Raw genomic sequence first — 72,089 nt, forward strand, 5'->3', positions numbered from 1 at the left:
CTACCAATATTATTTTCCTTTTTCAAAATTATTTAGCTATTCCACGTGTTTTGTATTTCCACATAAGTTTTAGGACCAGCTAGCCAATTTCTACAAAAACTCCTATTGGGATTTTGATAGAGATTACATTGAATTTATAAATCTATTTAGAGATAATTGCCATCTTGCAAGACTAATATTTCTATCAATAAACACAAAGTACATCTCCTTTTATTAGATAGCTTTATTGTCTCTCAGCAATGTTTTCTAGTTTTCAGTGTGTAAGTCTTGCCCTTCTTTGTCAAATTGTTAAACTTACTCCTAAGTATTTGACTATTTTTTTCAAAATGTTTACTTAGTTTTGAGAGAGAGGGAGAGAGCACAAGCAGGGGAGGGACAGAGAGAGAGAGAGAGAGAGAGAGAGAGAGAGAATCTGAAGCAGACTCCAGGCTCTGAGCTCCAGGCATCAACGCTCTTTTTGACGCCAATGTAAATAAAATTATTTTCTTAATTTTATTTATAGAATGTCCACTGTTCATATATAGAAATACCATTGATTTTTGTATATTGATCTTACATCCTCCAACTTTGCAAAACTCACTTATTAGTTCTAGGAGCTTTTATGTAGATTCCATCTGACTTTTGACATGAACAGTCATGTCATCTGCAAGTAACGACAATTTTACTTCTCCATGTCCCATGAAGATGCTTTTTTTCTTTTTTTCCACGATTGTAATGGCTAGAAACACCAGCACAATGTGAAAGAGAAGTGGTGAGAATGGGCATCTTTGTCTTATCCTCATTCATAGGCAAAGCATTTAGTCTTTCATCGTTGTGGGTGGTGTTAACGTTGAGTTTTTTAAAGATGCCTTTATCAGATTGAAGAAGTATTATCATGAATGGGTGTTGGATGTTGTCAAGGGCATTTTATGAATCTATTAGACTGATCATGGGTTTCTTGCTTTGTTCTATTAATATGGTGTGTTACATCATTTGCGTTGTAGCTGTTAAACCAACCCTGTACCTCAAGGTTACATTTTTAATGCCCATCTCATTAACACCTAGTCTTTCCTCATCTTTGCCTATTCGGATTACTCTTTCTGAGCAAGTATAGAACTAGAACAACTGGGGTTCCTCCAAAGTTGAGACTAAGAATCTGATGTTATAGCTTGTAGGCATACCTCACGGTCCAGATAGGTAAATATTGTGTTGCTGTAGTGATACATGACAGTCATTCTTCCCAAGAAGACTTGACAATAGCAAATACTTTATAAGCAGCTCCTCCGGATGTATTTATCAAGGATCTTACAGCCCCCACCCCCCCGAAAATTTAATAGCAACACAGATGAAGTGGGAATGGTCTAGTGATGCACGGTCTCTTGTAGGCAGGCTCCCTAGTTTCAAATTCTGGCCCTAGCGCCTACTTGCTGTGTGACTGTGGGTAAATTACTCAAAGAAATCTTAGATTTCTCATCTCTAAAAGTCTTCATCTGTAAAACAGGGCAGTGATACCACTTACTCCAAAGAGGTGTTGGGAAGATTAACAGTAAGTGTAAGTAAAACATGTAGCCCCATACCTGGCACACAGAAGGCAACAAATGGTAGCAATTATTGACTAAGGTGTTTTATAGTTTTCAGCCTTAGACAGGTTTCTTCTTAACTGTGAGCCTCTGACCTCCCTTTTCATAGAGCATTTTCTTTAGAAAAATTGTAATTATGGAGCACTGAGTAATGTATGTTGAATCATTATATTGTCCACCTGAAACTAATATAACACTGTATATTAACACTTCAACTAAAAAATGATAAAAAATAAAGTTCATATTTGGAAAGCACAAAATAGGAAGAAGAGAAAGAAAGGAAAAGAAAGAAAGATTAAGAAAGAAAGCTTGCAATTCCAAATTATTTCTCTGTCCCTTTGAGATGTACATCTTTTACAGCCCAAGAATATCTTTCTCGAGGATCTGTGACTCACCTCTTTGAAATGTAATCATCAAGAGAGTTCTTTCAGTTGATGGAGGATTTAGTCTCTTCCCATAATTTAATCTCTGTGGGAAGAGAGGAGCCTAACTTCAATAAGTACAAGCAGCAAACACAGATGGCCTAACGATAGTGACCAACCTCTCCACTGATGCCCTCCAGTGCTTTTCCACTAGCTCACCTCAGTGTTTAAGAACTCTCCTGCCTTTTGTTTCAGCAGAGTTGAGTTCAATCTGTCTTACCTATTGCAATAGTCTTGAATAAAGTCCTCCTTGCCTGTTTAACCTGGCCAGTGCAATTTTTCTTACCTTATGATGGTTATTATAAGAAAGGAGCATGGGTTCTCCCTCTGATGGCTTCTGCTGTGGCACTGAAGTCAATACCACTGAAGGGAGTCATAGTCACAGGAAACAATGTCTTGACAGGTTAAGAGGAAGCAGTCTAGTGGACAGGTGATAGAACGTTGATAGAAACGAAGAAGAATTGTGGCTCCATTATAGTGCTCTCATTCCTTTTGAGATCTTCCAGCTGCATATTGTAATTTAAGTGGAGACAACTTAGCTTTACCCCCTTAAAATATTGCTGTTGAAAGGCTATTTGTCCTCTCCCCGTTAAATGTTTTCCCAACAGCCCTCGATAGATTTAAAGGAATTACAAGGGCAAAGAAGGTGAAAGTCTGAGACAATATAATTGATGACCCCAAATAAAGTACCACATGCTCAACAGTGATTTAAATGCTATTTAACAGATAAAATTGTGCCACTGTAGTATGTTTGCCTGTGTGTGTCTCTCTTTGTGTATTTGTTTCTCTTCAATAATTAGTTAGGTTCTTTTCTTTTCTTTTCTTTTCTTTTCTTTTCTTTTCTTTCTCTTTTCCTTTATTATTTTCAGAGAGAGAGAGCAGGGGAGGGGCAGAGAGAGGGAAAGAGAGAGAATCTTAAGCTGGCTCCACACTCTCAGCGTAGATCCCAACAAGGGGCTGGAACCCACAAACCATGAGATCATGACCCGAGCAGAAATCAAGAATCGAGGCTTAACCAACTGAGCCACTCAGGTGCCCCCAGTTAGGACTATTCCAATAAGAAATAATAGTGTCTTCTAAGTAGTATTGTCATTTCGGAAAAGACAATAACACCATCAAATTGATATAATTTGGAAACAGTCAAGCAGAGAAATAAAAATTAAATAAAAGTATTGAAAGAAAAGGTGAGGCAGTAAATATTAGGTAAGTATTGAAAGAGTCCTTATTTCCTTCAGTAAGGGTAATATTTACTTTTGCCTTAAGATCTTGATATGACAAATATTTTCCAGTTAATGATTCGCCCAAAAAAAAGGAGAGTCAATTTCTCTTTGCTCTGTTCCAGAGCTTGAGGAGGTTCTTAGATAAAAACAAAACAAAACAAAACAAAAAAAAACAACAACAAAAAACAACAAAAAACAAAAAACAAATGTCATATTGGAACCATTAAGTGGGAGCTGTTGGCTTTTTAATTTGCTCTTAATACAATGATTAAGACAAAGGGTTAAATCATCCTACTTTACAAATCATCAGTAGCTTTGGAAATTAGGAAAGAGTAGACCTTTAAGCATCCTTCATTATTCAGTCAAAAGTGAATGGCTAGACTTTATAGGTGTCTGAGGCACATTACTACCCAGTCTTAGAAAAGCAAGTCAGAAAACGCCTGACCCATGAATCTCAGTGACCCATATACATGTAACTGTCTCTCCCAATCATGTTTAATATAAGCCAAACATTGTGTGCTACCAAGCTAAGATCTGCTTTGTTTTTCTGAAACCCACGTTACCTTGTCATTATGTAATATATAGTTGGGATTAAATGTTCTTTATTAGAACTATTCACGAAGAAAGTATGTCTGAAGGATCCATATCAAAGAATACCCCTTGCTGTGAATGACCAAATCCCTCTCTGATATAACATTCCTCCCTTCCATCTATATTTTAGAAATGACAGAAAGATTAATAGAGTTGTAATGTAATCAATGCTGAATTATTACCCAACAGGTTAAGGTACGTGCTTAGGATACCAGCAAAGCAGACAGGTCAGGAATGTGTAAGAAAAGCCTAACTGTGATGAATTTATACAGCCCTTCAAAGTAAGAAAATCTAGGAGAAAATAACTTTAATTTCAGTACTTCTATGAGTTTTATGACCTTATGAAAAAATTAATTTTCTTTCCAATTACCTAGGGGGTTGTCGTCACAAATTTTTCAGTGTTTGGACTTCTAAAATTCCCTGTCCAGCTCTGGATACAAAAACTCTAAACACAGAGGGTTAAGGCATCAAAGATGAAAGCTAGCACACTTACAACTATTTATATTGCAAAAGCTTTGCCCTTCTTCAAGAACATGCAGTTTCCCAAACACTAACCTCTCTTTACAAGGTTATGCTTATTAGCTGGGATTTGTAGCTCAATGGCAACACTGTTCATCCTTGGTTCAATTCAGATTGTAATTTCTTTTTAAACTACCTGACCCTTATAATCATATGGTGAGTAGGTCTGATCATTCATCTTCCCGAGGCCAAGTTTTTGGTCTGAACACAGAGTCACTTGTGTTTCTGAAGCCTCTCAGCATTATGATGATTGGGGTAAAAACTGTCAATTGAGAAAAGTATGAAAGAAACCTTTCATACAATGTTTTCATTGTCTTGTTCTTTTTCTGGAACTAAAATTCCCGATCAAAAAAACAAAAGTCTTCCTAGATACAAGGATGAAGTTTTAAGAGACGATCTTTGTTTCTAATTAAGTGTGGAAGTTATCAACTATTTCATCATCCCCAGTGTCAGAATGTGCTGAATAAGATTTTGCTTTTTCTCAGGGCCCAGCATTTATTAAGCACTCAGCAAATCGTTATTGAATGAATGAATGTACCAAACGCATGTCTTTATCCCGACATCCCTCATAGTATTAAAGCTGAATCATCCCTCAAAGTATTAAAATATTGCATGAGTGTCTGGCTTCCCATCCAGAGTACCACATTCCTGGTGTTGCTTAAATTGGATTATAGGCTGAAGGATATTTAGTCCTGAGCTAAGTGCTTAGACTGGGTTTTTGCCCATCCCTGAACCATTCACTGAAAACAAAAGGAATGGAATCAGGCTGACTGATTTATGTAAAGTAGAGCCCACCATCTCCGGAGTCAGGATGGAGTCAATTCCACCCAAAGCACATGGCTGTTACCCCACAGAGGAGGAGAGAATATTCCAGAGTATGGGGCCATTAAGAACTGACAAGGGAAGCATGGATGCTGGAATGGCGACCAAGAAATACTGAACATGTCATTTCTATTTTTAATGTGACTCAATGAAAAACTGATGAGAATAACTTGTTAGAAATAATTGCTTATCTTTCAAGATTTAAAGAAAATCTCCTTTAAATTGGTTTAAAAAATGAAAAGATTTTTAGTTACTCTGCACACCATGCTCTTGTTGTTAGGAAGAGACCGCTTAGATAGGATGCCACCTATTGTGCCGTGGAGTTTGAGTCTGACTAGACATTGATTAGCTGATTGGCTTTGAGTGTTTCTTAAGTAGTTAATAATGCTATTTCCAGAGAGGTTTTAAATTAAAAGTGCTTGACTTTATGTAGATTATGGCTAATACCTCTTGCATATTTTCCAAGAAATATTTCACTAGAGGTCATACAAACATTCTTTTAACATTTTTCCTCTAAATCTTGTATGCATGCTTGAGGAAACTGTGCATTCTCTAGTTTTGGGGTGCATGATCTTTTATGTATTAATTAAATCAATTTTGTTTAATGTGTTGCTCTAAATATTTACTTTTTTGCTGCTCAAGCTAAAAAATTGAAAGAGGTATATTAAATACAATAGGTTTCTCTATTTTTTCTCTATAGTTCCATTAATTTTGGATTTTCCTACTTTGTTTAGAACTACCCCATTAATTAAAGCTTTTATTATTTTTAGAGACTTTTTATCCCTATTAGGGCTTTTCACCTTAGTATTTATAAGGGCTGATATTGATACAGCTACTTTAATGTGGTATATTTGCTTGTTATATAATTTTTCTTAATCCTACTTTTTGTCTGTATCTTGTGTTTTCTGTTTTTCGTAAACTGCATATATTGGGCAATGTAGCCTACTTTTATCTGACGGAGTAGGCCATTAATATTTACTGCGACTATTGAACTACTATGCTTTCCATTTCTTTGCTGTTTTGAATATTTATCCTTTTTTTAAAGTTTATTATTTATTTTGAGAGAGAGAGAAAGAGAGAAGGGGAGGCTCAGAGAGAGAGAGGGAGAGAAATAATCCCAAGCAGGGTCTGCACCATCCAAGCAGAGCCTGACACAGGCATCAAACCCACAAACCATGAGATTATGACCTAAGCTGAAATCAAGAGTCAGATGTTTAACGGACTGAGTCACCCAGGTGCCCTGTATATGTCATCCTATTCTCTCCTGGCCTGAAAAGTTTCTGTGGAGAAATCCACCAACAGTCTTATGGGAGTTCCCTTGTATGTAACTCCTTTCTTTTCTCTTGGTGCCCTTAAAATTATTTTTCTGTCTTTGAACTTTGACAATTTACTTATAAGGTGTGTCAGTGTAGCTGTACTCAGGCTCAAGCTGTTGGGGTTCTTTGGGCCTTATGGATCTAGATGTCCATTACTTTCCATAGGTTTGGGAAGTTTTCAGCCATATTGCTTTAAATATATTTTTTGTCCCTTTCTTTTTTTTTCCTTCTGGAATTCCCATAATGAGAATATTTCTTTTTTTTTTAATGTTTATTTATTTTTGAGAAAGAGAGAGAGAGAGAGAGAGAGAGAGAGAGAGAGAGAGAGAGAGAGACCATGAGCAGGGGAGGGGCAGAGAGAGAGGGAGACAGAGTCTGAAGCAGGCTCCAGGATCTGGGCTGTCAGCACAGAGCCCAACGCGGGGCCCAAACTCAGGAACCGTGAGATCATGACCTGAGCCAAAGTCAGCTGCTTAACCTGAGCCACCCAAGTACCCCGAGAATATTATTTCTATTCATTATATTCCCTAATTCCCATAGGCTTTCTTCATGCTTTTTCATTGTTACTCTTTTTGCTCCTCTGGGTAATTTCCAATATCCTATCCTCCAGGTTGTTGATTCCTTCTCCCGCCTAGTCGAGTCCACTTTGGAAACTCTCTATTGAATTCCTCAGTTCAGTTATTGTATTCTCAACTCTAGGATTTGTTTGGGTTTTTTTGCTCTTTGAGACTCCAGTTAGACATATGTCAGATATCTCAGTCTTTCAGTTTTCATAATCTATCGTTTACATTTTGTCTCTCCTCATCTGTCTTTGGTACGATATGTGTTATTTCCTCAGTTAATTAGTGATTCCTTTAGCTATAACTAATATGTTACTAAACTATTCATTGAGTTATGTATTTCAATAATGATATTTCATTATCTGTTTGGCTCTTTTCATTGTCTGCCTTTTCTTTTTACATATTTCTTATTACATATCACTTTAATTCACAGTTATTTAAGTATTTCATGGCATCCCATTCCTGCTAATTCTCATATCTAAATTGCTTTAGTATATAAATCTGTTTCTCAATCAAAATGGCTTATTTCCCTGTGTGCTTGATTAATTAATCCAGAAGCATTAATTAGAAAGGCTTTTCTTCAGAGATGATTTTCATTCACTTCTTAGAGTAACCATCAGAATTTACTGACCTGGAACTACTTTCATACATTAAAAGATTTCTGGTTTTATGTAGGAGTCTTCAGCTTCTTTACTTTATTTACCTGTAATCCATAACTTAGTCTCAGAATCATAGTCTTTTCCTGTTTCCCAACTACTCTGGGTTTAACTCACTTTCATTTGTATTATGATTACCTTGCTTCCTAATGAGCCAAAAAATGAACTACCTAGTATGTGTTTTATTTTATCCAATAACCTATTTTAACAGAGGGATCATTGAGCGTATCTCACCAACCATACTGCCAGAAGCAGAAATCATCTACTTCTGTTAGAAGTAGTCAATTTTGGTAATTTGCATTTTAATTATTCATTTTATCTTTTTTTGTAGTGTATTGGTATAAAGTTGTTTATGGTACCCTCTTCTTTTTTAAATCTCTCCTGTGTTTATTTCTTGATCTCTATTTTCATTCCTAACACATACATATTTTAAAGTTTATTTATTTTGAGAGAGTGCATGAGCAGAAGGACAGAGAGAGTGAGGGAGAGAGAATCCCAAGCAGGCTCCACACTGTCAGTGCAGAGCCTGATGTGAGGCTCAAACTCAGGAACTGTGAGATCATAACTTGAGCTAGAGTTGGACGCTTAACCAAGTAAGCCACCCAAGTGGCCCTCATTCTTAATATTTTTATGTCTCTGTTTTTTCTTCATCAGTTTCACCAGTTAATATATGTGTGTGTGTGTGTATATATATGCTGAAAACTACACAATACTGACTAAAGAAATCAAAGAAGATCTAAATAAATGAAGAGACATCTTGTGATCATGGACGGGAAGCCTCAGCATAGTAAAATGTCAAATTTCCCCAAATTGATATACAAATTTAACATAATTCTTACCAAAATCCCAGTAAGATATTGTGTGTGTATGTATTTTTAAGAAACTAACTTTTAGCTAAGTTTCACTGGACCCTCTCTATTATATCACAGTTTTATTTTCCAGAGGTCAGCATGCATTTTTTCTGGCAAAGGCCAGAAATTTTAGAACCATGACCAAGTGGGGTTTACTTCAGGGATGCAAGGCTAGTTCAACATTCAAAACTCAATGTATCTACCATATTTACAGGTTAAAGGGAAAAAATCACTTTATTATATCAACTGATGCAGAAAAAAAAAAACATCTGACAAAATTTAACACTAATTCATGAAAAGAAAAACTCTCAGAAAAACAGGAATAAAAGGGCACTTCCTCAACTTGATTAAGAGCACCTACAAGAAACGTACAGCTAACATTATATTTAATAGTGAAACACTAAATCCTTTCCTGAGATTGGGAATAGAGCAATGATATCTCTCTTATTCAAAAATAGTGCTGGAAGTTCTAGGCACTGCATTAGGCAAAGAAAGGAAACAAAAGGCATACAATTCAGAAAGAAGGAAATGAAACTATCGCTATTTGCAGATGACATGACTGTCTATGTAAAATATCCCAAAGAATCTACAAAATCCTCCTCAAACTAATAAGCGAATTCAGCACGGTCTCGGGATACAAGATAAACATACAAAAATCAATTGTATATATACTTGCAATAAACATGTTAATATGGGGATCAAAAACACAGTATCACTTACAATCTCTCAAACAAATAAAATGCTAAGGTGTAAACCTAATAAAAGCATATATAGAATTGAATATGCTGAAAACTACACAATACTGACTAAAGAAATCAAAGAAGATCTAAATAAATGAAGAGACATCTTGTGATCATGGATTGGAAAACAGCATAGTGAAATGTCAAATTTCCTAAATTGATACACAGGTTTAACTTAGTTCTTATCAAAATCCCAGTAAGATATTGTGGAGACATAGATAAGGTTATCCTACATTTTTATGGAAAGACAATAAAGTATCTAGACCAATTTTGAAAACGAAAACTAAAGTAGAAGCAAGCTATTTGGTTTCAAGCCTTTTTAAGTAGAATAATCAATCCTGTCTGGCATTGGAGGTATAGACACATAGATTGGTAGAATATAATAGATAACCCACATACAGACCCACACAAAATATGCCCATCTGATTTCTGTCCAGTTTGGTTGTGATAGAGCAAAAGCCATTCAGTGGAGGAAACACAGCCTTTACAACAAATATGGTGTTGGAATAACTGAATATCCAAAGGCAAAAAAAAAAAAAGTCCTAAATGTTTCACATTTCATGCAAAATTAATTCTACGTGGATCATGGACTTAAAAGTAAAATGTAAGACTACAGAACTTTTAGAGAAGAACACAAAAGAGAAAATCTTTGGGATCTAGGGCTAGAGTTTGTGATAACAAAAACATGATCCATAAAGAAAAAATTGATAAACTAGACTTCATCAAAATTAAAAACCTTTGCTCTGTGAAAGACCCCATTAAAAGGAAGACAAGCTATAGAGTGAGAGGAAATATTTGCAAACCAATTTAGGTATTGGACAAAGGACTAGTATCTAGAATATATCTAAAAAATTTTTTTTAATGTTTATTTATTTTTGAGATAGAGAGAGACAGAGCATGAACGGGGGAAGGTCGATGAGAGAGGGAGACACAGAATCTGAAACAGACTCCAGGCTCTGAGCTGTCAGCACAGAGCCCAACGCGGGGCTCGAACTCACAGACCGGGAGATCATGACCTGAGCTGAAGTTGGACGTCCAACCGACTGAGCCACCCAGGCGCCCCTAGAATATATTTTTAAAGAAAAACAGGGGCCCAGGGGGGCTTAGCTGGTTGAGTGCCCAACTCTTGATTTCAGCTCAAGTCATGATCCCAGGGTGTGGGATCCAGCCCTACGCCGGGCTCTGTGCTAAGCATGGAGCCTGCTTAAAATTCTCTCTCCCTCTCTCTCCGCCCCTCCCCACTCACTCTCTCTCAAAATCAATAAATAAACTTTAAAAAAAAGTATTAAAAAAACACTCAAAACTCAACAGTAAAAACAAAAAAAATAACCCAATTAGAAAAAGCGTGATGAAGAAACACATCACTGAAAAAGAAATACAGGCACCAAGAAGCACATGAAAAGATGTTCAATATGATCAGCCTTTGGTGAAGTATAAAATAAAACCACCAGATCACCCCACACCTATCGGAATAGCCAAAATAAAAATCAGTGACATCACCAAATGCCCATGAGGAAGTGAGGAAACTGGGTCAAACATTGCTGGTGGGAATGTAAACTGGTTACAGCCACTCTGGCAAACAGTTTGATCATTTCTTAAATACTAAACATTCAATTACCATATATGACTCAGCGATTTCACTGCTGGGCATTTATCCTAGGAAAATGAAGACGACGTTTATACAAAAACCTGTATACAAATGAACATAGCAACTTTATTCGTAACAGCTCAAACTGACCAGAGATCCTTCAGCTGGTAAACGGCTAAACACACTGTGATACATCCATACCATGGAACACTACTCAATACCAAAATAGGAAGGAACTATCAGATGCACTTGACCCACAAAATAAGCAGTGTGAATCTCCAAGAGAATTATGCTGAGTGAAAAAAGCTAATCCCAAAGTGTTACCTACTGTAATATTCCAATTATATAATATTATTGAAATAACAGAATTATAAAGGTAGAGGACAGATTATGGTTGGAAGGAGCGGGTGGGGGCGGGAGCAAAGTAGGTGTGGCTTTAAAAGGGCAACAGGAGGCGTCTTTGTGTTTGAATGTTGTAAATGGAAATTTTCTACACATTGACTTTATGAATGCCATTATCCTGGGTGTGATAGTATAGTTTTGCACAGTTACCACGGGGTAAACTGGGTGGAGGGTACATGAGAGGGATCTCTGTACTGTTTTTTTTTCTTTTTTTTACAACTAGTTATCTCAAAACAAAAGCATGCTAATAAAATAGTAGCATTAAACATGTTTTACATTGTATAGAATGGCCTCTTCATTTTCAACGTCCATGCCATTCCAAAGCAACGTATTGGTCAGTTGCCTCCATTCCAGGCTTGAGGAGTTTAATGTAACATAGAAAATTTCTCAATTACTAAGAGCTATATTTGATCATAGATCAGGAAAAGACACAACTAGGAAGTCCAAATTTAGAATAAATGCTATCTTACTGCATCCAAGATAGGACGAATTTAAATGATATATGATGGTTACCTTATTGAATTGTGGCATCCTCCCCACCACAAAGTAGTAATTAAATCTTAAAAGGTTATGGTAACCTTTAGGGAGCTTATAACATTAAGTCTGGCACTGAAAATAGGTCAGATGTGGTCAGGTACACTGAGAACGCCTTTAAATGAATTTAAAATGACCACAGCACCTGGGTTTGGAAGAATGAAATAAAATACAATATTCTCCACTACATTATACTTTGGCTGTTTATTTCTAGAATCTGCCTTGATTCGAAAGCTTTTCATGATCAGTGGTCTTCGGCTATGCAAGTTACTAAAAGCTTGTATCTTGGTCTTGGGTTAAATCTCTCATTTCTAGAGATGTAAACTTGGTTCTCTTTACCTGCTCTGGCTTCGGTATATCAGACCTGCCATTACACAGTGGTATGCAACTTTCAGAAGGTGTCAGAAACTGAAACTCGTACCAGTAAATCCTCACTGAGGACAACCAGCTGCATTTCTAAGTTTTCCACTGATGCTAACAGGTTTTGGAGTTAGCAACTACTGTTTAGCAGTACTTACAGTAAACACTTAAAAATCTGTACTTTGGGTTTGCCAGAGTGGGAATTAGTGCCCTTTCAAGTTTATTTAAAGACTCAGTTCAGTTCTAGCAGACTCCCTCTCAAACAAGTAGGGGTGTTATGCACGTAACGACTGCACAGGAAATCTGGTTTTGCCTTCCACCACTTACATTTGAAGGAGAAATGCCATCGCTACACAAAACCTACAGGAATCCCACTCTGAGTAATTAAGTGACCAACCTCTTAAAAATCTGCCAGAAGCAGCGGTGTCTATAAAAATCTGTCTAGTGGGTCAGTTATTTAGTTCTATTTCTGCACTTAAAATGAGGATTATTTGGAGAAAAAGATATCATGTAATTTTCTGTTAACCAAGTGCCAAAACGTAGGATTAAAATGGCCATTTTGATGCATTTGAATTATGAGAAAATGGGTTAACAGGAGAAGATATCGTTGCATTCTGTCAAAGAAGTGGTATATAGCGTAGCTCTTTTCGGGCTCCTGCTGGTGAAAATTTTGCTAAGTGTTTCTTTGCTTGAGACATCAGGCTGTTCAAACCTTATGGTGGACGGAAGAGGTCTGGGATCCACAGGGCAGGGTTTCATTTTCTTAAGTGAATCATGAAAATACACAAACGATCTTTTTTTTTTTTTTTTTTTTCTGGGAAAGGAGGCTGCCTGATGATGTTCTTTACCGGTAATGAGAATTTTTTATTATCTTTAAACGAACCAAAAATGTCATTTAACTCATAACTTGCCCAAACAACTAAATCCCATTTTATTTTTTATTTTTTTGCAGCAACCTGGTAATGTATAAACAGTAGTCATTTCTGACTTAAAAAAAAAAAAAAAAAAGTAAATCCTGAATACATTGCCCTTGTAAATTGTTCTTTACTATTAAGGTGGACAAGGACTCTTTTCTTTATACAGGTTTTATCTTTTATTGTGTTCTTTTTTCTACATGAAGAAACAAAACATTACAGCAACTAGAAATGCTATTCCACACTTTTCTTGCTAAACCACAGACTGATTTTGTGGAACAAAAGGTCTTCAAAAATCACGTTTCATTATAAACTTGTCCGAAAAGGTTGATACTCAAAATGCTGCTTTTGTGTGTACAAAATTCTACATTAAAAAAAAAAAAAAAAAAGCAGCAAAGACCGTGAAGGATCCAGGGGCAGCCTTCTTCCAAGTGCAGCGTTCTGTCGACGACGCAGATGTCATTGCTGGGCCCGCGGGGTGCTCCGGGGGCCTGACTCCAGACGCTGCCTTCGTGGTTTGCAGTCTTCAGCCAAGCCCCATCTGTGCCCACATGTATACTTTTCTAGAGTTGATCCCATGCCCAAGCTGCTTTACGCTGCGATGGCACGCGTTATTCCTTTGCCACCAACCACTGTGTAAAACCCAAACATGTTCCTACTTAATGGCCGGTACAACAAACACTTTATGCCACACTGTCGCTCAATGTAAGCACAGAGGCTGGTTAATCTCAATCTGCGTTGCTCAACAATGTCTTTGGAGGACGTTAAAACGAACAGGATGTGTCACCTGATGAGGAAGCTTCTTCAGTTTCAGACTCAGTTGGACTCAGATTCAAATATGTAGACAGTTGTACCAACTACTCCCATTTTATTGTCCACAGTGTAAGCTTCACCTTCCAAAGTGATTCTAAAACTAACCTAAAGGAAACTTCAAGAACCTGAAAACCTTTGCTATTATTGTACTATGTTTTTCGTTTTATATTTTCAAATCGAGACTATTCTTTGTGTTACAAGCATTCCGGGGTAAAATTTTCCCTCAAAGTGAGTATGTCTCAAAAGAATGCAAGCCACTAAAGTTCCTGTTTTTAATCACTGATCTGTGTCCCAGTTAAAATAATTTATAAAATATTACTTTAAATGAAGGTGATAAAACCATTCAAAAAATATTAAGTACTTTGCTATCACTGGGAACTCACCATGAAGTGAACAGAATAAGTGAATGTGCTTATATGAGAATAAACATTTTATCAAGTACAACCCTGGCAAAAAATTGAGCTGACTTGTGGGAGCCATTGGGAGTTTTATGTAGCTGTAAGATACTGGCTTCTCACCCGAAACAGCACACTTCTTTCATGTTCAAGCAGGTCTGGTGGGCTTGCACTGACCTCAGATCAGGTAGTATTTGTACAAATTCCCCTGCATAGCCCATCTTGTTCACTAAAGCAAGCTGATTTGGGAAACAGAGTCTCAAAGCTTCTAATCACTCACTCACAAGAACGTTTTCTACAGTGTCCTGTAGGAAAACAATGGGAGTTTTGCTGACATGCAAGGCAGCTCCTACTAGTAGCAAAACTTTTAAAGGTTGCCAAATAAAACACTTTGAGTAAACTGGTACTCCAGAAAGACAAAAGGGCTGCTGTGTGGTTATGTCAAGTGCTGGTCCCACCAAAGCAGAGTCCTCACACAGTAGAACTATCCAGACACTTTTAAAATCATCTTTATTCTGGTTGCAAAGACACGCTTTACTTAATATTTTATTTGTTCCCATTTGGAGTCTCATAGTTTGCCATGTAAAACACTGACTTCACTATCAAACTGCTATATAAGAACATTGTTATAAAATACAAACTATAAACTAAGACAAACTTCTTTACAGTATTCAGATTAGTGCATCAAAACAACATTGATTTAAAAAGGCAAGTGGTTAATTGGCAAACATCCAAATTGTTTTCTAATGGAGGATGGTACAAAATGGTATGCAAGGTAAACATTAAATTTTAAGTGTTAGTGCTCAAAAACAATAATTCTGGGAAAGTTGCTCCGCAAAAGTAATTCTGACCCAAGGATATACATGTAGCCATAATTCTGAAGGATTTCAGGGAAGGTAATTAATTTTCCATCCTAATAGCTGTGGAAGTACACAGCAGAATAACAAGTTGGATCTCCAGATTTCTAACATAGTATGAACTGATTTTTCATACTCTTCCTCCAAATTACATTTAACATTTATAGTGACTACACATACCCCAGCAAACATCAGACTTAAACAGGTCCTATGCAAAAAACAATTATCCTTAGTATTTTACTAGGCAATCTACAGCAAATGTTTAATATATACACATCAGGAGGATGAGATATTCTAGGAAATTACTCACTGATTTCATTTAGAGTAAACGAAGGTCTTAAGAGAAAACCAACAATAAAAGTTAAATAGATAATTTGTGCTGTTATGAACCAGAAAACGAAAGAAAACAAACCACCACAAACAGGTGGGTTAATTTTCCCTACGTTACTGAGAATATTTCCTCTGCTGGCCCATATCAAAATTAAATTTGAGATTTTTAATTGAAGTCACACAAATCTGGGTGCATGTCACTCTGTGACAGAGACAGATGCACACAGAACACGAACACACACACACACACACACACACACACACACACACACACACCTTTAAATTTACTGATTCCAAAAGCTAAGTCAACAGGGCAAATAAATTATAAATGAAAGGCATATACATTGTGGACAAAACCTCAGAGTTACTAGATTGAAAAGCACAGAAGTTATGCCAGCAGTGATACCAAGAAAAACTTTCAGTATTAGAAAATATCAGATTGAATCTAAAAGAAACTTCCCCCTGCCAAATAAAAATAACAAAGTATGGGAGCCATCCTTTATGCAGTAGCTTTAGAATAATAATAATAATAATAAAAATGATTACAGGAATCTTCGTACATAATTTAGAGAATGTAGTGCAACAGTGTGCTCCTTTATAATTCAGCCTTTCACTCTCCATATGATGAGACCGAGAATTACAAGTCCGATGACAATGATAAAAATGATGATGCACAGGGTTTTTCTGGATTTGCGCTACAGATGCAAAAACAAAAAAACATGTTTATATGTGTAGGGGAGCATCTCTATAGCAACTGAAAAATCATATGGTTCATTTCTAGAGTAAAACCAATAGTAATTAACTGCCCTCAGATTTTTGGCTATACTTTTTTGCTTCTCCAAAATCTCTTCAAATACAAATGGCACTATTCTTTCAAAAAATAGTCTTCTTAAATTAGTGGTTTAATTCAGGGGCTAATCATTCAAATTTTATCAGTCATTTTTCTGGGCTTAAAAAAGAGACGCAGACAAATAGGTTACTGACTTAATCAAAAGACTGAGGTTACCTATGTGTAAAAACTAAGAACAGCTTAAAAGCTTACACATTTTAAAATTTTTATCAAAGAGTTGCTCTTCAAAATGAGTTCTCTGAAAATATCAACAAACATGAATGCTTGGCAATTTTTCCTGAAGTATTAGTTTCCAAAATTCCCATTCTTCAATATCAATAGAAACGCCATGAAAAATCTCAACATACAAATAAAAACCAAACAGCTAAAAAGTTATAATACAGTCATTTAAAATACAAAGGTTAAAAGTTTTGTTCCGTTCTTCATTTCTGGCCCAGCTGTAGGTTTCCAGATTTCTTTAATGGCTTGCGTATCTCACAGCAACATGCAGGAATCCTTTTTCTTACAAAGTAAAAAAATCTGTAAATTTTCTTTGTGTCGACTAGGAGTACCATAAAATTTCCAGAAAGATAGGTTTCTGTGAAATTCTCCTGAAAACTATAATGACTTTCCGTATACCACATAGTCAGCAACTTTTTCAACTGAATATTCCTCATAAATGAAGCACGATTTCTCTGAAGTTTCAGTAGCATCCTGCCTACGTATTTTCCCCAGACTCCATGTGAGTACCACAGACACAAGTATAATACACCTTTATGAACAATCACAGGCTCCCCACTACAGGACATCTGCGCCCAGGGCACCCTCGCTAGCATGGGGTGGGGGGTAGGGTACTGCAGCGATAAGAGCCTCTATCAGCTGCCCTTCCACTCAGGGTTCACCCACACTATTGAGAAGTGCCGTATTTTGCAGAGACATGACTTTAATACCAAGGCCTCCAAAGAGAACTGGAGGGAAGCTGCTTTTCTCCCCAGTGCTTGTGCTGCATGGCTCTTTCCTTCTCCCTCCAGGGCCCGTGGGGTTAAGTATGGGGCAGCTCCAGATATGGAGGTGAGAAGACTGGGAAGATGTGCTCCTTTTCCCCAGGGTGGAGGTAGGCTGCCCTTCCCCAAGGGGAAAGTAAAACTTGGGAGACATAGCTACACCCCTCCAAAATCCAAAAGCAAAACAACATGGCAGGTAAGCCTAGTTACTGATACATCCTGCTAACCGCTATGTTTTGAGCAGTTGTAACCCAGCATCTGTGCTATGTGGGTGTGTTCAACTATTTATGAATGATACCTCCAGTCTGTGACATTAATTCTGCTGAGCCACACACCTGAATCACTGGCCCACAGAAGGTAAAGGTGAGTGACAGTTACTGCATCACTGAATACAATGGGCTGTAACTCAGCAATTTCTATAGAGCTTCATTGTTCTCAATGTATCACCAAGGATGCAGTGGTTTGTCTAGTGAAAAACGGCACTGCAACGAAAGGAAACTTCTGGGGTTAGTAACAAAAGTGAAGAGCAACTGAAAATACCTAAGATGGTGACAATATCTTAGATACTTTATAAGAAGGCAATAAGGTCTGAGAAAATAATTACAAACAACGACAAAAAGGGGAGTTTTAAAAGGGCCTTATCCTTATTGTCTTCATATCATAAGCTATATGAATAGCTCATGGTCCTAATGTTGGTGGAGTACTTTCACATACTTTCTGTTTGTCACATATAGAGGGGACTCCTTGTATTAACCTGATTCACATAAGAGATCAATTCATTCCTGAAGGGTCTGCTGAATGTAGACAGAATACCTAGTGATCAGGGGCACTCTAAGTGAATATATTGCCATAGGAATTAAGAGAACTCTCTAGAACAAAGATCTTTGCCTCTTTGGTGCAGAAAGTCATGGACAAAAAAAAAAAAAAAAAAAAAAAAGGTGAAAGGAAAGAGTGAGAGAAACAAAGGGTGAGGGCTGGCATCAGAGATCACCAGCTGTGAGAAATGCCTAGAGGTATCTCCTGCTCCCCTCAGGACTCTAACACTGAATTTCCTATCCCTGTGGGCCACAATTCTGGTTCAACCCTGGGAACAGACAGGCTATTTTTTTTTTTTTAATTTTTTTTTTTTTTCAACGTTTATTTATTTTGGGACAGAGAGAGACAGAGCATGAATGGGGGAGGGGCAGCGAGAGAAGGAGACACAGAATCGGAAACAGGCTCCAGGCTCCGAGCCATCAGCCCAGAGCCTGACGCGGGGCTCGAACTCACGGACCTCGAGATCGTGACCTGGCTGAAGTCGGATGCTTAACCGACTGCACCACCCAGGCGCCCCGGGACAGGCTATTTTTTATACTGACCAGGTATCTGACCTGTCTTCCATGGGATTTTAAACTTGAACATCTCCAGCTACTTTACACCCGACTGATCTCTCGATCTCTCTCTCTCTCTCACACACACAGAGCTGAAACTCAAAGTTATGAGGTAATTTACTGCAGTAAATATTACCTGATATTCTGCTGCTCTTGACAGCTGCTGGTTTGCCTGCTGAACGTGCACCTCCGCGTTTTCCACGTTGGCTTCTATGCTATCTTTAAAAGAAAACAGACATACAGACATGCAAAACTGCTAGAACGGTGCTGATGCCCCAGTAAGAGGGCTGCACACTCACAAGATTTCATTCAATGTAAGATCAACCATGTTTCACTATTCAAATGTTTAACATTAGTAGTATGTGGGTGAAGTCAAAATTTTTGTTAAATTGGCTGTAACTCTTCCCTGCACTATTTCTCAAATGATCCAAATGACACACAAATATTTGAAAAGAAACTGGATCTTCTTCACTACAACACAGCCCCAGGTCTACCTGGTTACCCCCGAAGTGTACTATTTAGTCTGCGGGCTCCAATGGCCAATGCGGTACTAAACATCTAACAACTGTTCCTGAGGGTAAACAGAGTATCGAAAACCAGCACTTGCTCTGTGGTCATCATCAAGCTACTTCTGTGCTGAAACCCAGCCCCCCTGGGGGACCCATGAGCCTTCGTAAGTTCTCCTTCCCTAGCTGCTCTGGCCTACTGGTGGAAATGGAGTCACCCTGCAGCACGAGATCACTGCCTCTCCCTCCTCCCTACCAACTCTCAAAAGTAGAGCTCATGCTTGCAAATGCATCCAACCCCCTTGTAGCAAACATCTAGAGAGCTCATGGTCTTTCCTTCATTCTTGGAATATTTTAGCTCTAGATTCACTTTGACGCTTCTCCTATTATACAACTGGAGATTTCACCAGCCAATTGTTGACCTGCTAATACTCGGCCTTCTCAGTGCCCTGACCACACTTTTTCAATGACTTTGCCAATTCTCCTTTTCCGGGCACCGACCTCCATGATTGTATCCCAAACCTTATCACGACAAATAACTGCAGTTTCTTTATAAACTCAGTTCCACACCTCAGTCTCTGAGCATCACGTGACCTTTACAGCACCCTCTTTTGAAAACCATGACTTCACTAACCCTAGCACTATGTCACTGTCCCTTCAACACACTTCTTGTCCTCACTTTCCTCCTTACCCAGCTGAGATCCCCAGGACCCACCACTTGCCTACACTTTCTTACATTCACCCTTGGCTCCCTTGCCACCTACTTTAGTCAGATTTATGTGACAAAACCCCAACCTGAACCCTTGCAGCTGACCATGGGTGCAAAAAACCGAGCTGACATTAATTTATTTCACCTCAAATTCCTGCTTGCCAAGCAAACCTACCTCATTTCAACATATCCAAAAATTGTTGACTCCTAGCCCTCTATACTAGCTGAGTTACAGATTCCTACATCTTAGAAAATGGCAACATCATTGTTTTCCTGGGCTTGGCTAAAACCTTAAAGAAAGAGTTGTCCTTGATTAATTCTGTCTCATATCCACATCCAGCCAGTCAGTAAATCCTTTTGGTTTTACATTTTAAAACTATCCAGAATTCCCTACCTCTCACCACTTTGCTACTTCCATCTTTTTATTTTATTTTATTTTATTTTATTTTATTTTATTTTATTTTATTTTATTTTATTTTATTTTATTTTATGAGGAGAACATTAGCAGGGGAGAGGGACAGAAGGAGAGAGAAAGAGGGAGAACGAGAGGGAGGGAGGGAGGGGGAAGGGGGGTGGAGAACCTTCAGACTCCATGCTCAGTGCGTGTATCATGCTCAATTTGTATCAAGTTGCTTGATTTGCGAATATTGGAACCACCCTTGCAAACCGGGAATAAATCCCACTTAATCATGGTGAATGGCTTTTTTTAAAATTTACATCCAAATCAGTTAGCATATAGTGCAACGATTTCAGCAGTAGATTCCTTAGTGCCCCTTACCCATTTAGCCCATCCCCCTCCCACAACCCCTCCAGTAACCCTCAGTTTGTTCTCCATATTTATGAGTCTCTTCTGTTTCGTCCCCCTTCCTGTTTTTATTGTTTTTGTTTCCCTTCCCTTGTGTTCATACTGTTTCGTCTCTTAAAGTCCTCATATGAGTGAAGTCATTTGATTTTTGTTTTTCTCTAATTTCACTTAGCATAATACCCTCCAGCTCCATCCACGTAGTTGCAAATGGCAAGATTTCATTCTTTTTGATTGCTGAGTAATACTCCAATGTATATATAAACCACATCTTCTTTATCCATCCATCCATCGATGGACATTTGGGCTCTTTACATACTTTGGCTATTGTCGAAGGTGCTGCTATAAACATGGGGGTGCATGTGTCCCTTCGAAACAGCACGCCTGCATCCCTTGGATAAATGCCTAGTAGTGCAATTGCTGGGTTGTAGGGTAGTTCTATTTTTAGTTTTTTGAGGAACCTCATACTGTTTTCCAGACTGGGCCCGCACCAGCTTGCTTTCCCATGCTGCTTCCATCTTGATCCAAGGCAACACACTGCCCACCCAGACTGCAGCGATCAACCTTTTAAGTGGTCCTCTTTGCTTTTAGTCTTGCCCTTTGATAGTCTGCTCTCAAACTAGTAGCCAGTGTGGAGTGTTTAAAAACTAAGTCAGGGCAGGTGCCTGGGAGGCTTGGTTGGTTGAGCATCCAATTCTTGATTTCAGCTCAGGTCATGATCCTAGGATTGTGGGATCGAGCCCCACATCGGGCTCCACACTGAGTATCGATCTGCTTAAGATTCTGCTTCTTCTCCTTCTCTCTCCTTCTGCCCCTCTCCTCCTGGGAACAGACAGGCTATTTTTTATACTGACCATGTATCTGACCTGTCTTCCATGGGATTTTAAACTTGAACATCTCCAGCTACTCACTCACTCACTCCACTCTGAGAAAGAGTGTACTCACTCTTTCTCAAAATACAATACAATAAAAAAAAAAAAAAAAAAACTAAGTCAGATGATAACACTCTGCTCAAATCCTCCTGTGGCTTTCCATCCATTAGTAATAATAAAAGTCCTCATAATGGCTCAGGATCTTATATGATGCTGAACTTTATTATTCCTGACATCAGCTCCCACTCCCTCTTACTCATTTCCACTCACCAAAAGCATCAGACATGCTTCTACCTGAAGGCCTTGCAACTGTCCTTTGCTCTGCCTAGAAGATTTTCTTTCCTTACGCCCTTATTTTCATGAAGTCTTCACTAAAATGTCACTTACCAGTAAGGTCTTACCTGACTACCCTAGAAGAGCCGTAACATTCTCTACTGCAAGCAGCCCCCTCCTCCTACTTTTGCTATTTTCCCCGATAGCACTAATCAGCATTTACTTACTTTTCTTTCCTTTTATAAAAATTCTCTCTCTCCTCCAATTAGATTATAAGATTCATGAAAGCAGGGTCTTTAACCATTTGTCTAATTTCAGCTAAATCCCCAATGCCTAGATTTGTGCTTGCATATACTAGGCACTCAATAAATATTGACTGATGAATGAAAGAACTGGTTTTTGAAATTTTATCCTGTGATCACTGTACTAACTACAGAGACGGTAAAGAATGGACACAAATACTTATTTGTAGCAAAGTATAGGTCCAAGTATTTAAACTGAACCAATTCAGAAAATATACTGAATGTATCTTTAGATACATCCACTGGTATCTTCATATTTCCAAATGATAAAAATGATCAGGATTTTGATCAGTCCAGATAGTTATACCTTAACTGAAAAGCTATCACATTAAAACTTATAGGGAGTCTTAGTCACTGATTATTTTTAAAAGAATCTATAAAAGTATGCTTACCATCTAAATACAACTAAATTAATCTACCAAAAGATATCAGAATAAATGATTAGGCAAATAGCTACCTATTCCTTCCAATCTAAAAGATAAGATAGCATGCACAATTATAAATGGGCACAAGTTTGCAGAAAGTGCTTGGTGGATGAGAATAACAGGGGTTTGAGATGGAAACCAGGGTCCTGCAAATATGGCAATGAGGCTATGTGGGTGCCTTCCATGGTCTCTGCAGCAGAAGGTTCTGATTAGATTTAGAGACTCAAATAAATGAAGCTGGTTGATTTGATCAGTAGGAGCCAAAAAGAAGATCTGTTTTAGATAATGCCAAGGGTAATGCTTTGTCTGTTGCAGAGGCTGTGCTTTTAATACTAGGGGGGTCTGAAGAGAGAGGGGTTACTCTCGGTTGAGAAGTAACCACAGGTAGAGGCACCTGGGTGGCTCAGTTTGTTAAGCATCTGACTTTGGCTCAGCTCATGATTTGGGGGTTCACTGAGTTCGAGCCTGGTCGGACTCTGTGCTGACAGCTCAGAGCCTGGAGCCTGCTTCAGATTCCGTGCCTCCCTTTCCCTCTCGCCCCCCAGCTCACTCTCTCTTTCTTTCAAAAATAAACAAAATATTTTTTAAAAAGGTGGGGAGGCACTTGGGTGGCTCTGTCGGTTAAGCATCCGACTTCAGCTCAGGTCATGATCTTGTGGTTTGTGAGTTCGAGCCCTGCATTGGGCTCTGTGCTGACAGCACAGAACCTGGAGCCTGCTTTGGATTCTTTGTCTCCCTCTCTCTCGGGCCCTCCCCCGCTCACACACTTTCTCTCTCAAAAAAAACCAAAACAAAAAAGAAGTTATCACAGGTAAATTGCTATAGACTGTTCCTACTTCAGCAGGGCTTACCTATTACATCTCCTTGCTCATGAATCATCATTCCCAAATCTTTAAATATTTCATTAATATCCATAATATCAGCCTGAGAGAAAAAAGCACATATTATTACAATCAGAAATTCAGCCCCCAACCCACAAAAGGCAAAAATTAAGTGAGTATGCATGTAGACTTAAATCATAAATTTTGGAAATATCAGGAAACTACTTTACTATAATTAATCCTAAGTAACATGACCTTGAACAACTGTAACCAGTTCTTTAAAAGTAAGTTTGTGACGTTAAAAATACCAAACGAGGCAGCATAGAAACCAGGAATCTATGAGAGAAGGGCCCTGGGTTACTGAGTTTATGTTCATGTAATCTGATAGTTTTGTTATCACTAGCAGTATTTCCTCACAAGAGTAAAACAAATTATTGTTAGGCTATATTTCTAGTAAAAACTTACACATCAATTTGACACTGTAAAAGTACAAAACATTAGGTATAAATTTAAAGTCTCACATTAATAAATTTGATTATGTAATGGAACAGTGATGAAGAAGTTATAAATTTACTTTTCTTTAATATACAATAACTTTTATTTTGCCCTATTAAAGAATAAAGTTTAAATATTTTATGGGGGGGCAATTTACATATTCATCCTGTGCCTTATTTCCTCGCCTATAAAATGGGTGATGATGACAACATAGTTAACTACTTCACAGTTTTTAAGGGAACTAATGAGATCATGCAAAAAATTGATCACATGGGGCTTGAAAAACCCTTAATAAACTGTAGCTACTGTTAGCTATTATCAGCCCACCTTCTAGAGAACAGGTGGGTTCCACGAGAACTGAGGCTTACTAATCCCTTTAGAGCTCTTTGAGGTCAAGAACATGTTACAGAGAAATAAGATACGTGTCAAGCCCCTGTCCATTCTCACTCAGGCGGGTCTGAGGTGTACCATGTGCGACGGAAGCCATCCAGGCTCCCTGAACACACATCTCTAACTGAGATTTCTTCCGTGTGAAGGACCTGCGGTGGTGACCTGACAGGATAAAAAAAACAAATCTGGAGACGAGGGAGGTCGGGTCTCTCATTTTAGCACAAATTCTAAGAGATTTATTTTTAAAAAGGGAATATTCTCATTGTAAGAAATACCCCCACACTGATACATTTAGTTTTCTTTCCCAGCCCCTCCCCCAGAATTGTCACAAACACACTGAGAACACAGCTGCCACCCAATGGCCACACAAAGCTTACCTCAAGTTGCCTAATAGAAGATTCTCTCTCATGAATAAGGCGGAGGTCATCTTCTGTAATTTCTTCATCCTGCACCTGCACCTGAGGTTGAGCTTGGGCTAACAGGCAGAATATGGAAAAAAAGCAAAAAAAAAAAAAAAAAAAAAAGAGGACTGGTGTTAAAATAGTAGGAATTCTTTTCCTATTTCAGAAATACGAAATAGAATATCTTTCCTTCAAAGTCAGAGACTGCTTAAATTTCTTATTTAAATTTTAAGACTATACAGAAGTATTAATCACATTTTCTCATGTTTCATTTCATTTACATTAACTTTTTAGAGTTAATATTTAATTACTGGAAGCTATATTTAGCAACTGGGTATTTCTTCTTGGTTGACTTCAACCTCACATGAGGAAATAAATCTACATCAAATAATAAGTCAATAACATTTATTTGGATATATCATTATTTACAAATTATTACTGCTATATTGAAATATTATATACATTATATATATATATATTTAACGTTTATTTTATTTATTTTGAGAGAGGACAGAGCAAGTGAGCAGGGGAGGGGCAGAGAGAGAGGAGGAGGGAGAGAAATCTGAAGCAGGCCTCTTGCACTGTCAGGGCAGAGCCTGAGGTGGGGCTCGAACTCACGAACCATGAGATCATGACCTGAGTTGAAATCAAGAGTCGACACTTAACCGACTGAGCCACCAGGCACCCCAGCATATTTTATATATTTATATATTTTATAAATAACTATTTTGAAAAAAAGTTCAAATTTATTGCTATTTATAAATAACTGAGGATATTTAAGATATAAGAAACTGAAAGCTTTCATTCTGTTCTAGAGACCATAATATATAGAGTGAATTTGGAAAATTATCTTTTGATCAGTATGTTTTGTATTTCTTACCTTTCCCAGGACACAAGATTCCTTTCCTTTGAGGTGTCCTCAGGAAAACCACTCTGAATAATTTAGTAATAGGATAGATTGAGAAAGGGCAAAGAAAAAACACACAACACTCACATTTTCTCTTATAATAATCTAAACTGATTTATGTACGCATGTGCACACTGGGGTAGAGAAAAAGAGAAATGTTCTTGTTCTAATTTTTTAGGTCTAGTGCTTCAAGTAATATTAAAATTGTATCCTAAGCTGACAAGAAAGGAATTTATTAAATATTCCAAATGGCCAAATAATAAGTATTATTTGATTAAAATATAATATAGTCCTGGAACCTCTACATTAAGGAACAAGGAAACATCTTACATAGTTTCTAAGGGAATATAAAATTAGATTAACTAAAAAATCCACTTTAACTTATCCTTACATTTATTTTCTCTTATATTTATTTCAATATTCACACACTAATTCACTCTGTTCATTTTCATCATTTTCATATAACCCGGGAGTAAGTGTTCCCTGCATTAGTCCAGACAGAAAATGACAACTTCTAGTACAAATCAATGTGGGACTATCACTCAGGATCTGACCTCTCATCTTTTCTGACAGAATGTTCCCATATTCTTATACAGTAATCTGTACTTTTGGGTTCTATATCATGGACAAAATAACCACAACATTACAGAACTACCATCCTTCTTAAAATTGAAAAAACCTGAAATAAATATTCAAATATTAATGTCCAGAATAGTCACAGATTGTTCTGACTTAAAAAAATGCCAGTGTAGTCTTTCAGGGAACGACATGTTCACTTTATAAACGCCCCATTAAATACTTACAGATACTCTGGAACTGGCTCTTACTCGAGCAACAAACTCTTCTCTTTCTCAGCAGCTTCCCTCTGGACCTTTTGAAAGTTTGGTCAGTGATGTCGTGAATTGAGCCACTAAGCGATCCTTCTGTATTTTCCTCTGACGCTAGACGAAAGGGGAGAAATGTACTAGAATCAAGCTGTGAAGTTCTAGAGAATTCGCAGAAGTTGTTTCACCACTACTTGGCTCTTTATTTTATTCTGAAATTTTCACTCACTCCCCAATTATGGGGCCTCACTGATTAACTCTCAATTACATTTCGACAGTGTGTCCAAATACTATGTATATTTACCACCTTGAGACAAAAGGTCCAAAATGCTGGATTTCTCACCTCATATTTCCATCCTAAGACTGGGCCATGATTTTGTGATTATTTTGAAGTAGCTCCTTTTGTTTTCTTTTTAGGAAAATAAAACCTTGTACTCTTACCTAAATAGTCACTTCCACTAAGTAATAAGCAAGGAAACAAATATGTGCCCCTAGGAAACCTCACATCTTGAATGAGTGTGCACGTCGCAAGGAGTCAGCCCTGGAAAGCCAGAAACAATTACTCAGGAAGCATTTTCTGAGCACTTGCTTAATTATGGGTCAGGGCAACTTCATGGAAATAATTCTTGCTTTATTGAACCACAGGATACTACCTGGGCAATTAAATATAGTTTTGTGTTCTGTGAACTAATCTCAAATACAATTTTTCCCCCTTGATTTCCTTTCTAGCATAACAGTTCAAAGACCCTACAATGCATGTGATTTCTTTCACATTCAATACATCAACAATGTGTCCTTAAGGCTTGATACCTGTTCGCTGGGGGTGGTGGGGCAGGGATCCAAACTCTTTAATGTACTTATCTGTCCTCTTGGCAAGTTGGTTAGTATACTGCTGCGTCTGTTGCCTACAGTGAGAAAACACACATTATTGCCAAAGAGCTAAGAGATTTCTTTAAGTTACAATGCTGCCAGTTGAATCAATCCTGATGAATACTTTGATAAAAATCCCCCCCCCCTTTTTTTATAGGCTGCTCTAAATCTTCTCTATGAAACAAAAATGTCCAGGTTCTATTTTTTGATAGATATTGAGCAAATATTACATGGAAAGTTCTTTACTCACACATGGCAACCACGCTTTCAGAAATCAGTAGTCATTTAGAAAGGAAGATGACTGGAGCCAAAGGCAGACTGTGGGATGTGTGATGTTGCAGATAATTTGGGGGGGTGGGGGGGAGCCTTTTGTCTGCATCCTGCAACTGGGAGGTTAGCTGAATAAATGACGAAGGTCTGTCGCCTGAGACTCTGTCCAGTTCTCAGGGCTGGAGGTACATGTATCCTCTCCTCTTTCTCTATCTGGACATTTGTATCCTTCTACATACTTTTAAAAAAAGAGGGGAGGAGGTAATAAATAATAATATACATTTACTATTTTTTAAGTTTGCTGTGGAAAAAATAATAGCATTTCTCTGTAAAGAGAAAGCACTGAAAGAAATGTTATATCAGTATCTGTATCTATCTTGCTAGCTAGCTTATCAAGTAAAAAAGTCAGATTTTTAACTAAAGAACTTGACTAAAAACAAAATAAGCTTATACTAATGTGATGCTTTACAAATTACAATTAAACTTGGGGCATTTTACCACCCCAACATCTCTCCACTGCAGAAAACATCAGTATAAATTAGACCTAACTATAATTCTTCAAATTGTACTTCATAAAAAACATGATTTCCTACCATCTATCTTTGAATTTCTTGCTCTTTGCAATTTTCTTTTCTTTTCTTTTTTAAGTTTATTTATTTTGAGAGAGAGAAGAAGCACAAGAGGGGGAGGGCAGACAGAGTGGTGACAGCGAGAATCCCAAGCAGGCTCCCCACCACCAGTGCCGAGTCCGACGTGGGGCCCGAACTCCCATGAGCCACCCAGGTGTCCCTGCAATTTTTCCTTCTATAGCTAACGTTGTTTGGGGTCTCATTTACTGCATATTTATCACTTGCAATTGGGCTGTAACAACACTGAATTAAGATTTAAGATTCAGGTTCAGAATAATGTTAGGCAAATCATCAAAACCCCCCGAGACATATTTCCTTACTTCGAAGCGAAACGAAAATAATTATTTTGATCTATGTATTTCACTCTAATTTTGTAAGATTCAGGTGAGAAACTGTGTAAAAATACTGTAAAATCTGTAACACCACAAAATATCATTGCTGTTCTTCTAGCAGCATATTAATTTACTGAAACATGTACTGCGTAACTTCATCAGAACTTTTTATTTATTTATTTTTTAAACAGAGGCTAATGCTTTCTGAAATTCAAAGATGTAGGTATAAGTGTTTAGAGGGCTAAAAAATTCATATTGAGTAAGTACTGGATCTAAACCAAATAAAAAGCTAGTCACTGAAGGAACTGTCAGATATGGGAAGAAAATCACATAGAGAAGGCTTAGAGTATCATTTTCCAAAATCCATCAGAACAACCTATTCAGAAGTGTAAGAAAGGCAACTAAGGAAGTTCTGCTTTGCTGGAGTAAGCTAGCTCGTCAAGAAAAACATCTGCTTACCCAGAACAAGGAAAAAACCAACACAAAAGCTTGGTTCAAATAAGGTAGCTGAAAAATTTTATTAATTTTCCATTATTTTCTCTGGTGAACATACATGACATACCATCAAAGTAACCTACAGTGTTTTTTTTTTTCCTTTCTTTCTTTTTGTATAAATACTTACAGTTGTTGCCTAAGTTCAGGTGAATCTTGAGGCGTTCCAAGTTGATTCAGGGTCCTCTGTATTTCCACAGCTATTATGATGGAAAATAAATGTATAATTGTTACAAATATTAGGGCAATAGAAATTACGTTAGAAATTAATACAGGCAACTGGGCACTTAGAAAAAGAAAAATAAAGAGATGAATATAGAAAACGTTGAGAAAAAAATTAAAATGAGTGGTTTATTTAAATCTAATTAGAATAATGCATTAATTTTCAAGAGGAAATTGTGTGGGGGCGTTAACATGTAAACTGCACTTATGATCCAGAAGTATTTTCTTCCCTGCCCCTCAGAACATTTAGAACAATGGCACACTTAGTTCTAACAGGCATAAAAACTGTAAGGAAAATAATTGTAACAGTTACACAAGTTAGTAGAATATAAAATGAATGAATTATTGTTAATAAACAAGGGAGGAATAATAGAATTGAAATAATTAATTTGGAATATTCTATGTAATAATAGAGGCAGGCAAGCATCATAAAGAATGCTGAAACCACAAAATAGTCACAGAATCTCAAATTATCCCCACACAGATGACATTAGTTATTAAAGAGTTAACTTCATCTTAGACAAATTTGTTGCTTAAAACAAAATGATCAAATTTAGCAGCACCAATGAGACAACCCGGCAGGATAAGCTTCCTGATGGGATGCAATGAGAAGGTCATAATATGATCCATGCAATGTTTAACCTGAAACTAATCATGAGGAGAAAAAAAATCGGACCGATCTAGATTGCAAGATAATCTACAATAAAACTGGTCTAGGCTTTTAAAAATGTCATTGTCACGAATGGGAAAAAAAAAAGACAAGGCAGATGGGCTTTCCAAATTAAAGAACTAAAGCACCCATAAGGCAATGTTGGATTTTGGAGTGGAATCTAAATCGGAATAAAAAAACATGCTATAAAAAAAAAAAATGTGGGGCAACTGAAGAATCTTGGGTTTCGATTTTGAAATTTGAATTTGGAGAGAGAGATACTAAACAAAAGTGTAAAAACGTCACAACTCGTGAACCCAGGTAAAAGGTACAGTTCGCTGCCCTATACTTTTCTGTAGGTTTCAAACATTCAAAATTAGAAGTCAAGAGTTAAAGTTCATGCTAAGCTCACAAAGTCTATAAACGTGCCAACTTTTTTTTTAAAGGTTATTTCTCACAAAAGGGGAGGTCCTATAGCTTTATGCATGTGTGCAGGCAAATAAAATGTCAAGTAGAAGCTGAAAATCCATCTGAAAGTAAAGAATTTACACATTTCCAAAAACAGAAAAAAAAAAAAAAGAAAAGAAAAGAAAAGAAAAGAAAAAGAAAGGAAAGGAAAGGAAAGGAAAGGAAAGAAAAGAAAAGAAAAGAAAAGAAAAGAAAAGAAAAGAAAAGAAAAGAAAAGAATGTTCACCATAGCAAACAAAAGAGATCAGCTATAATGTATATTTATTTTTGGTCACCTAATACCTAGAATTCTTAATTATATCCAGATCTTCTTGGTTATAATACCATGATCACTGAGAAGTATATCATCGCAGATCCAGTCTTAGGGAGAAAAAAACCCTGATTGTTAAAGCAATAAAACTGTTCTCAGAGTCTCTGCATTTTGCTTACCTCCACCAAGACTAATATGGGTAATTAATAATAAGAGCCCTCATAGCAGTCATAAAAAGAAAGGCAACTCTTAAACGAGGTATTTGTAAACAAAAGCCAGATTTAGTCAGTGCTATTTAGATTTTATAGATACTGAAATTCCTTACAAGTCAAATGTTCTAGCTGATGACCTTCCTCTCACTCTGAAACAATTCTTTTAATCACACAGTATCTTATAAAATGAAGTTAATTAGGAATGCTACCATGATGTTACTGCCTAACAGAATGCATTGAATTGAGTGCTAGATGCTTTTCATGAATGCTTTTTCATGAAGATATAAGGAAAATAAGGCCTCCTACTCTCTCGTCCAAAAAAGGGAAAGAAAGCACATCACGTAAACCCTGAGGGGAAGCAGGAGAGTAAATGCTTCAAATAAAGAGCTACAAAATTGGTCTGCTATGGGAGGGTAATCAAAAAAGCCTAAATGGAGGTGGTACTGGTAACAGTTTCAAAGTGTAAGAAATGGGACACTTCAGTCCTGGAGACTGAAACCTCCGATGCCATACCTGCATATAAATTGAAATAATTACATTACTTACTGTCTCCCTGACTTGAAAGTAAATTAGTCTTATTAGTTTTTGTATATCTAACACTCACCACATTGTTGACACTCAAGGAATACTTTATTTATTCATTCATTTTTTTAAAAAGTTTACTTATTTATTTTTGAAAGAGAAAAAGATCATGAGCAGGGGAGGGGCAGAGAGAGAGGGAGACAGAGAATCCCAAGCAGACTCCATGCTGTCAGTGCAGAGCCTGAAGTGGGGCTTGAACTCACAAACCATGAGATGGTGGCCTGAGCCAAAATCAAGAGATGGACACTTAACCAACTGAGCCACAGAGGCACCCCAACACTCAATGAATATTCTAAAAGCTGACCACAAAAGGGCATTAGAAAGAACAAATCTTATGTAAGAAAGGATATGTATTTCTAACATAAAGCATCTGTAAGAAGGGAGTTAAGAAAAGGAAGGGTGCTCAACTATTCATTTATTCAACATTTACTGAGTATTCACTATGTATCAGGCACAGGGGGAGGGGTTTAGTATGTCAGCACTGATTCAAGGTGATCCTTTAATTTGTAGAGCTCTAGACTTAAGGCTCAAAGGTATCACATGATCTGACAAAAGGCCGAGGGAAACATAGCTGAAATTACTGAATCAAGCTTAGGAGAAGTATTATGTGGCATTAGTTTAATCCTATTTTATAAACAAAATGCTGAGAATCAGACAGAATAACTGACTTGTCCAAGAAATCAGTTATTTAGAAGAGCTAAGATTAAAAATGTAGATTTGGGGGTTTTCAAAACAATATTTTCAGTGTGCTACAAGGGCTAGAAGTAAAAAGACTTTTTAAAAAAGATTACTGCATAATCTAGGTGTATGTATGCCAAGCAAACAAGCAAGCAAACACAAAAATAAGTGTATGCTAACTTGGAATAAAGAATTGAGCTGTAAGTTTCATGGCCCTTCGGTAGATCACAAAGGCCGGTCAGCCTGGCTACAACTGATCAGGAAATAAATGCCTGTCCTTTCTTCAGATGTTATGAACTGGCAAGATTCCAGAGACCTCATTTTCAATGACTGGTGTTACCCTTTTACATCAGTGTCAGCAAATTATGGCCTGTTTTGTACTGTCTTCCAGCTCAGACTAGTTGTTACATTTTTAAAGAATTAAAAAAAAAAATAGCAAAAACAAACAACAACAAAAAAGAACAATATGCAGGAGACCAGACGTGGCCACAAACCTGAAAATATTTACTCTTTGGCCCTTTAGAGAAAAGTTGGCCAATCCCTGTCCTAAATCAGTAAAAATTGCTAAAACTTTGTATTCACAAACTCTGAGTCAGTGTGTTACTTGAATGTACTAAGTACTCACTATGTTACTAAGCCTATGTGGTATAATATTTAACAACATTGCAAATTTTTCACCAAGCAGGCATGTAAAGGCGGAGTTGAAATTTCTGCAATTTTCAGAAAGAATAAGTAATCAGTACATCACAGGTGCTGGTTTGACAGATTATTTCAAGGGCTGCTCTTTTCTCATTAATTTAGAAAGAATTACAGTTACTTTGTTGCATACTGGAGGAAAATTTTTGCAGAGTACCCGCCAGAGTTTCATGAAACGTGAAAATTAAGGAACAAATTCTTTACATAACCATAAACAGGGTCTCAAAGAAAAATTCACCTAATACACAGAGGTATGATTAAATCAAGATGCACCTCTGTAAGAATGCAATGAACACATTATTTTGCATTACCTGCACCATTACACTTCTAGAGAGGTGACTTTAAAGAATACATCCCACTTTTCTATAACATAAAGAGAATACTACTACCTACACATCCAGAAAAGGTACATTATTATTTCCTCAAAAACAAAGCAGTCCCCTTTCTGGCTCTTACTTCAGTACAGAAGACCTATTCTATTCCACACGGGTCTGCTGCCATCTAGTGGAGTGCTTACGAAAAATGCTTCCTTGCAAAGAATAAAAATCTTTGCCATCGTAGGCAGCAGTTGGTATGAGAGGCTATGTAATGTTCCAACCTGTCCAGAGGTCACTGGGTGCGGGAGGATGCTGTCTGACCAGTGAGAGTGGCCGGCGTGAGGGAGCACCTAGGCCAGCCCTAACAGGCACATAGTGCATTCAAAGAACTATCTCCAAAAACAGAATACGGCTATCTTCTCTTCTAAGAGTAAATATTCCCATTGCTCAACCCAAAAAACAACTCAGATTGTAACAGCCAATCACAGAAAAAAAAACAAAAAACAAAACCGTGGCTAGGAAAACCCTTGAGCAGGTGATGTTGAGACTGACTCAGTGTCAGCCACACCACACTCAGAAGCATATGCTGACCAGCCAGCAGCCTCGGAGCCAGACAGCCTGATTTGGAAACCTGACCTCACTCTTCCTAGCTGCTGACCTTCAGCCGTTTACCTAATCTCTCTAAGCTATCATTGCCTCAAGAGTCAAACGGAGAGAAAATTACCCTCTTTCTCAATTGCCATGAACTTCAACAGAAAACGATGCGTGTAAGCACTTTGTACTGGATATGTAAGAATGAACTCAATACATGGAGACTAATGGTACGAAGGGGTTTATGTCTTTCTCCTGAAAGAATTTTCTTTCTTCAGAAAATTCTCTTTTTTTAATGTTTATTTATTTATTGAGAGAGAGAGAGAGAGAGAGAGAGAGAGAGAGAATACAAGTGGGAGGGGGTGTGGGGTGGGGAGAGAAAATCCCCAGCAGGCTCCATGCTGATCAACTGACTCCATGATCAACGCAGGGCTTGATCTCACAACTGTGTGGACCTTAGCCAAAATCAGAGTCAGACACTCAGACACCCGAGCCACGCAGGCGCCCCAACAATAAGAATATTAACATATGTTAGCTAACTCATGTGAACCATGCCTTAGGAGGGTACTGAGACTTCACCATTTCTGATATAGTACGAGAACTGCAGAGACGATGTATCAGTGGACACAGAATAGTTATATCCTATAATTACAGGGAAGAGTTGCCTGACAGTGATAAGTACCTAGCAGTTATGTACAAATGATGTAATTGAAACTGAACTAGAAAACAACTAAATGTTGAAAGAAATCAATTGTTTTCCTCCTCCACTCTTTTCTCATCTATCAATCAATCCCTCTACCTGTTTCAAAGGGTACTTTCGAGTACTACAGAAGATGATACATATGAAAACATTTTGGAACGGCACAGACCTCTGTAAGAACGAAAGATGCTATCACTGGTAAATTTACTATAATTCGAGTTAGAAACCATTAGGTTAGGTTCATTACCGAGTACAAGGTGCACAGGGTAATATATCATAAAAAATCTTATCGCTAGTTGGAAAAAGTATCAACACAAAAAGGCTTTAAGAAACAAAAATGGAGTGAAATGGGACTATTTCATATATCAAGAAAAACTAAGAAACGTGTACAGTATTATACTTCTAAAAAGTGTATCACAAGTGGGAAATCCCCCCAGAGAATCTGGAAAGACAGATACTAAAATAATTATGGGCTTTTTCCAATATCCTCTCTATCTCATGCTCTGTCTTGTGACCTGGATAGGCAACTTATCTTCTTTGTCGGTGAAAGAATTGAAGCAACTGTGGAGACAAAAAGGGGTAAGAGGAAGATAAGGATGAGTCTTGAGCTGAGAAGCCTGCTATGGAGTCTGTGCCTCCAGAGGCCAAGCCCACTGGTTTGCTGTGCTCTCCTTCCTGAAACTAACTAGCACACCTGCAAGCCATCTCAAATTCAGAAACACTCCAAATACATTTAATTTTAAATCTCTCATTGGTTTCTTCCCAGATATTTCAAATGTAGAAAGGCATGTAGATTAACAAAATGGAAATGTGGGTATTTTAAAGCTACTGTAGATTAATAAGAGTTAAATCTGAGGGCACAGTTCCTGGGTTTTTTTTTTTTTTTTTATGTTTATTTTTTGAGAGAGAGAGAGTGAGCGCATGAGCGGGGGATGGAAGAGAGGGAGAGAAGAGAAATCCTACGCATGTGGGGCTCTCTAACTCACCAACTGTGAGATCATGACCTGAGCAGAAATCAAGAGTCGAAAGCTCAACCAACTGAGCCACTCAGGTGCCCCTGACGCATGGTTCTTAAAAACAAATTACAAAATCAAGCCACTTGAAAACTGTATGTAAACAAGACTCTGGATTTCTAAGATGGCTGGAACATTACAAACTCTTCTTAGCAAAGATATTCAGTGCTAACATTTTATCACATGGATCTGCTCAGCTTACCTACTCTGAGGGAGCCTAGAATCAGAAGGAAGGAAAGCCTGGAGGCAGGTATGGTCCCTTGAGAAGGTGATTTGTGTAAGCAGCAAACCCAGGCAAGGACTCGCCAGTGGCCAAGCCCTACTCCTCCAGCTCTCCAGCCTTCCTGACCCTCCCTAGCCCACCTTCTTGACAAGCTGCCTTTCTGTCATCCACCAAATGGCCCATTAATTCTCTCTTCTGCTCCAAAAGCAGCCGAGTGTTGTTAGCCATGTCATGAATTCACCTCCAGTTTGTATGGCAGTGATTCTGAACTGTTACCTCACTCCTAATTTCTGATCCATTTGCCAAGACATTGCTACTCAGATGTTGCTAAGATGATTGAAAATGGACATGGTAGAAGTCTGTTCCTGAATCTTCCCCTCTTCTTCCCTTTCGGAAGCTACAGAGAACAAAAAGGGAGGGGGGGAGGAAACCCACAAAAGTTTTGTTTTCAGAGAAATGACGACAACAAAAACTTCTCAAAAATATATCCATGGGGCCCAAAGCAACAGAAAAGAGCAGATCCTGAGTGGGAAGCCACATGATGGGATCCCTAAGGAATAAAGGATGCAGAGCTCCAGATGTCACCAGCAAGTACCCACTTCCAGAAAAGTACACTCACATTCTGAGTGGGACCGGGAACAGGGCTGAGAAGGAATCAGACACCCCCTGGCGGAGGAGGAAGGAGGAGCCTGGGCCCTGCTAGAGGCCACAGGCTGCTGACCTCTGAAAGATCTTTCCCGAAGAGCAGGCAGATGCTTTACAAAAAGGTAGCTGTGTGTTGTGGGGCCACCATGGTGATGGGGGGCCATCAGAACTGGAGGGGGAGGACCTGTCACACAAGAGGAGGTTCAAGAGGCAGGGGGGAAAGAAACGGTGCCTCAGGGCATGGCAGACAGTAATGAGCCCTTGAGCAGAGGAACCCCCTTGGAAACCAAATTCATTCTGTTGAGTAAGAGGAAAAGAACAGATACAGCATCACACAAAAAGACCATAACAATTCGAAAAGAACAGCAAAAACTCCCTTTGAAGAAAACACAGCAGGAAAAAAAGGCTGCCACAACCTAGCTGGGGTGAAAATTATAGCCCAAAATAACTCAATGAGGCCACTGCAATTTTAAAGTTAGATCCCAACTAGATGAAGTAGATGAAATGGCTAGGTACCAGGCACTGGTAAAACAGAAACTTGAGGAACTCAAGAAAGAGAAAGGCAAGTTCAGAAGGCAAGACTAAATGAGAAGGAGCCGGAGACAGAATGGACACACAGACCCTGTCCCCACTCCCCATTACAGCTGTAATAACTGTTCTTCGGCCGTGCCACCTCACTGGCCCATGGGTTTAGCTCCTGGCTCATGGTCACTCTAGACTCCTGCCTCAGTTCTCCATGATTTCAGCATACACGTTGATGATCCTTCCGCCACCCTGGCTCAGTGCTTCGCATAGCCCCACCCCAAGACCCTGTCCCCCATTCTACCTTAGGCACACACTCCAAGATCACATGGAATGCTGGCTCACTACCAGTACCGTAACGCTTCTGTAATCTTACTGTCATGCACACTATTTACAAACCACCACCTCCTGTACGTCCTGCTCACTCCCACTGGTACCCTGGCTCTAACAACAAGCCTCTGCCCCACCAGGACCTTCCATCCTTTGGTCCTACCACTTTGCCAGTGTCCTCCCCATCCTCCCACGTCTTCACTCCGCCTCCTGGCCCAACTTCAACCCCTGGTCAGTCATCTTATTCACTCTCTTGCATATATCCTCCTCAGCCCCTCTCTCCATTTATCTTAACCGCTTGACAAATCCAGAAACTCTAGTAGAGCCCGAAACCCGTTCTCCCCGATGATACAAATAAATGTGTCATACAGCATTAAAGCAAACCTCTGTTAACAGACATTTTATCCTAAACTGTGTGTTAGATGCTGGGGAACTTGGGGTGCCTGGGTGCTCAGCTGGTTAAGCACCAGACTTTGGTTCAGGTCGTGACCTTATGGTTCGTGGGTTTGAGCCCCACATCAGTCTCTGCGCTGGTGCTGTGGAGCCTGCTAGGGATTCTCTCTCTCCCTCTCTCTGCTAATTCCCCACTTGAGTTCTCTCTCCAAAATAAAGAAATAAACTTAAAAAAAAAAAGGTTGGGGAACTTAAAATTTTGGCTGCATGAATCCTTTGAGTTTTATCTAGATCAAATAAAGTGTGATGCTGACTATATGATAAAATTCTCCTATGTTTCTGCATTCCATTCATTCAAATGCTCAAATGTTTTTCTACCTGAAATAAAAGCCTGAGTCTTTACAATGGCCTGCAAGGCCTCACCCAACCCCACCCCAGCTCCTATTCTTCCCTCTGAGCTCCGTGCACACTGGCCTCCTTTCCACTCCCCTAACACCCCAGTTCTGCTCCCACCTCAGGGCCCTTGTACTTGTTATCCCCTACCACAACATCCTTTCTCCAGATCCAGATCTACCTAAGATAGTTAATGAAGGTTGGGGGGGGAGCTAAACTAAACAACAGATTTTTCATGTAAGATGAAACAGCCTTATATTGGAAGAAGATGCCATCTAGGACTTTCAGAGCTAGAGAGAAGTCCCTGCCTGGCTTCAAAGCTCCAAAGGACAGGCTGCCTCTCTTGTTAGAGGCTAAGGTAGCTGGTGACTTTCAGTTGAAGCCACTGCTCATTCACCATTCCAAGAATCCTAGTGCCCTTAAGAATTATGGCTAAATCTACTCTTCCTGTGTTCTATAGATAACAACAAAACCTAGATGACAGCACATTTGTTTTACAACAAGGTTTACTGAATATTTTAAGCCCACTGTTGAGACCTACTGTTCAGAAAAAAGATTCCTTCCAAAATATTACTGCTCATTGACAAATGTGCCTGGTCACCCAAGAGCTCTGATGGAGATTACAATGAGATTACTGTTGTTTTTGTTGCTGCTAACACAACATCCATTCTGTAGCCCATGGATCAAGGAGTCATGTCAACTTCCAAGTCTTATTATTTAAGAAACACATTTCATAAGGCTATGGCTGCCACAGATAGCGATTTCTCTGATGGATAGGGCAAAAGTAAATTGAAAACCTCTGGAAAGAATTCACCATTCTAGATGCCATGAAGAATATTTGTGATTCATGGGAAGAGGGTCAAAACATCAGTATTCACAGGGTTTGGAAGAAGTCAATTCCAACCCTTGTGGATGACTGTGAAAGATTCAAGACCAGTGGAGGAAGTAACTGAAGGTGTGGTAGAAACAGCAAGAGAACTAGAATTAGAAGTGGAGCCTGAAGATGGGACCAAGTTGCTGCAATCTTATGGTCAAACTTGAATATAAAAGGAGTTGCTTCTTATGGATGAGCAAAGAAGGTGGTTTCTTGAGATGAATCTACTCCTGGTGAAGATGTTGTGAAGATTGTTGAAATGACAGCAGAGGACCTAGAATATTACATACACTTAGTTGATAAAGTAGCAGCCAGGGTTGGAGAGTGCTGACATCCCAATTTTAAAGAAGGTCTACTATAGGTAAAATGCTACAAAACAGCATTCCACGCTACAGACCACCCGTTCATGAAGGGGAGGGTCGAGTGACGCACTAAACTTCACTGTCATCTTATTTTAAGAAATTGCCACTGCACCCCAACCTTCAGCAACCACCCACTGCTCAGTCAGCAGCCATCAACTTTGAGGCAAGTCCCTCTTCCAGCAAAAAGATTCTGACTCCCTGAAAGCTCAGTGATGGGTCATATGGTTAACAATAAGCATTTTTTAGTCAAAGCATGTACATAGTTTCTTTAGATATTGTACATTTAATAGGCTATAGGACAGTATAAATATAACTTGAATATGCACTGGGATATGGAAAATTTAACTTACCTTTATTGGTCTGCAACCAAATCCCAGTATCCTCCACAGGTATGCCCGTAGTTAAAAGATACCAACTTACATAACTTCTAGAGATTTTTGAACAAAGCAGGGTGTACAGGCAATAGCATACAACTAAAATCACTTGGGCCATCCTGCCCAGCTCTTCCTCCCAGCTCCAACAGCACAACAGCTCTGTGTATTCACAAATAAGCAGGGCTGAGTTGGATTTTTTAGCTAAAAGCTTTCACAGTCCTCAGTAAGAAATAACAGTCCACAGGCCAGGAGGGAATCTTATTGTCTGTGGGCATTCTCTTGGACTTTAAATGGGATAAAGACCAAACTACCCCAGAGAGCAGATGGCCATACTCAGTATCAGTAACACGCTCCTGCAACAATGGTTTCTTCAAATAATGACTAAGATAATGAATGACACTCCAACAAGAAGAAAGACTGGGAAAAATAAATGTACCAAGACTTACAGAACACTGTTTCGTAAGACTTTTAGGTTCTTGCAAATAAATGAATAGGCAAATCAATTAATAACAGCTTTGGGAAAAAGTCTAGAAGAGTATAAAAGGCAATTACTCTTTAATGGAAAATACTGCTCAGTAATTGGGTAGAGAAGGACAAAAAAGAGTCCAAGAGATGAGGACACAGAAGTGTCAAAGCTAACCGCAGGAAACCAAAACTAAACCACCTGGCCTACATCTTCTATTCAGCTCCCCACCAACACTGAGCTAACTAAATGCACAGACAGGCTGTACCACAAGGCAGTTGAGAGGTTGCTACACAACCCATCACAAACTTAATTTTAATAAAACAGAGGCTACTCTGTAATAAACAATTACTAGGCATATTGACTATATTTATAGTCTAAAAAAAATATTATATGTTTTTAATAGATGGGTGCGGAAAGATACATGAGAATTTAATCAGCATCACACTTTATCTATATAGACCTCAGAAGGATTCACAGTGTGGAAGAAGCATATATGGTAAGTTCTCCCAACATTTAAATATGTAATCTTAGGATAAAAGTCCATTAACACAGGTTTGGGTTAAATGATGCGTGGCACACTCATATAATGGAAAATTATTTGGCCATAATAGACCAAAAACGTAAGACAGCAAATAAAATAAGCAGACAGTGACCTCGTTTTCATAAAAAAAAAAAAAAAAAAGAAGAATCTATGTAGAAATACTCTGTAGCCATTAGATTCACATTCAGTACATAAACACACTCAGGTTCATCAGTAGGAAAATCCACCAGAGAAAAGAAAAGTTGTCACTCTCTGAAAAATTCTCTTGGATAAGACATTAATTTCCACACCTAGTTCTGCTATTCTGTGTCAACACCTTAGCATGAAGAAAAGTACAACAATGAATCAAAGCTACTAAAGTTTTCTCCTCGAGGGGAAAAAAAAATCCACCAAACTTTTCAGATGTATGATGTTAAAAGTGATATATGTCCAATAACAAGTTGAGGATAGGGTCGGAGTGGAGGGAAAAGGAAGGAGAGAGAGGGAGAGAGAACGAGTTTCAACTCCTCCTCTATAAACGACCTTCCCATCCACCAATAGCCACCACAACACCCCAGAAAAAAAAAAAGAAAAAAAAAAAAGGAACATCCCCAATTCCTGGATAAATCCACAGTTTCCAGTCAATTTGTTAACTCCTCAGGACTGAGGTCTTTGTAAAGAAAAGTGTGCCCAGGCACCAAAAAAGAGAAGTTGATGATACTAGTTTTCCTTCTGTGCAGTCATGTGTTAGATGCAAAAACAAGTGCCTCTTCACTAGCCTCGAATCAAAATAGCTGTGTTCACTCTCAAAAGTAACCAAAGGACTCACACATTTATACAGACTTTATATGTCATCTCAAATCCTAAGAACCTTATGAGGACAAGAGCCAGCACTGATTCTTTTTTAATAAATAAGCAAAGTACCCACAGAGAATGAGAGCTAAATACAACACAAAGAAAACCAATCATATTTTTAGCAACTTTACACAGTCTGTGTAGAACTAATCAATAGGAGATAATGATAAAAAATGAAACAATGAAGATTAAACATAAACATTTCCAGTCACCTTCCCTTAACCTTCACGACATGGGTTTAAGGTCACACATTTATACTCCCTAGAAGTTTCTGCTTTCCCAAATCTTCTGGAATGACACACATGTAAATATGACATATTATGCATATTTTAGCAGAAAACGCCTGGACTCATAAAATTCGACTCGGTATATTTATGTTACCAATAGATCCAATTTGTTCATTTCCCACAGGCTTAACTTTTAGACTCTCTTTCAGATTATTCTTTTTTAAAAATACTCAATGTCAGAATTCTCATTACCGCTGGTGAAAATTTTATTTCAAATGGCTAGGTTTCATGGTCAACTGCCGATATATTCTATTTATCAATTTCTTTGAATTCATACCTTAATTAATATAGACACGCATGTCATACCAGAATCCCTTGTGACTACAACTCTCACCATCGTCTAATTCTTCAATATGTAAGTCTTAGTGGAACTCTAGCTAGTCTTGGCAAGGCTATTTCAATTATGGAATTTATTTATTTTTTAAAATTTTTTAATGGTTATTAATTTTTGACAGAGGAGAGAGCGCGCGCCGGAGCGCGCGCGCGACGCGCGCATGAGTGGGGGAGGGGCAGAGAGAGAGGGAGACACAGAATCCGAAGCAGGCTCCAGGCTCTGAGCTGTCAGCACAGAGCCCGACGCGGGATTTGAACTCACAGACCGCGAGATCATGACCTGAGCCGAAGTCGGATGCTCAACCGACTGAGCCACCCAGGTGCCCCTATGGAATTGTAAAAGTATGTGTTATGGATCCAGATATGGCAATTTGTCTCTTAATAACAAAGAGAATAATCCTGCATAGGTTAGAAGAGCTTTCAAAGATTCTTTAAAGCGTTAGTTAGAGTTGTAGCTTATTAAATGTCAAGAGAGGCCAAAAGCCAGCCCACAGAAAATATATATAAGAAAATCATGTGGAAAGTGAAAGAGCTTACTCAAGGTCACACTGGCATTGGGATCCAATTTCAGGAAATGTGCATGCACTCACATAGAGCTTACTCAATTAGAACCTTTCCTACTGTCTCATTCATTTTCCTAACTCAGTGACATTCTGAAAAGTCTGATTCTAATCAGGGAATTGCAATATAAATCACAATGAGACAGAACTATGGCTAGAATGGGTAAAAGTTAAGACTGTAAATGTCAAATGTTGGCAAGGATTTGGAGCAAAATGAATTCTGATACACTAGCTGGTGGGAGTATTACCTGGTACAACTACTTTATGTAACTACCATAGGTAAACACATACATACCCTAATAACTCAGCAACCCAACTCTTAGGTACACACAGGAGACAAAGAACACGTAAGAATGTTCAGCATTGTTCATAATAGCAAAAAATAAAGACAAATAAAAAATCCAGACACTCCAAATGTCCATGAACAGTAGAAAGAATAGACTATGGTCTGTTTGGATATGGAATACTATATAACAATGAAAACAAATGACCTAGAGCTACATGTAATACCATTGATGAACTGCTTAAACAGAATGGGAGAAAGAAGTCCAACATAAAACATACACTTGACTCTATTAAAGTGAAGAAACTGGCAATATTAATTACTGATGTTAGAAGTTATCTTCTTAGAATATGGAGTGGGTGTCACATGAGAAGGGCTTCAGGGGGCTGGTAATGTTGTACTTGCATGTGTGGTATTGTAACAGATAATTCATGGAGCTATATCCTAATAGTTGGTGCACTACTCTATGCATTATAGTTCTATTTTTTAAAGATAAAAAAAAATGTCTTTAATTATGTGATGGTGTTCAATATATTTATTCTGCTTCTTTCAAAAACATGAGTTATTTCTGGTGTTCTGAATACACTTGTCTATATTGTTGTTTGTGCAAGGATTAATGGCCCCAGGGAAAATATCCTACTCTGGTTTACCTTATATAACAGACTCAGCCATTGCAACCCACAAAGGCTTGCTTATCCTTGTACTATGCATCGCTGGTAGGAGTTTGCTACAAAAAAAAAAAAAAAAAAAAAAAAAAAAAAATACAGACAGGTGATAAAGGGTACATGGGTGTATACCTCATTTCCAGATACTACTAATAAAAATGTTATTTGTCAACGTCCTCAATCCAAAGCTGAGAGTTAAATCTAAGCATTTCTTTGATGCACGATGGATCTTCTAAGACCTGGGATAACAAACTGTTTATTTACATGCCAGCTCCAGTCCACTGGGAATGGTTGCCTGGAGCGCTGGGTTGAGAAAGACTGGATGTCATGGTAGGGCCATCGACGGAGTATTGTCTATGCCACAGGCAAAGGATGGAGCAGCTGGGGCACAAATACCTAGCTGACTCTGTGACAGAGTCAACAGAACACCTTCTCTCATAGGATAAAAATATTTTCTTAATCAAGATCACATTGGGATCCAAATAACTTTCCTCACTGCTTCTACCTCCCCCCAACCCCGTTGCCTTACATATGAGCGATCAATAAAATTCCATATTCAGGAAGATTTTCAAATAGTTTCATTAAGACAAAAAAGAATTTTTTTCTTATTTAAACTCTCCACAGACAAATCCCTAATAAAATTCTAGTTTGTTATACCTATTACGCACCTCAAAAAATTGTTATTTAATGTAATCTATTTCTAATATATTTTATATTTAAGTATTTACAATATTTATATATGTTGTTTAATATAAATTAAATTATGGTAATATGGTTTAAATACTTTACTAGCAAAGCAAATTGATAAGACTACAGATTATTTTGAACAAAAACTACCTTAAGGCAAAAAAAAAAAGCTTAAAAACATTGTATTTCATCTATTCTACTCTTTGCAAAAGAGACCTGTCAGAATACACTAGTTAAAAAAAATTCTAATCTTCATGTTACTCTTAGATCCCTCCAAGAATCAAAAATTTTTGATTGCTATTTTTTTTGTTATAAACTCAACTATACAAGTTCATATTTTATAATTTTTCACTGATCTTAACCAAAATTAATATGAAAATGAACTTTCCCCACTGAAGTGTTTACGAAGACTTTAGCTCTGGTTGAACAGATGCACATATTCTAACGACAAGGGTATTACCCTTCTTACAGTATATTCTCCAGAGATTTCTTTTTTTGCAAGTAGATAATTTGTACTGACACAAAATTTACAAGACACAGATGTAAAGAGAAACACCTAAATGTGGTGCAAAGTACCATCTTATTCGATCATGGTAGTATTAGCATTGCCAGATGGGAAAAAAATGAACTGAAATTTCACACTTCTGCCTTTCACTTCCACGTGATTTCTTCATAGTCCTTATCGGTGATGTGCACTGGCTGGTAGGTTAGATCTTTACCAATAACTAACTCTACCTAATTTAAATTTCCCTTCATTCATTCAGTGAATCTCAGAATTAGAAACAATACATAGTGATGATTGTTTTCACTAAATTCAAGACCCCAAGTCTCAAATGAGTACTCAACTTGCCCAACAACCCTTCGTTACCTCTGTGGTATGTCAATCCTCTCAACTGTCAAAACTACAACTCATCACTTTCTCTTCTTTCCACAAACGTCCAACAGCCTTCCATCCCACTCCCTGTCTGATACCTCTGCCTCCTAGTTGATTTAAGAACAGCTCACTCAGACAGGAACTCTCCCTTCTTTGCCCACCACACTTACCGTCCACCCCACACTCTGCCTGGACTTGTAACAGTGGACGACAGGCAAACTGAACACTGGTGATCTGTTTCCCTCTCCCTCTCGCCTTCAGAGACCTTTCTTTTGCAATTATACTCTCACTGGATTCTCTCTTTTGTGGTGGAAAAATGCAACCACTTCTTTGGCCCTCTTTCTACTTCCATGGTGGAATCTGCCAGTTGCCCACTAATACTGGTTTTTTCCCTTCTTAAATGGAACAAGACCTAATTTTAGTGAGCACACTGTAATCCAGCTTCCTAGCAGCTAGGTGTAGCTATGTGACTGTATCTAAACTCTGATCAGTAACACAAGCAGAGGTGAGTAGGATTCTAGGAAGTCTCTTTAATTGAAAAAGTGTCAGTCCTTCTCCCTTTTTTTTTTTTTTTTCATTTACATTCAGAACACGAACAGAGGACCATTCTCTTCAAAGTCACCAGTTTGCCTCATCAAATTCAGTGCTAAAATTTTTAGTCTCTTGGCAGCATTAGACACAGATGATGCCTCTCTCAGTCTTGAAACATTTTTTTTTTTTTTTTTTTGATTTCTGGAAATCCACCATATCCTGATTTTCTTCTTACCTCACTGGTCACTCTGATTCTTCACACTTTCTCCCTGCCTTCCAGGCTTCTACATTTTTTAATGTTCCAGCTCTCTTCTCTTACTCCTTTGTGATTATTTTAGACCTACGGTTTCAAATACCATTTGTACTCCGATATCATTCTGATCTCCAAATTCATGTATCTAAATTAGATGTCTGGCATCTCCCCTTAGATCTTTAAAAGATATCTCGAACTTCACTTAGCCAAAACAAAATTCTCCCCATTTCCGAACTGTAGTCCTTCTCACCTCAGTATACACTCACCACTATCGGCTTGGTTGCTTAACACAAAAGCCATGCAGGCACCCTGGACTACCCTCTCTCACTCTTAATCCACCCACACTCAGCAGCAAATCTTGCTGGCTCTGCCTCCAAAGAATATCCATCAGTTCTCTGTCCCCACTGCCACCACCCTGGTACAAGCCAACACCTCCCTCATCAGACCCAGAGATGGCCATCGTGTCCCCGCCCCAAATTCTCCACAAAGTCTATTTTCTAAGCAGCAGCAGCCAAAGCAATCTTTTCAAAGCACAGATATGATTGTGTGTCTTCCTTCTTAGAATGAAACCTAAACTCCCCAGATGGCCTCTGAGGCTCTGGGTGGCCTTCTCAGTCTCCTCTCTGATTTCCTCTCTAGCCACTCCTGCCTCAGGTGCTGTGTTCCAGCCACACTGGACTGCTCTTGCCTATTTTCTGAACACCCCAAGCTGTGGACTGCTTCAGGAGTTTACTGCCAGCTCCCTGGCTCCATCTAAATGCTCTCGTCCTGTATCTTCTCACTACCAGCGCCTTCTCATTCTCACTCCCTCAGAGGACAAGCTCAGCTATGGCAGCTTCCCCACAGTCACCTGCTCTCCCAGCATGCTCATTTTCATCACAGGAAACCATATTGTTCATTAATGTTTTTTAACCCTCTGCTTTTCCTTACACTACGACCCACATGAGAAAAGGGCCTTGTGGACTTTTGCTTACTGCTGGATTCCCAAGGGTCTGGTACAATGACTGGCCAGTAGTAGGTGCTCAATAAATTATTTGCTGAATGAAGGCAGAATATCATAATTACAAGTCACTCAGTTGGAACCATTACTCCAGTGTTTAAACCTCTCAACACCAGACCTGAGAAATAGTATCTGACCACCACGTGCTGGTCGCTCCTCCTGAGGGTAGCCATTTCATTCCTGAATAACCAGGATTATTCAAAAGCCCTACTCCTCCTAGAGCTGACGTCTGGCTACTGTTGCTTTGTTCCTTTGCGAAGGCCTTCATGATCACGCAGAATGCATTTCTTGTATTTTACACAAGACCGTGCTTCAGTAGCTGAAGGTGGGGACTGTGGCTTCTCACGGCCAAATGGTCCCAGGCTTCTTGGCCCCTCTCCACAAGGCAGAGTTGTGGGTCTTACCACCACCCTCCCCCACACACCAAAGCTGTCCTGAATCACAGTGCAGTCACATACTTAGCTATCAATTATGCCAGGAGTATGCAACTCTTGTTCAATTTATCACTTCCCATCTAGCAGATCAATCAATCTTTCTCGGGAACATGACTTGATTTAAATGAACTCTTACCTCCTACCAGTTCAAGCTCACAAACAATCTCCAATCCGTGTATCTTTCATACACTAGGTGCTTACTGCCTCTATAATCTCAGAGCCTACAGTCACTCTTCCTCCTCTTCCTAGAATTCCTAATGCATTTATTTTTCCCAGCACAGAAGACCTGCACTGTCCTCTGGAGTAAGGCCTCTTGGCCTCCTTTCTTGCATAAAGGTCCTGACTTTTCCACACATCTAAATTAAAATTACAGTCTCTCTTAATTTTCACACATTAGCCTGAGGCAAACCAGCAATATATATATTTTTTTAACGTCATTTATTTATTTTGAGCGAGAGAGAAAGAAAGGAGGGGAGGGGCACAGAGAGAGAGAGAGAGAGACAGAGACAGAGAGAGAATCCCAAGCAGGCTCCATGCTTAGCTTAGAGCCCGACATGGGGCTTGATCTCACAGCCACGAGATCATGACCTGAGCCAAAATCAAAAGTCGGATGCTTAACTGAATGAGCCACCCAGGTGCTGCAGACCAGCACTATTTCTAACAAAGAGAAAAATTCTTATTTTCTTTGGCTTTTATATCATATCGCTGTGCACAACAGCACTTTTTTAGTGCCATAATCTAATCCTTTTAATCCTTTGGCCTCCAAAACATGCTGACATTTCACTGAAATCACTTGGGTAGAGTAGTAACTTCTGGGAAGTTAATGATTAGATAAGAACACATGGTTTGGTCATCTGAAAACATTCTGTATTTTCACAGTGTGTTAACACATTCTGGTAAAGAGAGCAGTAAACTTCAAGTAAGCTAAAGAATAACACTGTATTAACACACTCCAAAAGAGAGTTCAGTTAATGCCCAAAGGGCCAAAATACTGACTACTACAAAGTGACTAGAATAGTCCTCATGTGATTAGCTATGATTCAGAAACAAAATGTGAAACAAACAAACAAAAAAAACTATAGGCTCAAATCTGCTACAGTGATCTTTTAAAAAATTTATATCTATATCTGTCTCCCAAGGAGTAATAATTTCCAATAAAATGCTACATGGGCTTAGTCTAGTAGCACTGTGTTTGATAGGTGTAGCACAGTTGTTTGTGGGAACCCTGAGTTATCTTCTAGATCTGCCTCAATGGATTAAAACGTCCCCTCGTCAGTTAATCCCTGCTCCTTAAGGGCACAGTCCTTTAGACTATGTATGTTCCCTTCCCTTTCCCTGTTTTAAGTAAATGTAAACTCTTTGTAGGGCTCCCCAGTTCCAAACCTAGGGAATTTAGTCAACAAGTCTCTTTAGTCTCATCTAGAACCAGATGGTTTTAAAGCAAATATAAGTCTCTATAAGTCTCTATCCTTTTTTTTTTTTAAGTTTATTTTTATTTATTTGAGAGGGAGAGAGAGACAGAGAATTCCAAGCAGGCTCCGTACTGCCAGCACAGAGCCCAACAAGGGGCTTGATCCCACAAACCATGAGATTATGATCTAAGCTGCAATCAAGAGTAGGACGGGGGCACCTGGATGGCTCGATCAGTTGGGCATCCAACTTCAGCTCAGGTCATGATCTCATGGCTTGTGGGTTCGAGCCCTGTGTCAGGCTCTGTGCTGACAGCTCAGAGCCCGGAGCCTGCTTTGGATTCTGTCTTTGTTTCTCTCTGCTCCTCCCCCACTCATATTCTCTCTCTCTCTCCCTCTCTCTCTCTCTCTCTCTTTTTCAAAAATAAACATAAAAAAAAAAGGAGACTTAACCAACTGAGCCATCCAGGTCCCCCAAATATCTATCCTTTTAAAGTTTTATTTCATTAATGAAATAGTGTATTATGTGCCTGGCACTCTACAGAAAAATGCAATTAAGTGTTATCTCTTCTAATATAATTGTCTTTTGTATTCACTCTAAAGAGTTCTGGCCTTTTTCTTTTTTCTTTTTTTTTTTTTTCATTTTAAGAGTTCTAACCTTCTAAAATCTGTTCCTGCTCTCAGTCACTGGAGTTGTCCTGTTATGAACCCAATTTTAAGAATTAAAAACAGTGATGTCAACTTAAATTTCTACTTACAACATTGTGTGATCTTCTGGATATTGGAAGAGATACGCTGGGCCAGTAGGGCAGGGTCACCACCAACACCCGGAGTGTAAGACATAGCTGATTTACTTATTCACTAATTTCATCAGATGTCACCTAAGCAGTCACCTAAAAAACAGAAGTCACATAATTGTATTTTTAAAGCATTGGCCTAAGTTTCAAAGTTATCAATCTGGGAGGTTGATTAACCTAACAGGGTTGAAATATAGCAAAGGGACACATCAAATAGAAAAATTCTCATGGCTTTCAAAAATACTGGCTTTCAAAGGACACAGTCATGTTAAACAATTAAAATAAGGTTCAAACTGTACATTCCCTTTGAAAACTTTTAAGTAAAAGTAACCAAATCCCTTTTACGTGTATATTCTTAATTGTTTATATATTTTCTCCTTAACTGAACTGCAAGCAACTATAAAGCGGGGCCCACATGCTATTTATCTTTCTTTCTCCAACATTTAATTTTTTTTTCAACGTTTTTTATTTATTTTTGGGACAGAGAGAGACAGAGCATGAACGGGGGAGGGGCAGAGAGAGAGGGAGACACAGAATCGGAAACAGGCTCCAGGCTCCGAGCCATCAGCCCAGAGCCTGACGCGGGGCTCGAACTCACGGACCGCGAGATCGTGACCTGGCTGAAGTCGGACGCTTAACCGACTGCGCCACCCAGGCGCCCCTCTGTCTCCAACATTTAAAACAACTCCTGACACAGAACAGCTATTTACATATCTACTAAATGGTACACAAACCAGGGTGTCCCCAGAAATGTCACCGTATCTAATTTAACACACACAGGAAGAGCTTAGGAATATATGACTAGCGGGTGTCCAATTTTAATAGGAAAGGTCCACTTTGAGAGAGGCACGGCTGACAAGTGAGGGGGAAAAAAAAAAAGGAACGTTCCATAAAATGCTCATCACACCTTCCAACAGAGCAAAGAGAACAGCTCTCCTCTTCCCGAGGCTGGCATCAGGACAGGAAGCAAAGCTGGGGCACCGCAACAGGAAGGAGGCAAGAAGGAATTTTCTTCTTCAGTCCACACACCACACACCTCTTGGGGTTTGGAAAAAAGGATGGAAAGGGTGTCCGTGCATACAGGACTGTGTCCAGCACAGACTCAACGCCACGCCCATCTTTCCACCGAGCACGCTGCAGGCTGCAAAGTTGCAGGCAGGCAATTTGTCCGGCAGCTCTCTGCTGAGAGTCAGCTACATGCCTGGCATCAAATGGGCACTAGGGAGTCGCAAGCGAACAAAACAACAAACATAAAGAACCTGCCTAATTCAAGTGTGTCATTTAGAAGAGTGGATAAAGTAAAACAGCAAAAGCAACGTAAATCAGCAAAAGGTCATGTGCAGGCAAAAGTGAGAGGCTGGGAAAAGGAAATTTCACTATGACTCCTATCTAGAAAGAATTAACAAAACACAAGCAGAAGATCTGGATACTGGGCATGACTGGTATGGAGAGTGACTAAGGCAAAGACATGAAGCCTGGGATGGGTAGACCCAGAACATACGCAAAGGGCAAACTCAGTGTGTCATTTCTCAAAGAAAGGGGTGGGTGCCAGTCAACCCTGGATCAGATGATTCATGGTGGGGACAAGTGGGAGACAGCATAGAAAGAGAGGAATGACCCAACGTGTATTGCGTATCTGTGAAATGAAAAGCATTTCACTTAGATTGTCTAATTTAATTTTCAAAATCTCCTCTTTAAAGTAGATAGTAGCAAATAAACCTTGTTTTAACAATGAGCAAACTGAGGCTAACAAAGATTAAGTAACGATAAAGGTAATTGAACCCACCTACCAGCTGGACGTGGGGTTCAGCCCCAGGGTTTTGGTTCCAAAACTACCCATGACAGCTACCACACAAAACTAAAGTCACGAAAGAGGGCGCTGGAAACTAGGGTTAGATTTAATATATCACAATAAGAAAGCACTGGAGATTTCTGGCAGGGGAGAAGAGGGCACAAGGAAATGTGTGTCTTGTTCTTGGGGTCGGTGCCGGCAGGAAGTGCAAGGGTAGAACTTTTGGGATAAGTAGATCAGTACTGGCTCCATGTCGGAAACTCTGGTGCATCGTGGAACGTGCCTGGCCACCCTGGAATTACTGGAGCTTTTAGGTACTCTTCATTCTCCTTCATTGATCCACAGGTCCAATTTATCTATTCCGGCCCTTCGGATCTCACCAAGTCATCCAGAGAGACCCAAATCTCAACTCAGGTGGTAGAACTGCTTCGGCAGGTGGCAGATAGCTTTGCACTTAGGCCTGCAGCCACCTAAAGAGCTGGGGCCCAGAGAGGAGAAGACCGGACCTGGGGATTCAATGAAACCAACACTATCACAAGCATCCCACTAACCACCAACTAGATCTCTAAATTCTGCATTTTTTTTTTTTTTGTTTTTTTTTTTTTTTTTTTTTTTTTTTTTTCAGTAAGAGCTTGAGATAGAATTCAAAACCACAGAATTCACCCATTTAAAGTGTACAATCCCGGGGCGCCTGGGTGGCGCAGTCGGTTAAGCGTCCGACTTCAGCCAGGTCACGATCTCGCGGTCCGTGAGTTCGAGCCCCGCGTCAGGCTCTGGGCTGATGGCTCGGAGCCTGGAGCCTGTTTCCGATTCTGTGTCTCCCTCTCTCTCTGCCCCTCCCCCGTTCATGCTCTGTCTCTCTCTGTCCCAAAAATAAATAAAAAACGTTGAAAAAAAAATAAAGTGTACAATCCCATACACCTGAATCTAATATAACACTGTATGTTAACTACACTGGAATTAAAATTAAAAAAAAAAAAGCAATTCTATTGGTGTTTTATTTTTATTAAAAAAATTTTTTAATGCTTATTTTTGATAGAGAGAGAGAGAGAGAGCACAAGCAGGGGAGGGCAGAGAGACAAGGAGACACAGAATCTGAAGTAGAATCCAGACTCTGTGCTGCCAGCACAGAGCCCAACGCCGGGCTCAAACTCACAAACTGTGAGATCATGACCTGAGCCAAAGTTGGATGCTCAACTGACTGAGCCACCCAGGCGTCCCAAGCCTACTGGTGTTTTTACAACATGCATAAACTTGTGTAGCCATCACATCACTTTTAGAACATTTCATTACCCCCAAACAAAGCCCACACCTACTAGCAGTCACTTTTCATTTCTCTGCAACCTCTCCAGCTGTAGGCAACCACTAATCTACTTATGTTTTCATAGGTTTGTCTATTCTGTACATTTCCTATGAATAGAATCATATAATGAGCTCTCTCGTGACTGGCTTCATTCTCTTAGCATGTTTCCAAGGTCCATCCATATTTTGGCATGGATCAATACATCATTCCTTTTCACTGCCAAATAATACTTCACTGCATAGATAGGAGCAATTCTCTCCTGGCTCAATGACATCTTTCTTTTTCCTTTTCCTCTATCAACTAGATCTCTAGAAAAACTGTCTCACAGCCAACACAGACATAATGAATGAGGAAATGTTTCTCATCGACTCTCTTCGGGAGGCTCCTTCCTAAACATACATAGATTTATAGCATTCCCCTTAAGCCTCAAAACTCATGCAAGCCTAACCTAAGCCTTCTCTGTGTTTTTTTCAAGGCCCCTTTTTTTCCTCTTCAGAGAATTAGCCAATTATTTACAAACATTACCAGTTTTCCTCATCTCTTTACTCAAGCAACTAAATTAGTGAAAGTTCCTACAGGTGAGATAACTGGGCTCCATTCATCCAAAGAGCTGTTGCTGCTGCTGGATTGGCTGGAATTTCTTTAGAGAAAGGGCACAGTGACTGTTAACTCAGCTCTGTGTTGAGTGAAGAATGAAAAGAAATTTGCAAATGATGGAAGAGAAAGATACACAAAAACTCAACAAGATTAACCATGGCTAACTGGTATTTCCAAAGCATTGTTTTACATTTTTTTGTTGATTCTTACAACAAATCTCTGAGGTAGGTTCACTTGTAATTCTGATATTTCACATGAAAAAATTGAGGCATAACAAGAATAAGTAACCTGCTTAATCTAAGAGCTAAAATTTGAAACTACATCTTACAGCCCATATTTTTAAAACACTAAACCATATTGCTTCATTGTGTAACAAAAACTCAGGGCAGGTGAGCCCAATCCATTAACCTTTTTGCAGACTCTACTCTTAGGATGAGGAAACAGACCTGGGATGACTATATGAGTAGATCAAGGTAACACAGATGAATAGCTCAGTCCTTTTCTCTCTTATTCTGCCAATAGTGATATCTAAGAGACAACAATAGTTGGTCTTTCTGATGACAAAACATGAGAAATAAAGGAGCCAAATGACTTTACTGCAAAAACATATATACAGATAGATGGACTATAATTATAGCTAACTATAAATTGACATCAAAAGCTTATGATCATTGCATTTTGGCCTGGAATCAACCACATTATTCTGATAGCTGCTGTCTACTTCAGTCTCCAGCACCTGGCTGGAGTTAACAAGCACTAAAGCACTGTTGATGAATATTTTTGAAAGAACAATCAGAATTCCCAGTTTTATTGCTCAGAATAACAATAACTCATTATCTATACCTGCTCTATCAAGTCCTCAAGTATAACATGTGAGGCTAGTAGCTTATAACAGCCACTGTAGAAATATAGAACATTCTACCACAGCATAAAGTTCTATTGAATAGTGATCATGTAGACATCTCAGCAATCACTTTTCTATGAAAACATATAAACACTATAAAGGGAAAGAAGGAAAGAGAGGATCAAAGTGCAATACTCATAATGAGGATATTCTCAAGACTTTCTGGAGAGCACAAATAAAAGAACAAAGGGAATTGTGAAACTGTAGTTGTCAAACACTTCCCCCAGGTAATACCGGACACATTGCAGAATCCTAGATTCCTATTAAGCATACATCTCATGCTCTATAAATCGAACACAAACGGAGCTATAGAAATAGTTTCACTTTTTGAAGTGGAAGTACGAGCACTTCCCTCCACCCCTTGCGCCCAAAATATACGTTCCCAGAGGGGCAAGGCTGTGTATTTTTTGTGAGCTACTCTAGTCTCGCTACCTGGTCATGTAAGAGGTGCTTAATAAATATCTGTAGACTGAATGAATAAATGTACCTATTTCCTAAAAGAACACATACCTAGTCTGAGGATAAATAATACCAATTCTAAGATATTAAATTCCAGTGTCTTCTTTTAGATCCTAAATGTACAGGCTTACTACTGCCTTAGGGCCTTTGAGGAGTGGTGTTTTCTATCCCTAGAAGGCTCTTCCCGTGATCTCCACATGACTGGCTCCTTTACTCCAGCAAGGTCTCATCGCATGCTAGAGAAGTCTTTGCTGACTATTTGGATCTAAAGTGAGAAGTCACCACTCTTGCCACTTTCTGTTTATCTAATTTCCTTTATCATGGTGCTAATCATCATTTAAAACGATCTAGTTAGGGGCGCCTGGGTGGCTCAGTCGGTTAAGCGTCCGACTTCGGCTCAGGTCATGATCTCACTGTCTGTGGGTTCCAGCCCCGCGTCAGGCTCTGTGCGGACAGCTCAGAGCCTGGAGCCTGCTTCAGATTCTGTGTCTCCCTCTCTCTCTGACCCTCCCCCATTCATGCTCTGTCTCTCTCTGTCTCAAAAATAAATAAACATTAAAAAAAATTTTTTTAAAAACCTTTAAAAAAATAAAAAAAATAAAACGATCTAGTTAGTGTGTTGTTTATTATCTGTCCCTACCTTGGGGATATAAGCACAAGACAACCTTGTCACCTTGTGGAATTTGCAGTATCAGGTGCATAGATGTTCCACGAACATGAAGGTGATCACTCTATGGCCGTGAGCATTCTCTATCTAAACCAAATTAACCCAATACTTTAGCTCAGCATCTCTGTCCGTTGCACTATTATACTATTCGGCTTCATTCACAATACCAAGGATTACTTTTCACCCTTCTCATACACTAAACTTTCAAATTAAATGGAATCGTGACAAACTTTACTCAGACTTCCTGCAGATGTTTCATATAATTTATTTTTCCACCCCCAGCACTGAACTAAAGTTTGGTATCCTAACCAAAACTATATATAACTGTTTTATCGGGAGCAGCACAAACCAAAAGTAGATACAACTGCGTTATCGGGAACAGCACAAGCAAAAAGCTTAAGAAAAATGATGCAATCATTAATGGGTTACAATGGCATTATATTAACTTCTACAGAAAGTTTGAAACTAGAGCATAATTCTTAATTAGTCACAGTCTGAGACGAACTTCTCAAGGCGGCCTGAAAAGCAGAGGGCGTCCACATCACAAGACACTGCTGAACACCTGCTAGAAGTCTCTGCCCGCGGGAGGCTGAGGCTGCCCCCAGAAGAAACGTCCACCTGCAACATTACTCAACAGCACAGCACTTCATCATCATTTTCTTCCAGATTCTGTTCGAGTTTTAAATTATATACAGTTACAGCTAAAATACAATTATCTGAATTAAACAAAATATGTATAGAAGAGCCAAACAAATACAAGAAACTTGAGAGGAAAAATAAATAAAGCATTTGACCAGAAAGGTAATGTTATTTTTTCCTCTGTCTGAATTTTTACAAAGTAACGACCTAAAAAACAAGAAGCCGGGGTTCCGGGGAGGACCTTGAAATATTTTACGTGTTTTTAAAGGTCTTCACGTAAACCAATTAATGACGCGTACGGAGAAGATCAAAGAAAGTTAGCTCGTCTTCAGGCCAAACAAAACCAACTACAAGCTGCCCCCGAATAAATGCATATGGTTCCTTTACTGCAGCACCTATTTTCAGTTCCTCTGTATTCGGGAAGAGAACTTTAAACTGTGTCTTCTAACTCTGTAAGTTGCAAAGAGGAAGAGGTCACTCGAAGTCCTGTTCGCTCCAGGCAGAAGCAGGATTCCGGAGCTCCGCCCCAGCGGGCCCCGGCGCCAGCCCCGCCCGAGGGTGCGCGGGAGCCAGCGCGGCCGGGAAGGCGGCGGGGATGCGGCGCTGCGGGCGCAGGGCTCGCGGAGCCGGCAAGGCCGGCGGGACCCGCTTGACCGGGGGCGTGAGCAGCGGTGGCGCTCCGGGGCTGGGGCAGCGCCCGCCTTCCGCCTCCCGACCACAGCCGCAAAGCGCAGGGCGGCGGCCACCTGACCACGCTCACAAACAAGGAGGCGCGGCAGCCGCCGGGAGTTAGCGCCTCTGGGGCTCCGGGCCAGGGACCACCCCCCTCCCCAGGTTCCTCTTACCCCAACCTCCTCGGCTTTCTCCTCCTCCTCCGCCGGCCCCAGGCACCCACCGGCCCCAGAGCCCCCAGCTAGATTCTCAGCTGATGGGCGGTGGCGCTGGGACGCCCAGTGCGCATGCCTGCAGTACAGCGCTGGGAAGGAGGCGGGCCTCGCTCCCTTCCCGTTGGCCAGCGGGATTGAGTGACAGCCGTTCTGCTACGCCCCCTGGGTCTCTAAGCTGGGAATGGGGGTACTAAGAAAATTGCAAGGGAGGTTGTTTTTTGTGTTTTTTTGTGTGGGTTTTTTTTTTTTTTTTTTTGAGGCCTTGAATTATGGAAGGTTAACGCCTTAGCCAACCTGCAATAAACAAGGTGAGGGAATGAAGCAGCCGTCTTTATCGGGTGATGGCGGCCTCCCTACACTCGGGTCTTGAGCCCGCCCCATCAGGTCCTGCCCATCTTGTCCTTAGTCTGCAAGTAGAACGTTTTCACAGATCCATTAAAAAATGCTAACGCAAATATGCAATCCTAGCAGGAACAATGACAGAATAAGTGAAGAGTCACCTCCGTGTGCCCACTTAGTAGACAAGTTTTCATAGCACGTACAGGCCATTCTAAGAATTTCTGAAGGATAGAGAGTAGTTTTAACGGGGTTTGAAAAGAGCAGAGAATGTTCTGATGATAAATATTCAAATGTAATGTAATTGTTAGATAAAAGCATCGATTGCTTTTGGTGAAAGACATATTCGTCAAATTAATTAGAAGATGAAAAGACTTGGCCTTTGCCTGTATTAAGGCCTCACTATTTTCTGAAAAGATCTTCAGGACATGAAAGGTCTAGATGCACTAACGCGATAAAAACCACAACCAGAATATTTTGAATTGGTACCCCCTGAGAAAATTCTAGGTTGTTTAGCATTATACATACATATATACGTAAGGGAGTGAGGTCAGACAGCAATAAGAAACACAAGGGTCTCTCGGGTTATTTTTAATTGTTCTACTTTTAACAGAAAAATGGGAACAAGAACTATTTCCTATTTCACATCTTTCCTGAAGAAAACTACAGTGCAAGTGTTTTAATAAACAACAACTTATATTCTGCCTCTGAAAAGGGGACAATAGAGTGAGAATACTGCCCAAACAGAAGGCACTCATCCCATCTAAAGACAGCACGATTCAGCTAGCACCAAGTGCAGACTTCTAGGAAATTCAGATTTTTATGTGAAATGCCCTTTTTCAATATTTTTAAAATTTTATAAAACATTATGAGATCAGATAAAGTAGGTATTTCAACTTCTATAATAGGCAATAGTTTCAACCATAGAGTATTAAAAAAAAAACTGGAGGGGTCCTTATAGAAAATCTAGCTCTACTTCCTCATTTAGGAAGAAGATTATAGAAACCGAAAACCAAAGAAACTTCATCAAAACACACAAATAATTATGAGCAGCACAGGTCCAGATGACTTCATTCAGAATCCCCAATTCTTCCCACCATTATCTTCCACTCAGCAAATATTCATTGAGAACCTGCCGTGTGCCAGGTACTGTTCCCAGAGCAGCACATATCCAGGTGAGTAAGGTGTATAGTATTTTCCCTCAAGGAACTTAAGGAGTGAGATTCTTCCCAGGATAGTGGAAGAGGTGCTGTGATAAAGATTTAGTAGGCAAGTGCAAACTTTTAGGGATCTCTGTATAATTTTATTTAGATGAAGCATAGGGGATGGGCTGGAGGGGCATAAGATTGGAAAGGCAAGTGGAGTATATATAATGAAAAGCTTTTACATCGTGTTAGATGAGTATTTATGAGGAGTTAAACTATTAAAGGATTTTAAGCCAAAAGCGTGATGTGCTCATAATTCTATTTTATGAAGAAAACTCTGGAGAGATGGGGGAAATTTAAAGGAAATAACATTGAGAATGGAGAGGAAGGGAGAGAGAGAGAGAGAGAGAGAGAGAGACAGAGACTGCAGCCTTTTAGAAGGCTACTGGAATTGTAGCACATCCCCAATTTAGAATGTCCCCAATAGCAGAGATGTTGAAGGACTTCCTAAGGCAAATGCATTGGGAAAGAAACAGTAAGGCCTGCTTTGCGAAATATTTAGGGAGACTTGGAAATTAATTAGATATGAAAAATGGAAGAGAGGGCTACTATTTTCAGGACTTGCAAAACTGAGTTGAATATGATGTAGTTATCTGAGATCTAACATTGCTAATAAAGTAATTGCAGTTTGAGGACGAAGGTGGTGGAATGGGGGAGCAAAGCTACCTACGTTTAGCTTTGGATGGGTTGTAGTTAAGGTCCTGGGGAAGTGATATCCAGTTTTGAGATGTGCCTCCCTTCAAGCACCCTCCGGGTACTTGAAAACGTGAACTGGAGTTCTAAGTAGAGTTCTGGCTGGAGCTGTGGGAGGAGATGAGGTCACTAACTTTAAGTATGGACTGTTATGGACTCCTGGGTTTAAGGGGAGCTGAGAAAGAAAAACTCTGAAAAGGAGTGATCAGAGAGTTAGGGAGTAAACCAGGAAAAGGTGAAGTAGAGAATGAAGGAAAACATTTCAAAAAGAGGAAATGCTCTATGATATCACATGTCACAGAAAGTTCGACTAAATTAAGAACCAAAAGTTGTGCATTGGACTTGAGAATTAGGAAATGGTTGGTGAACAGGAAAAGGAATTTCAATCATTCAAGGAACTATCATGGAAAGAACTCATAAGGCCTGATGCATATTTCAAACTTCCTGTTTCCTTTGAGAGAACCCAGGGCTTTGGGAAGGAAGAAATGCAACAGAAAACCTGAGGCTAGGTGGCCTCCTTAGGTTATGCTTCTGCTTACTGATTGAACCAGGACAGAGGGTCAACTGTCTGAATCCTCCTCCTGGGCTCTTTCCAATTCCTCATGTTTTAAAATATGTTATGAATGGACTCCTTTCGGGTCTTTTGAAAACCTACGAGATGTCACCCCTTTGTATTCAAATGAAAAAAATACGTAGGGTGTGGGTAACCCTGCGAAATTTAGAGGGACAGAGGGAAAATGAATTCCCAAAGCGTTCCTGACATTTGGAGTGTCCCATCTGAACATCTACCTGCTACTGAGACAAATTCAGCCAGCGTCCTTGAACCCAGTAGGGCTCAAAAATTCTGCCTATTTAATTGGCAGTCATTTCACTTCTCAAGCGAATCTTTTACTCTTGCAGGAGTTACTTACATGTGAAGCCTTGTAATTGGATTTTTGAGAGCTAGTAATTTTGGGAATTTGGGTCTTATTGGAAAGATTTTAAAGGGCATTAGAAGTCCTTGAGTGGGAATTGTATCAGTGTATTTGTGTGTCCTTATTAATATAAATACCCCCTCTGCTAGGTAGGATAGGGAACTCTCCCCTGTTCTATCTCTAGCCTTTGGAAGAAAAATTGTAGTGAATGGAAGGGAATAATTACCTGTTCATTCAATAGTCCATGAACTAAAAATAATTTTTAAAAAACCACCATGTGATCTTGGGGGAGAGCCAGAGAAGTAAAAGATACAAAAAGAAAAATCTAGCAAGACAAGGAATTTATTGGCAAATGAGAGGTACAAGTTGAGTTGTAAAAGTGTGTTTTTGATTGATAATAAAATGGAAAAACCACAGCTGTTCTAAGAAATCTATGCTAGATTAAAAGGCAGTTTAGGGCTCCTGAGTGGCTCAGTCAGTTAGAGTCTGACTCTTGATTTCAGCTCAGGTCATGATCTCACAGTTCATGAGATTGAGCCCCACATTGGGCTCTGAGCTGATAGCAAGGAGCCTGTTTGGGATTTTCTCCCTCTCCCTCTTTCTCTCCCCCCACCCCAAAATAAATAAACGTAAAAAAAAAGCAGCTTAAATTAATATCTAATAAATAAGAGTTTGTTTCATTATTCCTTATTTTTAAGCACCTCCATCCATATTCCTCTGCTGTTTGCTAAAACCATCCATGTTCCTCTGCTGTTTTCTAAAACCACACAAGTGCCTAGTGATATGCCAAGTACAGAACAGATTTTTCTGACTTTTAAACACAGATGTAATAGACATCCCATAGAAATCTTACATGAACAATTATAATATGATCTGTATGTTCAATCCTAATTTTGCCTCTAAACTTTGTTGATATGTCCCTCTGTCTGTGTCTCAGTCTACTGCAGCAGCCTCCTCATTGGTGTCTCTATATACAGTTTTTACTCAACCTTATTATCCTCAAGGCCACCACTGACCATTGGAAGGAGGGATCTCCATCACTCAGGCTTCATGCTTTCCCCATGCCCCCAAATGTACCCTTAAAAATAAAAGTGGTTGAACTGAGCAGAGGTGGGATGTTGTATAGGTTGGAGGAAGGAATCAGAGAGGGGCATCTGTGGAGAACCATCTGGGAAGCCATATTGTGATACATTCTTTATTAAAAAAAATTTTTTTAATGTTTATTTATTTTTGAGAGAGAGAGAGAGACAGAGCCTGAGCAAGAGAGGGGCAGAGAGAGAAGGAGACACAGAATCTGAAGCAGGCTCCAGGCTCTGAGCTGTCAGCACAGAGCCCAATGCGGGGCTGGAACTCAAGAACTGGGAGATCATGACCTGAGCTGAATGAAGTCAGATACTTAAAAGACTGAGCCCAGGGGCGCCTGGGTGGCGCAGTCGGTTAAGCGTCCGACTTCAGCCAGGTCACGATCTTGCGGTCCGTGAGTTCGAGCCCCGCGTCGGGCTCTGGGCTGATGGCTCAGAGCCTGGAGCCTGTTTCTGATTCTGTGTCTCCCTCTCTCTCTGCCCCTCCCCCGTTCAGCTCTGTCTCTCTCTGTCCCAGAAATAAATAAACGTTGAAAAAAAAAAAAAAAAAAAAAAGACTGAGCCGAGCCACCTAGGCGCCCCATATTGTGATACATTCTTGAAGATTCACACAACACATTTGTAAATTAAAGGCTCTGAGATGTGGTTCAGCAAAGTAACAAGGATAACTTTCTTTCTTTGTTTTTTTAAGCTTATTTATTTACTTTTAGAGAGAGAGAGCATGGGCAGAGATAGAGGGAGGGAGAGAGTCCCAGGCAGGCCCCATACCATCAGCGCAGAGTTGGATGTGGGGCTTCAATTCACAAACTGTGAGACCATGACTTGAGGTGAAATCGAGTCGGACGCTTAACTAACTGAGCTACCCACGCGCCCCAAGGATAACTTTCTTTAACTTAGTTTTTTCTGAATTTTTATTTAATGGCTGTAAGGACCTTCAAAATACGCGTTACAGAAAACATTGCTCTCAAAATCAGGTCCAAACCCCTTCTCATGGTGCATTAATAGGGTAACTGGTCATGTGTCCTAGTTTGCCTAGGACAGTCCCAGTTTATGCTTGTTGTCCCAGTCTCTTGTCTGCTGAGCACCCCATTTCATTCTCAAAAGTGTCCCCGTTAGATAATACATTATGTGGGTCACTTTATATATAAGGACCTACCTGATTTGGACCCTGCCCTTCCCTGCATTGAAATTTATGCTTTGGAATATGCCAGCTTAAAGAACTCCATATTTTCTGCTCCCACCGCCCTCCTACCAGCACTCTAACCACATACGAGGGTTTTTCTTATTTTTTGTGCTTTGCTCAGGCAGTTCCCTTGTAAAAGAATTTTTTAAGTTTATTTTATTTACTTTGAGAGAGAAAGAGAGAACATGAGTGAGGGAGGCCCAGAGAGAGAGGGAGAGAGAATCTTGGGGCTCTATCTCATGAACCTTGAGATCAGGACCTGAGCCAAAATGAACAGTTGGATGCTTCACCGACTGAACCATCTAGGTGCTCTTTAGGCAGCTCCCTTTAACCAGAATATGTTCTCTCCTCCTCCTCATTTTTTAAGTAAATTCTTTAGAATAATTGCAGACTTGCAGAAGACTGGCAAAGACGGTAGAGTTCCCTCATATACCCCACCCAGATTCTCCTAATGTGAACTTAATGATGGTGCGTTTGTCAAAACTAAGAAATTAACACTGGTATAGTAGTAGCAACTAAACTATTGGTTTATCTCATTAATATCTATTTTCTGTTCCAGGATCCAATCCAGGATACCACGTTTTACTTACACAGTATGTTTCCTTTGTCTTCTCCGATCTGTGACAGTTTTCTGTCTTTCTTTCCTTTTTTTGTTGTGACCTTGTCAAATTTTTTTAGAATGCGCCTCAGTTTAGGTTTGTCTGATGATTAGACTGGACTGTAGATTTTTGGAAGGAATACCACGGAGGTGGAGTGTTCTTTTCATATCTTGTCATGGGATACGTGGTATCATCAGGATCCATTACTGGTGATGTTAATCTCGATCACTTGGTTAAGGTGATGTTTGTGAGGTTTCTCCAAAGTGAAGTTGGTATTTTTTCCATTTCCATATTATATACTCAGTAGAAGAGAATCACCAAGTCCAGTTCACAAGTAAGAGGAGGAGGATTGAATTTCACCTCCAGAGGGGAGAAATGTTAAAAAATTATGCACATATGTTGAAACTATGACAGTACTTAATAAATATTTGGAGAGAGTTTCTTTGAGGCTGTACATATATCTAGCTTTCCCTTAAAGTTTTGCCTACTGGTTTTCACATTCATCAGTATATTTTGCCTACAACAGCTTTTACTGTTGTGTTCTAAAGGTGATTCTCTATTTCTTCTGTAAGGAATATTTGTCACTTCTCCCAAATTTATTTTTTTTCAAGAATTTATTTATATTGGGGAACCTGGGTGGCTCAGCTGGTTGAGCTTTGGACTTTGGCTCGGCTCATGATCTTACAGTTCATGGGCTTGAGCTCTGTGTCAGGCTCTAAGCTGACAGCTTAGAGCCTGGAGCCTGCTTCAGATTCTGTGTCTCCCTCTCTCTGCCCCTCCCTTGCTTGTGCTCTCTGTCTCTGTCTCTCTCTCAAAAGTAAACATGAAAAATAATCTTTGTATCAATATGGATTTATATATATTTATTTTACTTTTTATGTTATAATTAAGTTACTTTCACCATTGGGGATATTTTTAGGTTAGTTCCTATGTCATTTTTTTTTTTTTCCTAGCACTTCTTTACTTGTTACAACAAGTTGCTCCAAGCTCAGTCATTTTACTATGGAGCTATTGTTCCTTTCATCAGAAAATTATATTTAGAGACCAAGGTCTGGATGCTTGCCTTCTCATTGTACTGGGGTGTCATTACTTCTATGCCCTCTCAATGGACAGAGCTAGGAAATCTATGCATGTTAACTCATGCATACACATGTATCCATAGTTTTATCTGGTTCTATCTATCTATCTATCTATCTATCTATCTATCTATCTATCAACATAAGTTCACATAGGTATTTCCAACTCTAATTTGACATCACAGCGTTATTTTTACCCTTCCCTGCTTCCCTATTGTTAGCATATTTCTCTAACAGTGAGGAACCTGGCTCTCCTTATCTATCACTCAAGTAGTTACTTGTGCAATGTAGCTTTAGAATTCTTGTTGTTTTAATTTATTTTAATGTTTATTTTTGAAGCAGAGAGAGAGACAGAGCATGAGGGGGGGGGGTACTGGCAGAGAGAGAGGGAGACACAGAATCTGAAGCAGGCTCCAGGCTCTGAGCTGTCAGCATAGAGCCTGAAGCAGGGCTCAAATTCACAAACTGTGAGATCATGACCTGAGCCGAAGTCAGATGTTTAACCAACAGAGCTACCCAGGTGCCCCACTTCAGAATTCCTAATTCACAGTTCTGTGAATTAAAAACTGGAGGACAGTGTTTATGGCAATTCTTTTTGTCGTTAGCCTTACAGTATGGAGTCAAAACAGTGTTTTCCAAAAATTACCAAGATCAGTTCTTTTTCCTCACTCCCTTCATTGAAGTTGTTATATTTGTGTTGCAGTTAGATTCATTTGTCACACATCTGCATTCCACCTGGGAGTCACCAAATTTTATTTATTTATTTATTTATTTATTTATTTATTTATTTATTTATTTATATTTTTTAGAGAGAGAGTATGAGCGGGGAAGAAGAGCAGAAGGAGGGAAGGAGGGAGGGAGGGAGGGAGGGAGAGAGAGAGAGAGAGAGAAAGAATACTGATTCCATGAGCTTGATCCCATGACCCTGGGGTCATTACCTGAGCTGAAATCTAGTTGGACGTTCAACCAACTGAGCCAACAAGGCACCCCAATTTTTTTATTTTAAATTTGAGTGAAGTGTGCACTTTGTGGTACATAGTTCTATGGATTTTTGAAAAAAAAAATTTAATGTTTATTTTTGAGAGACAGAGACAGAATGCGAGTGGGTTAGGGGCAGAGAGAGAGGGAGACACAGAATCTGAAGCAGGCTCCAGGCTCTGGACTCTCAGCACAGAGCCTGATGCGGGGCTCAAACTCACAAGCCATGAGATCGTGACCTGAGCCGAAGTCGGGAGCTCAACCGTCTGAGCCACCCAGGTGCCCCAGTTCTATGGATTTTTGACAAGTGCATGGAGTGACCCCAGGACCATGCAGAACAGTTTTATCTCCTTAAAAATTCCCTTTTGCTGTAACTTTTAGTGAGTTTCTCCCCAGCCTTTGTCAACCACTTATGTTTTCTGTCCCTATAGTTTTGCCTTTTCCAATAGAAATTGATACAATATGAGGTCTTTTGGACCTGACTTACTTCATTTAGCAGCTTTTTTTTTTTTTTTTTCCAGAAAGGCAGACTGCCACATGCAGCACTTCATTTGCATGTGTCTGGAGTCTTGGAACCTTGACTACCCTGTTTTCTCCCTACAAAAGGACCCTGAGAGCTTATTTGGAGACTCTAGCAGGGGAGCTCAGCTACCTGTACCTTGACCAAGACCGGCCTCCCTCTATGCAGGAGGATCTGACTCTTCAACTGAGTCCGCTGCTTCCAAAGGGACCCACATGCAGCGGTGAGGGAGGAAGGGAACATGCACCAATCCAGTCAGATCAGCCGAACCAATGCTGGCGATCAATGGGGTGACAGATGTCGCACAACCTACCAGCATTCTTTCAAATACATCCACGTTGTTGTAAAAATCAATAGTTTGTTCTTTTCTAAGGCTGAGTGGTATTCCATTGTTTGCATGTAACGCTGTTTATTCATTCACTTCCTGGTTTCTAAGTTAACAATTATTAATAAAGCTTCTATAAATATCGGCAGGCAGGTGTTGATAAAAATACAAGTTTTCAATTCACTTGGGTAAATATCTGGAAGTAGGATTGTTGGGTTGTATATGTTTAATTTTGTAAGAAACTGCCAAATTGTTTTCCAAAGTTGTTTTGCCATTTCCAAATTGTTTTGTATTCCCACCAGCAATGAATGAGGATTTTTGTAGCTCTAAATCCTTGTCACCATTTGATATTGTTACATTTTCCTTTTATTTCTTTTTAAGTTTCAAATTTAATTTTAATTTGCATTCTATTAGGTATGTAGTAGCATCTTGTGGTTTTATTTTTGTTACTTTTTAAAAAATATTTAATTATTTTTGAGAGAGAATGAGAGACAGAATGTAAGTAGGGGAGGGGCAGAGAGAGAGGGAGACACAGAATCTGAAACAGGTTCCAGGCTCTGAGCTGTCATAACAGAGTCCAATGCAGGGATCAAACCCACAAACCACAAGATCATGACCTGAGCAGAAGTCAGATGCTTAACTAACTGAGCCACCCAGGCACCCCTTGTTTTAATTTCATTTCCATAGTGATATTGAATGTTCTTTTTAGAAGCATATTTGAAATCCGTATTTATTTTTTAGTTAGGTGTCTGTTCAGATCTTTTGCCTATTATTTTTATTGTTGAGTTGTCTTCCTATCGTTGAGTTTGAAAAGTTCTTCATATATTTTGGTACTTTATCAAATATGTCATTTGCAAATATTTCCTTCCATTTTACAGATTGTCTTTTTGTTTTCCTTACAGTGTCGTTCACAGAGCAAAACTTTTTAATTTTGATAAAGTCCGATTTGCCTAGTTTTTCTTTTATGGATCAGGCTTTTAGTGTTGAATCTTTCATCACCAAACCCAGAATCACATAGATTTTTCTCTTATATTTTTTTCTCTTTTTTAAAAAAATATTTATTTATTTTTGGGAGATTGCAAGCAGAGGAGGGGCAGAGAGAGGAGTACGGAGGATCCCAAGTGGGCTTTGCACTGACAGGCTCACAGCAGCGAGCTGGACATATGGTTGGAACTCACCAACTGGGAGATCATGACCCGCATCGGACACTTAACTGAGCCACCCAGGTGCCTCTCTTATATTTTCTTCTTAAAGTTGTATGGTTTTACATTTTACTATAACCCATATTGAGTTAACTTTTGTATAATATATGAGGGACATATCAAGGTTCTTTTTTGTTTACTTACTTTTTTTTTTTTTTGCCTATGGATATGTAATTATTCTAGCACCATTTGTACGGAAGACTATCCTTTCTCCATTGAATTGCCTTTGCACTTTTGTCAAAAATCAGTTGCCTGCATTTATATGGATCTATTTCTGTTCCATTCTGTTTCGTTGATCAATGTGTCTACTGTCTCACCAACATCATGCTGTTTTAGTCACTGCAGCTCTGGAATAAGTTTTGAGATTGGGTAACATGGAGCTCTGGTTTATTTATTTATTTTTTACCCGGTGTTGTTTGGCCATTTCAGTTCCTTGGACTTTCTGCACAAATTTTAGAAGCACCCCATCAATATTTACAAAATCTTGCTGGAATTTTGGTGGGGATTGCTTTGAATTGACAGAATGCATTTAGAAGAATTGACAATATTGAGACTTTCAACTCATGAACATAGTATATCTCTTCATTTATTTGTATTTTATTTTATTTTTTATCAGTGTTTTATAATGTTCATTATAAAGATCCTACACATGTTTTGCGAATCAAACAGCTATAATGAACATATTTTTTAAAATTTCAAATTCCACCTGATCTTAACTGATATGTAGAGGTTATTCACATTTAAAGTTATTATTTGAGCTAAAATCTACCAGCTTTCCAATCATTGTCTGTTCCATTTGTTGTTTCTTCTCCTTTTTCTCTCTTCCCTTGGTTTAATTAAGAATTTTTAAATAATTCTATTTTATCTCCTCTATTGACATTTTTCTTTTTTTTTGACATTTTTCTAAAAGAAGTATACATACTTCTTTTAGAATTGATTTATACCTCTTTTAAAAATTAATCTGAATTTACCTTCAAGTAATGTATTTCTGAAGACATTGTAGCAGTGCATTACCAGGTCTTTTTTCTTTCTTCTTTTTTTTTCCATTTCTTTTGCTGTTGTTGCCATGCATTTCACTTTTACGTAGTCTATAAAAACATAATATATTTTTCTACTTTTGATATAAAGTCATCCCTCTTTTAGAGCAATTTAACATGAGAGGAAAAAATGACTTCATTTTGGTAAATTATATTTCTGCATCTCTTTATTTCTTTGCGTAGATCCCAGTTTATGGCCTATATTATATTCTTTTTACCTGAATGATTTTTGTTTTCATCTTGGAGTGAAAAAGACAAGGAAAGCAGAAAACTTAAACAATGATTTATGTTTATGACACATGTAGAGGAGGGGGAAAAAGCTTTTCCTCTACTCTCTTAAATTCAATAACTGGGGCTTGCAGATTAAGCCAATAAAAGACAGATTCACAGGGCAAAAAGGTTGATTTTGCGTGCATATAGGAGCCCACAAAGGAAGTGGCTAGCTTGTCAAATGGATAGAGCTGAAGGCTTATATACCTGACTTAGCAGGGGAAAGGTAGGGAAGAGAAAAGACTTATGAGGAAAAAAAAATAGGTTTAGTTAGGAAAAACAAATAGATTTTTAGGACAATAGACTGGAGATGAGAAAGCTTGTGGTGATGTTTATCTATACAGTTCTGAGCAGTTGTAAAACTCCCTTAGAGAAAGGATTTGGAGTATACTTCTGAGAGTATAACTGCTCTGAAGGGAAATTTTATAGCAGCCTAATTTCTTAGAATGTGTTGCTTTTAGTCAGATAAGAGAAGCTTTGGAAAGGCCACCTCCCCCCCTTTTATTTTCATTTGTTGAATCTCAAATACCTTCAGCTGAAAATCCCCTTCGTGTCAAAGTGGTATATTTTGGAGTGGCGTATTCTGATCCCCTTGACACAAAAATTCGTAATTTCTTCATTAGAATCATCAACAAAGTGAAAGAATGACAAATGAAGAGAAAGTATTTACAGGTTCTAATACAAATGGTTTACATCCTGTTATCATTTGTAAGAAAGACGAATCTCATGTGGTAGAGGATACTGATACCCCAACTAGATTCCTCTTCAAGGCCACTGTCACCAAACCACAGCTGCCATATGGGCTAAGAACAAATCACACCGGCCTTCTCTGCAGAATTGCCTGTGGCTCAAGGGTGTTGCAGGATTTTTGTTTACCACAATACCCGGGATTTGTTGTCTCGCCTCTTTGAAGAATGGAGAGGTGGCCACAAAATGAGCATAGGCAAAAGTTTATTACTAATAGAGTATAAGATCAGAAAGGAAAAATAGTAGGAAAGCTCTCTTTACAGAGAAGGGACATTTGAAAGTGAATGGCCGAAGGCTATACGCAAGGGTCTTTGTTTTATAAGGTTCTGGCGAGCCCTCCCCCATCCCTTCCCCCAGTTTCTTCTCAGGTTCTGCCCTTATTGGCTTGATAGCTCTGGGTGCTGGGTTGTCCATTCCTGATGGGCTCTTTTCCATTGCACGAGGGGGGTCTATGGCTGTACTTAGGTCTTTTGTCAAATTCCTGAAGAGAAACCTGAGGGGGCAAAGGTGGGGTCTGTTACATTCTTAAGAGGAACCTCATGCCTGAGGGGGATTGCTGTGGTCAGACACTCCCAGCATTGTTCCCAAATAGGTGTTTTTCCCCACCCAGGGACCTCAGGCCCTAATCTTTCTCTGTCTGCTGAATCGTATTTTCTCCTATCATAAGGGAGCTGTCCCACAGAGGAGCAACATTCCCTGACTCAAGGACTCTGTCGGTGACTGATTGACATCAACTCCTGGGCTTGTGGTGGAACCAATTCTGTGGTTCTGTGGTGTGGTGTGGCTTGTGTTCCCGATCTTCCATTTGGGATGGACTGAAGCTCTCTGCAGAAGAGACCACATTCCCAGCTTGCCCTTTGCTCATCCAACTTTCCTAAGTCCCTCTCTCCTGTGAGTATTCTCCCTAACTTGTCTTGTTCCTCACTTCAGTTTCTGCACTAAGAGAAACAGCCTAAGACATCGCACTAGAAAAATTAACAAAAGTTCAGAACGGACAATTCACAGAAGTGTCTTAATCCGTTTCCTAAAAAATAGAGCCTAAGGCCAAATTTTACATACTAAAGCTTTTTTTTTAATTGAAATATATTTGACATGTAACAGAGTAAGTTTAAGATGTACAACGTGTTGTTTTGATACATTTATATATTGCCATATATTGCCATTGTATTGTTAGCCAACACCTAGATTATGTCACATAATTGCCATTTCATTTTTATGGTGCCAATAATTAAGATCTTGTGTCTTAGCAATATTGAAATAAATTTCTAAGCCCAACATTAAGCCATTCCTACCCGGGATGCATGTGAGCAAACCAAAACTTAGATTAACTTTTGTGTCTTTGTATATGCTCTGCTTGACCAGAGAAGCAGCATTTCCAGTCAGCCAATCCCCAAATGCCCATCCAACTGTGGGCCTCTTCACTCCAAACAAGGTCGGCTATGTGGCCCCAGTCAATCGGATATTTTTTTTCTCTTCATTGTTCTTTACTCTTCATCCTATAAAAGTTTCTGCCTTCCACCCCATTTTGCAGCTCTCTGAAAGGAGACTGTCCACTACATGAAGTGTTTCTTTTTAATTTTTATTTTTTATTTGAGAGAGAGAGAGTGTGAGAAGGGAAGGGGCAGAGAGAGAGAGAGAGGGAGAGAGGGAGAGAGAGGGAGAATCTTAAGCAGGCTCCATGCTTAACATGGAGCCTGATGCGGGGCTCAATCCCATGACCCTGGGATCATGACCTGAGCCGGGATCAAGAGTCAGACATTCAGCTGACTTGAGCCACCCAGGTGCCCCATGAAGTATTAAATAGCTTTTGTTTCTATCACTTAAACGGTCTTCTTTAATCATTTCTTAATAGCAAGTTTGATGTTTATAATGCAATATCGTTGTCTCTAATCACTACACTGTGCTCCAGGTTATTTATCTACTGGTTGCAAGTTTGTATCTTTATGCAACATCTCCTTTCCTCCCCCATCCCCATAGTAAAGCTTTACAGTAATCCTAGGGCAGCAGGAGCAAGGGGAAAGGGGAAGCCAGGCAGGAGAGAGGGAGAGAAATATAAAGTGGCACATCACCAAGAAAGCATGGCTTAGGCAGTTGGGACCAGTGGCGTGGGACATCTTCCAGATCGGCCTTTCAGATACCCACAGTGATTTGGAACCAAATCTGGAGAAGCTTGAGGGAAAGGGGAGGAGGGAGGAGTATTTACGTTTGCTTCCCTTTCGTCTTTTGATTTTCATGGACCAAAGGTCACCCCATGGGGCGTTTAAGTCCCTCTGCACTTTCGGGTTGTGTTACCTAAGTTCTAGAAAGTCAGATCCCAAACATAGAACTGTACATTGTTTCAAGGAAAAAGTGAAACAGAGGCTGTGGCCTCTGTGGCTTGGCTTGGCTTGTGGCTGTGTCCTGTTGTTGCTGTGGCTCACTCAGGGCCCACAATGAAGGCTTTGCAGAAACCCACGTTCATGGTAGGCATGTTGAGAGACCCAGCACTGTTGAACCAGTGTTGACCCGGTGGCTGGATCTTCTGGGAACAAATGGCTGGAATCCGCTGGGAGTGAGCGAATCTGGGGAGGTTTGTAAACTGAATGAGAGACACCAAAATAGCCAATAACCACACCTGGAAAGCAAACAAAATTACGCAAAGGACAGTGAACCAAAACAAGCTGTTTTGCCGTCAACGTTTTGACGTGTCAAGTAAAAAACAAATCTGGACTTAGTAAGGAGAGACTTAACTTAAAAGTTATTGCAGTGGGGGAAAGAGGCTGTTGTGATGGGGAGAACCCTCTGACCATAAGATCGGCAAATGTCTCAGGAGTCAGGCCATACGACTTTTCTTTTATAGACGGGAGTAAACAGAACTAGAAAGAACTGGTACAGAACTAGAAAGAACTGGGTGTGAGCATTTGGAGTGGGTAGGAAAACAAGATCGGAAAATGTTTTACCCTGAGACGAGTCTATTCAGCTGGAGAGGCCGGCTGTGTGCTGGCTCAGGCTGAGGGTGGTGGACCAAAGTTCAGGCACCTGGGGAAGGACCAAGTGTTAAGCAAAGTTTGGTTAACAAGCATTTTGTTCCAGCTGATCTGTAGAGACCAGAAGTTCAGCTAATCATTTATGAAGCAAAGAATGGGAACCATTTCTTTCCGGCCTTGTCATAGGTAAACGTGGGGGGTGGGGGGGTGGGGAGACATCTGTGAGTCTTATCTGTGTCATATAAGGAAGGATGGTTATTTCAATAAGTCATTTCCCAGAACACCGAA

At 39.3% G+C, this 72,089-nt stretch overlaps 1 protein-coding gene across 1 annotated transcript; it reads right to left on the minus strand.

Annotated features, from left to right (window-relative positions):
- Positions 1–14,747: 14,747 nt before the first annotated feature.
- Positions 14,748–56,737, minus strand: STX7 (syntaxin 7). Its single transcript, XM_030316368.1, is given in 13 exon segments — positions 14,748–16,144; positions 18,789–18,871; positions 23,393–23,465; positions 24,625–24,721; positions 25,529–25,581; positions 26,359–26,399; positions 26,402–26,438; positions 26,440–26,496; positions 27,190–27,210; positions 27,212–27,284; positions 29,103–29,172; positions 49,382–49,516; positions 56,627–56,737. Coding segments are annotated over 12 exon segments (783 nt in total). The 5' UTR covers positions 49,467–49,516; positions 56,627–56,737; the 3' UTR covers positions 14,748–16,051.
- Positions 56,738–72,089: the final 15,352 nt, after the last annotated feature.

This window comes from Lynx canadensis, chromosome B2, assembly GCF_007474595.2.
Source record: "Lynx canadensis isolate LIC74 chromosome B2, mLynCan4.pri.v2, whole genome shotgun sequence".
NCBI classification, from domain to species: domain Eukaryota; kingdom Metazoa; phylum Chordata; class Mammalia; order Carnivora; family Felidae; genus Lynx; species Lynx canadensis.